Genomic DNA, 72,089 nt, shown 5'->3' on the forward strand with positions numbered 1-72,089 from the left:
TTTCAATGGTTTTGTGTTTTTTTTCCTTATGAAAATTTTTTGAGTGAGATGCAAAGGATTTATGCAAAGGATTTATGGAATGAATTCGGCTTCGGATTACTGAAATTTTTTGAAATGATACATTTTTTCATTCATTTTCAATTTTCAAATTGTATTTTGTTCAAACTAAATTAAGTTGGAAGATAGTAGATGAAGTAGAAATTGAGAAAATGCTAAATTTAGTTAGAAAATCAATTTAGTTCATAATGAGTTTTGGGATAGTTTTACCAAAAATTAGCTTATTCATCATATCTTGAGAAAAAATCCAGCTACAAAAATCTCAAAGATTTATACTTTGATAAATTAGGTATCAATTGATAAACTAGTTGAATTTTTATGAAAATTTAGATGTTTTGAAGATATTTTATGTGAGGTAAGCTAAACGACGACATCTTTTGGACATCTTCAGCTGATACTTGAAGCATAAATCAAAAATTTGCTTTCAAGATCTATATTTCATTATTTTGAATAAAATAAAAACAAGAAGAATTGGTGAAGAAAAATTTTTACAGAAAATAATTTGGAGGTTACTAAAAACTTCTAAACAAACTAATACTTTAGCAGACTCAGATTTAGGATCTCTTGATTGTATGAAATTTAACATGAAAAATTCAATTAGACACACAGTAAAGATTTTGTTCTGGTTAGCTTCAATTTTTTTTGAATCAAAAAGTTAGGAAAATTATAGAGTTTTTTTGCTTTTTAGATTTCGCAAAAATATTGAATTGTTACAGTTTACTTCTTTATTTCCTTTTTCAACCAATTTTCAAAGAACCGTTTTTTATAGAAGTTTGCAGAAGTTAGGAACTAGGTTCAGTGGTGCAGTGGAGCAGTGGTGAAGTGGTTACGTCTCCGCCTCTCAATCGAGAAGTCGGATATTCGAGGCCCACCATGATCCGTGCTCGTTGCTTGAGGGTGAGGCAACATTACCCAGCCCAGAAAAATAACAAAAAAAAATTGCATGTAGCTCTTTAGAAGGGGCACAACAGCGGTTCACCGTGATGAGCTGTACAGCTCGTATCTTAGTCATATCCCTCGTGGATGAATGATCCTAAAGGTTTCCTTGCGTATTTCTACTGCCGAAGGTTTTCAGATTATAATTAATAGAGCTGCTCTAAATTCGTTCTTAAACTCAAAATATATGTTTATATTCCCAATTTTTACATTCGTTTTCGTATGCTATAATTAGAACCAATTGTTTTGCACTTGAATTTTTGAGAAAACTCCGACAAAAATCAAGAATAAAAAGCAATTTACTAATTATTTTGCAAGAAAAGTGATAGTTAAGGATCTCAAAAAAATTATTTTGCTTTAATATTTACTGTAGCAACTGAATAAAGGATCTTAAAGAAAACTTGTAAAAGTTACATAGTAATAATCAGACGTTAGCAGTTTTAATTTTACCTCTGCCAGCAAATTGTTCGTTCAATGGATACTATTTCCTCCTAAATTCCCCAGTTTTGACTCAGTTTTCCTGCAAAGTTAAATCAATAGCGGAAACATGTAATACGGAGAAAGCAAAAAAAAATTTAAAACATAAAACATTTCAACGGAAAAATATTGAAAATTTTGTTGTAGAAGCAATAGAGGGATAATGATCAGCTATGAAGAAGATTTTCTTGAACTTCATCCAATATCTTATATACTCTTCAGAAAAAAGTATCCCACTTATAGTCAATTTTAGCAGTAAAATGTTCATTTTCCCCTTGAAACATATCATTATTAACGTGAAAAGTTGTAATTTTTATACAAATTTAGATTAATCATTGAGTTTAAAAATGGAAAATTTCGGATAGATTTGATTAATTTTTAGTATACTTTCTCGAAAATTCGGATTAGTATCAATATTTTACAGAGAAATTGGAGCTTTCTGTTTTGTTTCAGCTAATATGAGCTTTTTTTTTAGTGTTCAGATTAATATATAACCCGAATTTTAGCTCAATTTAGGGTAAATTTTAATAGTATTTTAGTATTTTGAGAGAAAATTGTGGAAAAATCCATAATTTTAATCAAAATTTTGTATCATTGTCTCAACATGATTCCAATTAAAATACAACTTGGGTTTAATCTTAAACTTTACATGAAATTTAACAATGATATTTTACAGTTAGGTTGAAAGCGACAAAAAAAATTAACAAAAACCTGAGATTTTTGCAATTTTTTCCAAAAAAATGAAAATTTTGCAATTTTTTTCCAAAGAACTTTGACTTTTTTTCGAAATTTCACTAGATTTCAGTATAGCTGTAGATTGTTTTCTCATAGTTTCAAATAGATAAAACAATAATCAAAACATCTAAATTGTAGAAGCGAGAAACGCGAATATCGGCAAAATCGGGCGTCAACAATTTTCTGAAATTTACCATCTTACCATCTCAAACTCTGAAAAATATAGCCAATCTTAAAACAATGGAAATTCTGTTCTCACTTAATTTACCAAGGATATTTACCAGTTAGGTAACGTGCGGCGAAGTTTTGGCGAAAAAACTAGACCTTTCTACCTAAAATCCAAAAAATACCGTTTTCATACCATTCTCTTACCATCAGACTCAAACCTTACCATTTACTATCTTAATACATTGGGAAACCAATTCCCTGTCTTTAGCTCTTAGTTCCCTACAATAAATTTCTAATCCTTATACATAGGGAAATCTATGCGCTATCCTAATACATGGGAAATTCGAGCGCCGAAAAAAAACTTACCATCTGAAACTTACCATCTGAAACCTGGTATCTTAATACTTTGGGAAACCTATTCCCTGTCTTAATACATTGGGAAATCTATTCCCTATGTTAATACATAGGGTGATGACCGAATACTCTATAGCCTGTGTTAATACATGGAGGTCATCACCCCAACCCCTCCCCCCGGCTGAATCTACCCGACATATACTACTCAAATGTATCAGAGTCATGTTGTAACTTAATTGAGTTTCTATGGTTTCGTGTTTATTTTCTATTTAAAAGTTTTTTATGTTAGACCCTCTCTAATTGTGCTGTCTTTTTGATAATTCAGCTGCTTAGAATTGGCTCATTGTACATGCCATTCTAACGTGACGTTTTACTTAGTTTAGACTTATAAAATACCAAAAGCAATGTAAGTTTTTGACGATTTTCAAAGATCACATGTTATTGACGAGGCTTTACAACTTGATTCGCAGTGAATTACTTTAAATTTATCCGAAAAATTAATTTTTATATTTTAACTGTTACGTCAATTTTTTTGTTTTGCAATTTCACATTCTTAAGCACTGACTGCTAAAATTTTCATAATGCAAAAAGCCAAAAAAGTGAACGAGTGAATGAAAATATCAAATAATTTATTCTCAAGACTATCTATATGGTCCTAAAATTAAAGTGTACCGTGCTCTTTTAATTCTGTCGAGAGTCTGAACGTCTGAACCAAGAATATTTACATATTTACCTGAAATCTGCTAACTTATCCAGCTCATCAGCCTAAAGTGTATTTCTTCGGAAATCATGGCTGGACATTTTTCAATGAATCGTTTGGCCTTTTTGTTCCCCTTGTTCCCAATTTACAAACAACTCCCCCAAATTCTCACAATAATTGTTTTTCTTGGAATTGGAACTGCTGTTGCAGAGACGGGGAGTGATGTGTTCTACTTTCTGACTGGTCGCAGTGACAGCCAATCAAATCTCTACACGTGGACATCCACAGACGGATCGTCGTCGGCATCAGCAGATGCATACGTCACACTTGAAGGTCAGTTATGGAATGTAATTTTTAAAAAAGAGCGTCTTGAAATCAGTTAGAAGCCTCGAACGAGTAGTGCCTTTTAAGTTTAAGCCGGGGTCTTTCTTCAAGTTTCTTTCAGTTTTGAAATGGATTGAAAGCTTGAGAGGGTTTTCCTTCAGATTTGCTCTAGAATATGATTTTTCTACGTATTGTTGTTACACCACTGGTAAAACTTGAGCCAAACGACTATAAGTAATTGGTTGAGTGGTGTCCGGCTAACCTAGCGACAGCAGTTAAGACGACAGTCCTTTTTTAGGGGAAGTGTCTCAATGTCGAGAACAACTGGTTTGATTTCGAGTCTGTTTTCAGACCAAAAATTACACGAGTGAATGCATATGAGTCATCTCTCTCATGTAACATTCACCCGGAAAGTACATAACGATCGAAAGTAAGGTTAAAACCTTTAACGATTGGCTAGCGTCAAGATGAAGCCTCACGTGCCTTTAACCGTCTCTAAAAGAGCCAATTCAAAGTGGTCTTTCGTATAATCGGGTCAACGAACGTGTTTTCGCATACCGGCTATCGGCAGAACTATGCAAACTAATTAGTTACATGGAAAATCAGTGTGCTCATCTGGGTCGCAGCATCCACAGAGCACGAGGTCACTCCTAAAAACAAGGCTACTATATGGTTATTATTGACTTACTATTGTTTTCGATCAGGTAGAGAAAAATCAACTCGTAAATTGGAGATAGATTGGTCCTTTCCCCACTCCTAGAGCCCCTCATATCCTGAAAAAGAAATTACTTGTTATTTAAAATAATTTCAGGAAATGACCAGAGAGCTAAAAGATATTGTTTTAAAACAGTTCTGCAGTCCAAGAACAGACCAGTCCGATTTCTTAGTCTTCGTTGAAGAAGCGTCTTCTTTGCCACCAGCAGGGTTACTATGATTGTTCTAAACCTTCCAGATTGGTGAAATAAGCTTAGTAACGATTGTAACAGTACAATCTCTACTATTCGGAAGGCTTCTTTCTCTTCCGCGATCATCAATCGATTGCAAATTGTGATTCGGAAGGCTTCTTTCTCTTCCGCGATCATCAATCGATTGCAAATTCGTGATCATCAATCGATTGCAAATTGTGATTCGGAAGGCTTCTTTCTCTTCCGCGATCATCATTCGATTGCAAATTGTGATTCGGAAGGCTTCTTTCTCTTCCGCGATCATCAATCGATTGCAAATTGTGATTTGTGATTTTTGTCTCCTTATTTCCATCTAAAGTCTGTATTCTGACAACGAAAAAGTGGTCTGGATTTTCGCGGCTTTTCAGTTGTCACAAAAACTCTGATCGTTATGTATCATGCTCGTCAATTCGAAAAGTTAAATTATTTTTGTAACCTACTTTTTATTTTCAGTTTTTGGCTCTTGCAGATAAAGCTCTTTTTGATATTTTTGGTGTCTGGTGCACTCCTTTTTTCCAAAAAAAAACTGCAATGCATTCGGATCGAATGGCATATCAAATGATAAATTTTGAAACCTGCAAAAAACCCAATTACTATAGTTTAATTATGAAAAATTAACCTGCTATCGATAATTTTTCGTAAATTAAGGGTTAAAATTGCCCTATTTCTGATTTAATATAACTTATTTGCACTTTATTTTTGATACTTGCTGCAAAAATTTTGTAAAAAAAATTGCCTTGAGAGGGTTTTTGTACCAATACTGGGTGCCTCAAACAAAAGAGATTGAGTTCAATGTTTGATAATCTATTGAAGCTGTCTTCAGTCTTGATTCTGATGCCAAATAATGTATCTCAAAAATTTCTGTCAGAGTTGACAGAAATCAAAAAAAAAACGATATTCAGTCTTATTACCAACGTACGGCCTAAACAAGGGCAAAGGTGATGTACTACCAAAATGTTTTTACAGTTCTTCTCTATCGTTTTCTTAATTTATTTTGGGTATGGCTTGAAGTTTCAATTTAACCCCCACTCACCATCAAAGAAAGTGGAGGAGAATTATATTAAAGCAGCAGGTGATCATTTTGGTACTACTATGATAGAGTGGCCCATTGAACTTTACCAGGTCTCTTGAGAAACGGATACCTAAAATTGATGACAAATAAGTTAACCCAATTGTGGTTGTGCAATCGTTAAATAAGTTGAAGCGGGCTTAGTTCTTGATGTAAAACATAGAGTAATTACCATTTTTTGGTTATACTCCACTATATGGTGAAAGAGAAAAAGAAAACTTTTATCACAAAATTGGGCAGATTTTCCTAACAAAAGCAGGGCTGATATATTGAACGGTAAATCAAGGTAGGTCAAGACAAAATGTGCGAATTTTTTTAAATTTATCAGTAGAAAACGGTGTAAAATTAGAAAAAAGTCAATTTGAAGTAAATAAGGTGAAAGTGCTCCGGTTTTACTACTCCCATAAAAACATATAGCATTTTTTAGTAATTTTGTCCCAATTTTGATATATCGCGAGATTTTTTGAAATGAATATTTTTTATACGTATTTAAAGCTGGTTTAAATTATCCGGACAAAAAGTACAAAATTTGAATTTTTAAACGCGTTGTTCTCAATTTGGGTTGAGATTAGACAGAACGTGAACAGCCCCAAAGTTGTTTAAAAATTTACCAGACTTATTATGGTGCAATTTTTTGTGAGTTTTGGGACCTTTTTCATCCCAAAAAAGGGTCATCTTTGGCTTCCTTTAGTCAATCATAAATTACTCTATATCTAATGAGTCAATTGATGAGCAAGTTATATCACAGTTAGCCTCATATTTAGCCCAACAAATTTTTTTGAAGGGTATAACTTCCAACTATTTGGAGTTTTTACTAGTAAACATGACATTTTTTGGATATCAAATAAAAATTTCAATTATAAAACTTTTTGGAGGTTATACTCTCCTAAACCTTTGTTGGGCTTTATAATAGGCTCACTTCGATATAAACTTGCATATAAATTGACTCATTAGATTTAGCGTTATTTTAGATTGACTAAAAAAGCCAAAAATGACCCATTTTTGGGATGAAAAAGGTCCCAAAACTCACAAAAAATTGCACCATAATAAGTCTGGTAAATTTTTAAACAACTTTGGGGCTGTTCACGTTTTGTCTAATCTCAACCCAAATTGAGAACAACGCGTTTAAATGTTTTTTTTTTCGGAAAATTTATCAATTTGTTTTACCAACAACACTTCATCGAAAACAACTGAATTGGCTGTCGGATAGGGTTTTTTGGTTTGAAAACATAGACCAGTTTCTTCATAGCCCTTTTTGAATAGTTGTAGCCCTATACCGTCGTCTCCACACTAGCATGTGTCTTTGATTCGCTGAACGGCAATAGCACTAATACAGCCTGTACTGTAACTGAAGTTAGGAGAGTAGTACATAAATCAGCCGAAGTATAAACCAACCGAAAAAACACAATGTATATAAGCGAGCCGAAAAGTTACCTCATCTGAATGAAATTTGCCCTGATACGAGCAGTCTTGTTTCTATATGTAAGAGCTGGCTCTCCGTGATTTTTTAAATGGTTTTTCTGTTGGTGGGATTATGTTAAGCACTTACTTTTAGTTTAAAAAATATTGTTTGGATTGATCAGTTTTACACGCAGACATGAACTCAACATGTTTCCTTTGTAATAAATGATACACCAATATATTTACGCAATATGGAAATTTTTTGATCTGGACGCTTTTGCGATTGATGAAATTGAAAAATAATGAAATTTTTTCTTCAGTTGAGAGAATTGAATAAAATAAAAGTAAACAATTTTTTCCGTTGAAAAAATACTATCGAAAAGCTGAAGCTTTTAAATTAAAGTAAAATCTTTTGAAGCTCTATATAAATCAAGTTGGTGTAAAATTCGCCCAAACATTACATTCGCCCAAATATTCGCCCAAAGAAAATGCTCCTATAGACGACTGGCATGCGTCAGTTACCCTAATTCTACTCGTTTTTAACCGTCTAGACCTAGCCAGTTAGTTTTCTGGTCTGTTTAGGGCTAAATAAAAAGTAACCATTTTTAGGTCATCATTTAAACAAATTTTGATCAGCTTTCGTTACATACGGAAATAACCACATACCTAGGTCTCGGATCGCCAGACTGCGTGATAACTATTGAAAACACGACTCGAAAGCCATTATTCACAATGTTTTTAGTGACAGTTAAATAAAAAGTCCATTGGAAATGGATTGACCCTTTCCTCTCTCTAGCTACCCATGCTCTGAATTACTATGTAAAATCGGAGTTAATTCAACTATTCAGGTCATCACAGCAGCTAATAAAGTTTGTTCAATAGTCCCACAAAGTCTGTATTAGTCCCTGGGCACCGGGCCGCCAGTTACGTTTTCCCTCAGAGATAACGCTGTTATCTCCCCAATCTCGTGGTACGCGAGGGTACGGATCCGCTTCGGCTGTCCCCATTGAAACTTCCTTTCTTCTGATCTTCTTCCGCTAAGCGTCCAATCGTGTCTGGTCGTCACGATAAGAGACTTCGTTTTTTTCTATCTTTTCACGACTGTTCTTCGTCTTGTTAATTTGGCGTGTGTGTTGCAACTGTTCTTTTTGTCCTTTTTTAGTCAAAGTGGCCGTTTTTAAATTTCTGAGAAATATTCCAGTTCCAATCGAAAATTTGAAAATTCAAAATTCTGGATTATTGCTACCCTCATTTTCATAACGAATTCGAAGATTACGTCGCTAATGCCTATTTTCGTTCTCGTCGGAGGGTTCGACTGTGCCAATCCGAGGGAATGGCACTTACACCCGTGGACAGTCCCCTTCAATGTCCCCATTGAACGCATAACTCCGGGTTATCTTCAAGTGGTGATCCAATTTTCTGTAATCAATTTACAAGTCGCCTTAGAAATTGAAATTTATTTACGTCACCTCAACTCACGGCGTGTCATAAATGGCATGATACTACATTTCACTGCCTTCTAACCTTTTCACAAAATTTGCAGAGGAGTGTTCTAGATAAAATTTCTTTTTGGACCACTTTCGTCACTTCACCATAAATTTTCTTCTTGTTCTCGCTGATTTAAAAAAAAATTGAGACGTGGCACGGCCACACATTGTTAAAATAAAGTTAGTGTCACTCATAAAGTATAACCGTTCACTTATCTTGTCGCCGTCATTTTTAAAATTAAGAAGTTATTTATTAAAATTAAGAAAACTTCAGTCAGGTTTAAATAGGTTAATATACTCACATAAGGCCTGTATTAATAAATAACAATCAACCAAAATTTTAATTGCAATTCAACAATTGTAATAATAATTTCTAAAAATTTCAAAGTCTGGTCTGACCAAATATCAACAAAACAAAAAGTTTAAAAGTTTCAATAATCAATCTTTGTTGATTTGTTCCAGTATTCACACACTGCAGCATGTCAACAGAGTTGCGGGCCGTGCCCCAGCTTTCTTGTTCCAGCATCCTCTGCTTGCAACAGGCAGAAGATCCACGTTTATCTTCTGTTCTCGATTCCTACAGAAGCTATTGTACAGGCATAGGCTCACATTTCGCTCCAGGTCAGCTTCTAAGAGCTCCTTCTTCTCGTTTTCCGTGGTACAAGACTTGTATGCGTTCGGATGCCTTAGGATTGCTCTCTTATATGCTCCAGGTCCTATGTCTAGCTGGAGAGACCGATAGGCTTCCGTGTTTAGGGACATATGACGCTTCGCGAGTTCATACACCCATGCCGTCATCACCGCACGGAACCAAGGCATCAATATTTGTCTTGCCCATTTTCTTTCGATCGCTTTGGGTATTCCCAGAACTTTGCAGGTAGTCTTGAACAATTCTAGCTTCTTACTGACACTCACTTTGCTCAATTGCTCTGGAGTTGGAACGGCCAACTCTTGTTCAGTCGTTTCTGCATTGGCTTCCAGCCACCTCACAGCTAGCATGGCGCTGATCACCAATATCGTCACGTTCTGGGCTTGATCAGGCAATCTCATGGAGAATAACTCTCCAGCATCCCAAACCAACACTAGTTTTGCTCTTTTGGGGTACCAAAACGTCTGCACCAGGCAGTGACACGGGTACTCCCCATGAGTCAGCAGGATATTCCTCCAAGTTCGATAACCCGATGCTATCCACAGGGACTCGATTTCCATCATAGCTGATGCGTTTCATCCTTATCATTTATTGTAGGGAAATCGCTCGACATCATCCCTCTCGCCTTCTTTTTTTGGAACTCACTGATGTTTCCTTCGCTTCACTTCACGAAATCTTCTCCCACTGTCTCATCTAATTCATCCCTAGACCTCTCCGGGACTGCCCGAAGGATCTTCATCAGTAGCTCATGAGATTTTTCAGACATCCACGACAGTCTCGCGCACTTAGGCACCGAAAAGAGCTGGTCATTCCAGCTACAGAAACGAAGTACAGAAACTATAGAGTAAATCGTTGACTTGGATGCAATTATCATTTTTTAGGCAATTGAAATCCAACTTTTTACAGGCTGCATATGTTTGTTGTTATTGTTGGAACTTTCGAAGAAAGGGTGGAAAACTTGTGCTCGCTGTAGTTTTTTCTTCAGAAAAATTTCGACTTTTCAATACTCACTTATGAATGGAGTTTCATTTTCATTTTTAAGTTTTTCTATTGACGCCCTTAACTCAAAATCGAAAATCTATTTCACGCGTAATCTTTTTTGTGAAGTCTTAGGGGTTTGAAAATAGCCAATTTGGGACAATTAACGCGCAAAGTTTTTGGTTTTATAACGGCGGCAATTTAGAAAAGTTCCAATCTGATTTGTAGCTACCTATTTGAAACTATTAATAGGTTTCTACGCACAAATTTTGACATAACTTTTCATTACCACCAGAAAAGCTTTGATGCTTGAACTGAAATTTTAGAAAAATATGCATTGCACCTTAAATTTTTTTGTAAGTAATATAGGTTCAAAAATCGCCATATTCATGGATTTATGAAAACATTTAGGTATACTTAATATTTTTGAATGCAACTGAAATTCATCTTGTGAAAAATACGTAAATGGCGCTCTCCAAATGCGAACGCCTACAACTGTGAACAATTTCCAGTTTTGAAAGTGGAATTAATTTTTAAGATTTTCAGCTGTATAAAATTTGGCTATTGATCCACTTTTCTCAAGTTGGGTTAATGTTATCAAAAAAGCGCTAATCATAAATTGTTCTAAAAAATCAAAGAGCTTAAAGAGCATATATTTTCTCTTTGAAATTCGAAAGTTGAGATTTTTTCAACAAAATCAATGTTTTTTTGTTTACTTGCGTTCTTACCTTAGTCTTTTCAAACTGTCAGTTGGCTATGTTTTATGTTTTGAACGAGAAGTTTTTGAGCAGTTTTTTTAACAAGAATGTTTTTATTCAATTTGAGTTAGATAATAATCTAAATGTCACCTTTAATCAATTAAAAAAAAAAACTATTGGGTTTTCAAAAATGTGCGTTCTGATAATTTGATATCAAATTTTTGCGTTTTGGGGATTCTTGCTCTATTCACTTTACATGACATCGTTGACATAATGCAACTGAATGATATGGTTTCGGAAAATGAAAAATAATTATGTTGAGCGAGTTGAATGCTAATTGGCCCAACCTCACTGCACGTCACTAATTTTCAAATGAAGGACAGAAGCTTCTTGCTAGTTCCTTCAAAAGTGATAGTCAGTGTGCTGTCAGCGCTCGAGACTAAAATAAGTTGGGACGAGCTGGTTAAATATGTTTATTTCAAAATATGTGTTGCACCTTATGATTTCTTTAAAGTAATAAAGGCTCGAAAAATACCAATTCAGATAAATTATAGGATGCCGAATTTCCGATTTTCTATCAACGCAAAAATTTGGCGGTGAAATAATCAGGCTCAGAAATTAATCAAGTTTCTACAAAAAAAAGATATTTTTGATTTTTTGATGATTTCATCATTCTATGCGAAAACAAACAACATCAAACACGCTTTAATCTGTTCATAGCAGTCTTGTTGTTTCTATGGTTGAAAAAGATGGAAGACTGTTTGTACTTGATGGCGTTTGTTTTCTTTAGACAAATTTTGTCTTTTCAATTAGCAGTTTGTCTGTTTTGTTTTAATTTAAGCTATATGTTAAATAAAGTGTCATCTGCGATCGTTTAAAAAATTTATTGGGGCTTCAAATATGTACTCTGATAATTTGATATAATTGACGTGTGAGATGTATTGAGTTCTCTGAACCTCAAAGTGGCAATATGCTCCGGCTGAGAAATCATTACAAATTGAATTGAAGGGAATTGTTTGGTCTTTAAAATACGTTACTAGACACAAAATATATTACTCCATATAGCGTGTGGAGAAGAGCTTCAAAAAAACTATACAAGATTTTTTAAGTCTTACAAAAATTGAACATTTTAGGCAAAGCTATAACGACCCTGACATGTTCTTTTTGGGGCTCTGAAGATCAGAAGAAACAGTTTTTCGTGACTAAGAACACAATGTACCTCCATTGGGCCATCATGGCTGCCTCCCCCTCGGACGCAATGGGCAAAGTGCTGACAGACCAGGGCATCGGAATTAACGGAGTCACTCAGATCACATACGACCCTCATCTGGGTGAGTAATCGCCTTTCAAAATTAGGGTTGAATTGACTGAAATTTTTTGAATTTTTTCCCCTTTCGATCTGAACCACAATGTATTCAACGTTTTTTTTCATTGAAAATTTTAGTATTCAAAGAAAAAACTAATGAAAGTCATTATGAATTGCATATAGATAGTTCGAAATTTGTGGTCTAAATGAGAAACAATAACCAAGTTAATTTCCAATAAACTCATAAAACCTAGAATTTATTTTATCAGAAGTAATTTTCACCAAGTTTCAAAAAATTATTTCTAAAATTAATCTGACTTTCAAAAATGTGTGATGACATTAATTTTATCATCGTATCGTGTTCTCCTGGTTATGATCTTTTTTTTAAAAGTTTTTGATACTGATTCTCTTGGCAGTCTGTTTTTAGACTATTTGTACTTCGCAAACCACTACTCCAGCCACTGGACTCTGGAGGCCATGAATGTCTCTTCGCCCCAACAGAGGATTGAACTCATCCAGGGCAGCAATGGAGGCCCAGAAGTAGTCGCTCTGCTCACCCTCAAACAGTAAGAACACTTATGGCGTGTTATATCTATGATTGTATGTATGTATGTATCCCCAAATAGGTACAGGGTCGAGTTGTAGGAAGTATTTCAACTGCTTCCTGGAGTCACTTTACCCTTTGTGGGCCTTTCCATGGTTTGATCGGCTGTTTGAACCCGTGTTGATACATCTCAGACTGAGACGTTTTGGACAAAATTATATTTAGACTTTTCAATCAAAATGCGGCAGATATTTCAGCCGATCTAAAGTTAATACATTTCAGCCAATTTCAGTTTGAGGCAACTGAAAAAAAAACTAGATTAGAAACAAACTCTGATTCTCACGCATTATTCCTCTCGTGCCTGATGTAAGCGCAGCAAAGCAAACGTATACTACTTGCCAATGCCGTTTGTTTTTAACAATTATTTGAATTATTGCTGCAATGGTTAATTGTATTTGTTTTTTTTCGCCGAAATCTCTCAATTTTAAATGATGTAGCGGCACCGATTAAATCGAACCACTCAAATTTTCCTTGAAAAGCCTCAAAAACCGACACAAGAAACGAAAGACTTTTGAGGGGTTTATAAGCAAAACTTGAGCGGGTTTAAAAGTTTTTTTCAGAAAATCTTGAGTTGTTTTACCGCTTATCTCGGCCAGGGTGATAAAAATCTTGATGAATTCTTCCATTATGAAGACTTGGGGAGCATACTTTCTTGAGGACTGAGAGTTATAAGTTAGCGATAGGTTAGAATTTTCAGCCATTAAAATTTACACGCATTAGTAAGGAATCTTCATGCGAAGTACAAGTAACTATTTGGAAAGATCTTGACTACGGTATAATTGATTTATAGGACTTTTCTCTGGCTGCTATCTGACAACACTCTGGGTTATTCCAACTTGGATGCCACTAACAAACAGACAGGAATTTCTCTCACCAGCGGAAAGACTGTGGTAGACCTCACTGGATATAACGAAGACATCTATATCGCATACTCTGACTCAGTCGAGGTAGATAACATTTTTAAATGTTTTAGCCGAAAATAGTCAGGTATTTGCAATTGCAACAATATGTAAGTTTTTTTGTTGATATATATAAGCTTGTTTTGTTTTTTATTGTTCCGACTTTCGATACGAAAGTAACGGAATATTTGTGCTCGGGGGTGGGTTTTTTTTTCTTCAGACAAATTTCGACTTTTTAACTAGCCATTTTTGACGGAATTTTTTAATATCATTCGAAAGTTATTGTTTTCCTGAGCTTGAATTTGAAAAGATATTTTACCTGTGATCATTTTTCATAAAGTTATGGGGGTTTAAAGACTGCCATTTTGGCCAATTTGGAACAATTAACGCGCGATAAATTTCGCGCTATTAACGCGCGAGATTTAATCCGTCTTGGAAATCGTTCCAAATTGGTTCAAGGATGCTTTTATGCAATAATTGATTTGTTAATAGGCGCAAAATCTATCACTTTGTACTTAATATGAGGTGTGGGGGGATGTTTTTACATAAAATCTCAAATTTTTTCAAAATTTTTTATTTTTTCTATCACATTGAAATTTTTCATGTTATTAATGCTCCATAGACCTTAAAAGGCAGTCGGAACATTCAGGGCTTCGCCCTGATACGAGCAGTCTTGTTTTACTGGTTACCAGTTGTTTGTGGTCAAAAAGCTGTTTCCAAAAAAATTATCAGACTTTTGATACTGCTTTTTTCAGAAGCGAAGTCTGCAAAACGACTTATGGACAGCCATGGGGTGGTCTGTTTCTTTTGACGCAGCTACTGTCAAATCAATTGTTGCTACTAGCTCAAGTCTATATGTCGGACTGTCGTCGGGCAAAGTCGAACTAATTGACATGGCCACGTGGACGAAGGCGGACGCCACTTTTGCCGACTTCTCGTCCTGGGGTTTGACTGACTTCTGTGTGACGACTGCGGCTTCAGAGGATCCGACAGGGTTCAAGTCAGCTTGCACCGGAATTAGTGTGTGCTCCGAGTTCTGCTTTGATGTCGAGGGTGCTCCCACGTGTTACTGTGCCCATGAAGCCCTGAAAGTGGAAGTCGACGAAGATTGCCCAGGTTACAACAATTAGAATTTTTGAAAGCCTTTCTAAAACTTCGCTGCATTATTTTGTCATCTTTTTGGCTTGCAAAGTACAGAAAAGTGCAATATAATAAGTTTAATAAATTCAGAAGAAAAATCTTGAAAATGTTTTTAAAGTTTGAGATATACATCAATGAACTAGTAGTTCTGATGAATGTTTAATTTATTGGGATCAATGATGAAGTTCCTAATCTACAATGTAAACCGAATTTTTGAAGTTTTAAAAAGTGATTTTTAAAAAAACTTTTTGGATGTCAAATGTTTATCTACATTATAATGGTTTGTTGTTTCTTTGATTATGTTTTTTTTCCAGAGCCTGAGAGCCATCTAGTTACAAGCAGTGGTCTTGATTTGGTGAAAATTACAAACAAGGGCTCTTCTAAAGAAGCTGTCTCTGAAATGACGCTGGAAGGAAGCGACAGTCAGAGCTTCATCAGTGACCTGTCATATCACAGTCCCCACAAAACCATCTATGTCGCAAGTTAGTCTAGTGCCCGCATCCAGTTTCAAGCGTTAATAATCGATTATATTACGATTTTAGTACCAGTCTCACTATAATTGAGAAACAATCAATTTTAATCAATTAATAATCGATTATAATCTCTCTTTTTAAATTCAAATTATAATTAATTATAATCCATTATAATCGATTATAATCGATTATTTATTCGTCTATTTTTTGACACAATTATAATCGATTATAATTGATTATAATCCATTATTTTTATTCAAATTTCTCTTTTTTTAGTTTTGCACAAAAATCCATTATAATTGATTATAATTGATTATAATCCCTTTTGTTTGTCCAGTTTTGTCTTCGAAATTGCATCTAAATTGCTTATATTTTATGCTTTTTGTGTACGTTGGTTCCTATGAAAAATGAGAAAAATGTTTTTAAAGTTTTCCAATTAATTCAAATTTATAAGTTTTTTTTTTAATTTCTTCCCCATTAGAGTTGTTTTGTGATGCATATTTTAAGCTTTTTTAAACACCAAAACATCAGTAGATTTATATAGTTTTATGATTGATTCGGAAAATTTATTTTTCATCTACCGCGAGAACCTTTCCACTCATATGAAAGGATCTCTATGAAACTTTTGTTTCGTGGTATAACTTTGTGTTCAGATGAACCAAAGTGTTCAAGAGATCTCTCTTTTAGAGATTTTTAGTGACACAAAAAAAACAACCCATAAGATATATTTCGAATAAAAGAAAATTTCGGCAAAATAAGAGATTATAATCGATTATAATCGATTATAATTGATTTTAAGGGTTTTTTGTAAGAACTATAATCAATTATAATCAATTATAATCGATTATAAGAGATAATAATCTCTTGGAAAATATCACGATTATAATCGATTATAAATCCCTTAAGGACCTAATTTTGGCAATTATAATCGATTATAATTGTCAAAAAATCATCATAATAATCCGTTATAATCGATTATTTACGCCTAAACTTGGATGCGGGTGGTAGAAGAAATATAGAAAGAATGAATGAAAAATTAAAAATAATACTTAGAAGGTCTTAATAAAAACCATTAAATAATCTTCATGATCGATTTATATGATATGTCAATTTTCGATCGATAAAACTTGACAGTGAAATGTTTTATTTTGTTGATTTTTTTGTTTTGTTTTGTAAGTTGTTTGAGGTCGGATTTTTACAATCAGTTTAAATTTTATAAGCCTAATTTTTTTTCTGTTCACTTCGTTTAAATGCCGTTGTGAAAAACAAAGCATTTTGTAGTTGATAACCAAATCAGAACGATCTCTTCTGAAAATGGAGACGAAGAGACTAGACTGGAACTGGACTACGAGATCCATCGAGTGCGGGTGGACCATAAAGACAGCCGCGTTTACATTGCGGGCGCAAACGGAGATATAGAGTTCTATGACGGCAAGAGGAGCAATGACAGAATCAAGGAGAGTCGACATCTCGTGATCAGCCGAATCCATGCAAATGACTTCGTCTTAGATTTCTGCTACAAGTAAATAAAAGCAAATTTTTATCTATTTGAAACTCAGGAAAAAAAATCGCTTATTTTTGAGCTCGTATCATACAATTTTTTGATCACAGGTAAAGCAAGGTTAAAAAAGCAAAGGTATGCGACCGGGTACAAGACTTTTGTCCCATAATGAACTTTGTTTGCAGAACTCTCACGTGAAATTGCTACACGTGTTTCATCTTGCACATATTAAATTCAAATTCATGTAAATATTCAGCATACCTGGCATAGAGTAACACCAATGCTCGATTCGGCAAAGGCCTGGAGTCCTTTTTTGCAATCTGGAAATTTTCTGCTTCTCGCAATATCGTATTTTTGTTTTTGTTGGCTTACTTTCCACAGCACTGACCTTCTTTATTACGTTAAGTTTTATTGTAACATTCTGAACGCCGTTTCAAGAAAGGAGATTCAGTTTCAATTTTTTTCAACATTTTTTTGATTTTTATAAGGTTTTGCTACATTGATTCATCTACTTATAATTATTACGCATCAGATCATAAACCTAGCGATTACCAACCGTTACAAAACCGGAGCATAAAATTTTACAGGGAAAAATTTAACTAACATAATCCCTGAATTATTTTTTTTATCAAATCTGTGTTAATTCAATACTTTTTGTATTTTATATTATAAATTATATTGCATCGAAACCTGGCTTTCACGAAAAGTTTTGGATGGTTTTATAGTAGCACCATCTACACATCAATTACTTTGTGGTGACTTTCATATTGATATTTTAAGGAAAAGCAAAAACCTCTCTGAATTGATAAGCATACTGAACGGAAACGATCTATGTCGAAAAAATACCGATTTATGAAATTAAAAAAAAAAATAGAACTAGAAATGGCAGAAGTAAAATTGAAAATTGGCAGAAGAAAATTGGTTCGTAATAGAAAAAAAAGAGCATTTTAACCAAAAAAATTCACGATTGGAACCCAACAAAAACATCAGCCGAGAGGTTTTGAAACTATACAACGATCTAACATGTGCTATCAAAAACAGCGATATGGAAGAAAAGAACATAATTGTTGATGTGTTAAACAACTTTTTTGCAAATGTTGGAGCGAAATTGGCGAGGAAATTTCATACTTTAAAAGAATTGAGTCAGAAAGCAAAATAACTCAATGTTTTTCCAGACAAAACGCAAATATATAAAATACAATCGAATCGCCGAAAACCAATTTCTGTTTAGATACATATGGACTTAATCGCTATTACTTGAAAAAAAAATTGCCGAATTTTGCTCCCAGTTTTGACAAAATTTTTACAAAAATGTTTGGGTTAACATGATTTTTCAGACAGTTTTAACCTTGCTAAAGTTACCACTTTCTTCAAAGAAGGCAATGATCTAAACCCATGAAATTACAGACCAATTTTTCTTACCAGTTGTAGGTAAAATTTTTGAGCAAGTCATTCATAACTAAATGAACCAATATCTGACGAAGTATCAATTATTACAAAAATGCCAGTTTGGTCTTAGATCAAAAAGGAGTACAATTGATGCTTTCATATTCATAAAAGAAAACGTGCGTAAAGATTGGAACTTCAATACCATGAAGACGCTGCGCCCATTCATCAACCTTAAAGTAGCCTTTGATACAGTTGACTACATGATTTTACAAGAGAAATGTGGCGCATATGGTTTTCGGGGACCTGTTTTAGACATTCTGAAGCCCCATTTAAAAAACCGACAACAATACATTGCCATTTAACACAAATAATCTCAAAACAAAAATGTGAATTATGGAGTACAACAGGTATCCATGATAGGCCTGCTTTTTTTAATAATTAATATAAACGACATTGAGCTAGGTAAAAATAGTGAAAGTAATCTGATTTTGTATGCAGACGACTCTGTCCTACAAACAACTGCTAGAAACAGTGAATTAACCGGTAGACACCACGAAGCGTAGGAAAAAGCAGCAAAATCGTTATATAAAAAAACAAGCTGACCTTAAATGAAGATAAAACAATAACAATGATACTATCTCAGAAGATGATACTAAATCAGATCCAAAAATGACTGGAACAACTATTGAAGAGAAACAATTGATCTCTCACTTAGGTGTTCATTCAAATTGACTCTAATTTTTCCTTCAAAGATCATATAACAAAAATTGAAAATAATTTTTGATGTTTTACAGATTGAGAAAAAATTTAGGTAAAGAGCAATTACTGGAAGCATATAATGCTTCTGTGAAACGCATTTTATAGTATCGTGTTGCTTTTGCGTCAACAGACAAAACTAATTTAGAATTGACCTTAAAATCAGACGACTAAATAAATATTCACTTTAAGAGAAAAAATGAGAGCATAGAGGAAAACGGAAAAAAAACGAAAAATATACTTCGTAAAGGAATTATACATCTATGCGTTTTTAAATTTAGTATGTAAGGTTTTGAGAAAAGAATGCGTATTTTTTTTGTGAAGGATAGGTATACTGCTGAGCAAAAGGAGGAACGTTGGGGGGGGGGGTAGCTCAACGGAATCGTTTTGCAATTTGAGTTTAGGTTTTGAAATGGATTAGGCCAGGCCGTACGCTCGCTTTGCAAAGTTTCCGCATCACTCACTTGATAAATGTTGAAATTCTTGCGAAATTTTGCACGACGCGCGAAACAAATATACTGGTATTCGCGATTTAGTTATCTGGAACTTCTTCCAAAGGAGAACAAATGTATTCTATATTATTTTCAAAGTTTTCTAGTGCTGAAACTACAAGCAGTTTGAAACTATACTGGTATTCGCGATTTAGTTATCTGGAACTTCTTCCAAAGGAGAACAAATGTATTCTATATTATTTTCAAAGTTTTCTGGTGCTGAAACTACAATAAGTGTCAATGTTAGTGATGGAATATGATTGGTTAGTTAGTAATATTTTATAGAGATAGTTTTATCAATAAAATATTTGGTTTCTAAATACTAATTTAGAACTGGATCCGTTCAAATAAAAAATTAGCTATATCCGCTTGATTAAAGCGATTTCGCTGGTTTTTGATTTTGTACAGCGTACGTAGCTGCAGTAATCTAGTGTAACGTTTTTGCCTATAAAGGTTGGATGCAAGCAGTTGGTTGAATCCCTGCTGTCTCACGTTCTTTTGAAGTTAGGTTTCGTGTTTTCCGATGTTGTGGAGATTTGACAAGATTCAGTTTGCTGTTTGTTGATATGTTCCAATTATAAATTGGTTGAACAAAATGTCCAAAATAATTTAATTCGTTTGTCAATAATATTGCCCGCTTGCTAGGCACATCTACATTGCATCTCAGAACCCGAACAAAATTGTGCGCGCGAGTGACATGGGCGGAAACTTCGAGACAATTCTCTCGGGAGCGGATGTCGGCATGATTGATTCCCTCGCCATCGACAGAGTCGCCAGGGTGCTCTACTATTCAGACAGCGTTAAGTAAGATAATTTTATCCTTCCTTTACCAGAAAAACCTCAAAACCATCACCAGGTACCGTACTTTTCAACTAATATCTGTCGGCAATATTTAGGTATTATTCGGCTTTTTGTTTGTAAGTTGACCACTTCTTGAAAACTTCTTCAAGAGTTAGCTGGCTACTTCTTGAAAACTATCTAAAATTTCGTCTTCCCTCTTCTGAGGCAATTTCCATGGAAATGGTGGCAGTTGTAGCCTCGATTCTTTCGGTTTCAGGAGAATCATTGGCAAAATCGACCTGACGGACACTGAAGCATCTTTCGACCCTGTGCACGAGCTGAACTCTTCCATGCCTATCAACTCAATGGACATCTACGAGGACTATCTATACTTCTTTAACCCAGAGGTCTATGCCGTGCAGAGAATTGACTTGAGCGTGTCTGGATCCCTGGCCAATGTCATCCAGTACCAGGAGATTCAGAGACACTTCAGACTCACTTCTCTCGCTGATGTTCAATGTTAGTTTCCAATAAAATCCATCTTATCATAGCATTTCTCCTATCTGAAAAAATTTGTGTCCGAATTGACTGCCTTTCACTTCAAGTTTCTGTTTCAGAAATGTGAACTTTTGGCGTTCTGATTGGTTGAAAAAGGAATTGGCAATTTTCAAAGCTGCCGTAAAACTGATACTGATTGTCATGTAGCCTCGATTCTTTTTCATAGAATTTTTTGCTTATGAAAGAAAATTCTAACATTTTTTGTCAAACTATGTCGAAAAATTGGAGTAAATCTGCTGCTGCAATTGTTTTTGTTGATGTGCTCAACACCCGGTTCAAAAATTTTCTCGGCACTCGTTTTTCTGCTCTTCGCTATTTTATCTGAAAAGTATTCCAATTGTTTGAAACTTTTGTCCAGGTCCTGAAACAAGTCCCTGTGACATCAAAAACGGAGGATGCATGGACGAATGTCGCGTACATAATGGAAAAGCGGTATGTCAATGCTCGCACTCGAACCAGTACCTGGTCGGCTCAATTCACGGCTACTGTGATTGGAGCAACAAGACCCAATACTGTGAACAAGGTCAGGGTAGTGGCGAACACACACACCTGTCGTGCGAGTTTGCGCAGAAGTGCATCCTGTTCCGCAGTGTGTGCGATGGAGTGCAAGATTGCGTTGACGGTGCAGATGAAGATGCAAATGTGTGCTCCATGAAAACATGCGAAGACGATGAGTTTAAATGTCATAATGGACGATGCATTCCGTGAGTTTTCGTTTCTTTTTGATTCGGATATGAGGCAATGTCTACTTTTGTTCAAAAATAGAATTTCCAAGCGAATAGTTGTTTCAATAGATTTTTCATATAAATATTTTCAAATTTAAAACTGAGATATATTTTTTGGAAAACTAGAAGAAGGGAGGAAAATAGTAAATTGGCGGGGAGCTGACTAGCTATGGTCATTCAATTACAGAATTTAGCTTGTACTTGATTCCGCTCAATTTTTTTTAATTGTTGTCAGTAATGATTGCAATAGAATTAGCCATGAAACCAATGTAAATAGAGTTAGTAATATCTTACTTCAATGGTATCATATTGTAGAGGGCAAATTAAATATGCTAGTATTAGGCAAAAATGTTAAAATAAGCTTTTAATAACTATCAACCAAATAAATATTAGAGCTTTGCTATGGTAGCTCCAGATTTTTCAATCAATGTTTTCAGAACCGAAAACGTCTGCGATCACGACGACAGCTGCCGAGACAACTCGGACGAACTCTACTGCGAGTACAAAGATATCCCATGTGAAGATAACGAGTTCCGCTGTGCCGGCAACCACAGGTGCATTAGAGAGGAGAAAACGTGCAATGGAGCAGACGACTGCAACGACGGACTAGGTAGTGACGAATTGGTAGGGGAGCCGACTAACTGTGGTCCTGCAGATTGTAGTAATCAAAATGCTATCTATGGATGGTTGGGTCTAGAGTTCGTGGAGTGTACCGATACCCATATATGCATAGTCAAGACGTGGTAAGTTTGAAATGAACCCAATATTTTCTGATAAATTGAAGAGCTGAATTTCTCTGATTGGAGATATTTACATAGAGGTAAAGCTGAGCTTCGCACCACTTGCGATACAAAACAATAAAGCCGCTAAGTAAAAAAATTAAAATCTAAAATGGCGAAAAAACTAGATCAATTAAAAAATGCTAGTTTTCAAATAAAAAAACATTAATTGGAATGTGAAATAAGCATAGGAAGAAAATTTACCAAACAGTAACAAATCCGAACAAGATTGCGCGTATATCAGGGCAAAGCCCTGAATGTTCCGACTATCCCTCAATTCATATCGAATAGTTTTCTGGAAAAGAAAATATTAAGAACCTGTATACTTTGGACAATGTCAAAGTGTAAATTTTTGAAACATTCGAAATTAACACGGCCAATTAGCTAGCCTCAATTCAATTGGTAACAATTTTGTTGTGCGGATAACTAACCTCGCAGAAATAACTCGCGTTACGCTCTCAGCATTATGAATAAACTCTTTAAAGTACTTCTTCAGAACATGGCAAATTTGACAAGTTTTAAACCCCAGAACTTAACAAAAAATTAATCTTAAAAAAATAACTTTATACAATTGAAATCAAGAAATCAATATCTTCAATGCGGTATAAAAAGTTTTGTTGAAAGTTATTATTTCGATCGGTGAAAATTGACTGAATTAAAAACGAGCATAAATATTCCGTTTTCTTCGAAAGCCGGAACAAAAATACCTTGCAGAAACCCTTTAAGCCGAAAAAAAATTAACAAGACTCAAGTTAATAAATCCCCTTTACCCTCGAAACACAGACTAACACATAAACTTTTTTCGCATATCGAAAGACGCAATATGGCCATCATACCGATATAATATAAGCCAAAACCTATCAAGCCGAAAGAAAAGGAAAAGAAAAAATAAATGAAAGCCGAAAACAAATAGTCGTCATGAAAAACTTGACCTAGCAATTCTATTTTCAGCTTTTTGTGTGATCCAGAGGTGAGCTTAAAAACTTTGTTTTCCTTGAAACGAACCGAAACTAGGTCACTAAGCGGATAAAAATTAGGCCAAAATAATTTGGGCAGAATAAACTTTTTAAGCGACAAAAAAAGAAAACATAAACATGTCAAGATTAGTAAAATTACAAACACGAGAGAGAAACCAGAACACTAAATGCAACTATAATGTAAAAAAACCTTAAAAAACATTATTTCTACAATATTGCAACAAAGCCGACAAAACATAAGACGACAAATAATGAGCCGACCCGTTTTTGGGAAACGGAATTTTTCGCGTTCAAAAAAATACAAGTCCTGTCAGATTCGAACCCAGGAACTTTGCCGTCGCAAGCCTATTCGTTACCTCCAGACCACTTTGCCGCATACAGAAAGAAATAATATTATAATTGTTAGAATTTAGTTAACTGAACCTAAATTTACCATTTCCATTTTTTGACCATTCTGTGTCTTTAGTAATTTAAGGGGAAAAAGTCTAGTACCAGATTGCAACACCCTTGCTATCGCAAGAGTAAATATCATTTACCTACGAGGGAAATGGCCAACATAAGAGCTGCTCAGTTTTTCATGCTGCTTGGCAGGAACTACATGTTCAGAGTACAATGACCGTGTGATTTTTCTTTTGAGAAACGTAATGGTTAGGACCGATGTGGTTAACTCATAGAGTAATTTCGGATAGGGTACACCGTCTGCTCGTCACGCTATCTTATTTTCGGCCGGATAGATTCGTGCAACTTCTTAGTCTAATACCGATCCTAATCTTACTCTTATACTATCTAGTCTCAGGTTGTTTAACTAGTCTCTGCTAGGATCAATAGATCTAGGGTATACTGGTTTATTGCGGCTGCTGAAGTTCGCTTGGAGAGGCAACTAATTTCTAAGTTAAATTCAAATCTCTCTGGTGCTGAAATTACAAGTAATTTCAGCACTTACAAATAAGTGGGTTGTTAGTTATATGGATCATGATTGGTTAATATTAAATACTTTACAGTGGTAAAAAATCTAATTTATCCAATCATAAAATATAGTTTAGATCAGGTTCCACCCATCCGGGTTTTACAGAGTTTTTTAGAATTATCTTTCTGCAATTCAAAGGATGGATGATGGAACTTGGTATTTGGCGAACATCGTACTCTTGTCCGGTTTCTCTTGTTAGAGAAGTTCCAGGACGCTGGAGTGAGGGGCATCAATCGGTGGGTCTTCTTATGACAACGATGGTGTTTCCCAATGAAATCAATCTGATTTCAGAATGGTTTGCTATGACGGGTTTTTCTTTTTTAGGTAGAGAACTTCTTTTGTGTTCGACCTCGTCTGGGAATGGCCTGGAGATTGTGCGTGGAGGGAATGCCTTGTAACTCGGATCTGTACGTATACTTGAACATCGAGGTGGTCATTGGTCTAGTTCAATGAAGTCCTTTTCTGCGAAGTCAAGTCGTACTCTAAATCCTTTGAGTTTATGATTGTGGACGGCATATCGGTTTGTGGTTGGCCATTCTTTTTTAAGTGTAGTGGGGTCATTTGTCTTTGGATGTTCGTCTTTGTTGTTGTGTGCTGATCTATATACTGCAAGGTATAGTTTACATTTTATAAAAATTAGTGGATGGATCATGATTGGTTAATATTAAATACTTTACAGTGGTAAAATATCTAATTTATCCAATCATAAAATATAGTTTAGATCAGGTTCCACGTGCCTGATGTTCTGTTTTGTGGTATAGGCGATGCGACAATCACCCTGGCGACTGCGGCACCGACAGCGACGAAGAGGGATGTGATACATACGACTGTGGCGAGGACAACTTCAAGTGCGACAATGGCAATTGCGTCTATGTTGACGGTTGGGTTTGTGACAACTATAATGACTGTGGCGACTACTCGGACGAATCACCCAATTTATGCAACAGTCAGCATTGAGTTCAATCTCATTCACATTTTTTTCTACCTCTCTGCAATTTTCGTTAAATAAAACATATGGGCAATGAAAAAATGCAAATGCTGTTTCCGACAATTTTATTGTACTAGTACTTGAAGGATGTACTAGCAATCATACCTGTATTTTCGTTTGTTACAGTAACTTTAGTACAATGTAACGATGACGAGTTCAAGTGTAACAACGGAAAGTGTATCCCGAAGGCCTACCGGTGCGACTCGGACAACGACTGTGAGGACAATTCGGACGAGGAGGCGCCCCACGTGGACTGCCCTAACTTGGAGTGTGAGCCGAATCAGTTCAAGTGTTCCGAGGTTGGAAACCACAGGAGAAGATGCATACCCTTGGTTAGTGTTCAATTGATTGGTTTCAAATTTCAAAATTAAACTTTTTTCAAGTTGACTTAAACAAATTGAAATTTAATTTAATACAATTTTGTAGATTCTGTTTCATAATACCACGAATAATCATCGGAATGGGTCGAGCAGTATATCATATTAAAGCCATTTCAGTCGGTATTCGAATATTTCACAATTTTTTCAATTTTGTCTCAGTGTTGATAAAATCGGGCATACTTGGCTGCTAATATTTTGTTAATAAATTATTGTGCAAAATAGTAGAAAACATTTTTGAAAGTTTTTTTTAAAACTTTTTTGTTCACCGAAGATATGTTTTCGAAGATATCTGTTACGACTATGCCTAATTGAATAACGTGTTAGTATGTTTGTATAGTTCTCTCATTGTATCAATCGCGCACAACACAAAACATGACACTATCTTGAAGAATAAATGAATTTTTTTGCAGTTTCTTTTGAGTGTGGCCGGGTGGTCGGGACATTCTGTGCTCTTTTCACAGCAACCGACTATAGTTGTTTTTCTGATTTTACTTGTTAAAAGTTTAACAAATGGAAATAGTGAGTGAGCGTTGACTTTTCTGACCAGTTATCAGCATTCAAATTTCTGATGCTTTTGCTCCAGTCTTGGGTGTGTGACCGAGAAGCCGACTGCGGACAGTCGGACGAAGACGAGCGAGATTGCGAATACCCTCATGAACCATGTGCCGCGAATGAGTTCCAGTGCGACAATAAACTCTGCATCCCAAATGAATACAAGTGCGACCATGACAACGACTGCGGTGACAACTCGGATGAACCCTCCTCCGAATGCCAGTACCGCGTTTGCCAAGAAAATGAGTTCACGTGCCGAAATGGAAAATGTATATTGGGAGGATTAAGGTCAGTAAGCGGGTAATGTTGAATCCAACTGCAGTTTCGTATTTTGAGAAAGTCAGATTTACAAAAATTGTTATGGGTGCAAGATAATCTACACTAGGTTGTTGAAAGGCGGCGCCAATCGCCTCTTTAACGCAGCTTCTTAAGCATTTAGAAACCAAAACGTCCCTGTTGTATTATATTCTTTGATCAAAAACAGATCAAATTGATCTTCACCATTAATCTCAATATAATTACATTTGTTTGTTATGTGCGAAATAGTCGATTCTGATTGGTTGAAAGACACATCAGACGCTTGTATTTCATCAGTTTGCATTTGAGCAGGTGTGACTACATGAACGACTGTGGCGATAAGTCGGACGAAGATGAAGATGATTGTGATTATGAGGAGGATGATGCGAGCACACAGTGTGACCTTGAAACTGAGTTCGAGTGTGTGGGGAACCTGAGGAAGAAGTGTATCAGCATTGACGAAGTCTGTGATGGCACCAATGACTGTGATGTAAGTATCACTCGCTTTTTTAGACTACACGAAGAATCATTTCACAAAGAGTTTCCTAAATTCTTGTGCTTAATTATTTTACTACTGAAAGTTTCAATTTTCCCCACTTCAGCACGGAACTGACGAGACTAACTGTGATGTAAATGAGTGTGAAATAGAAGAAGGAAACAGCTGTGAACAAGTTTGCGTGGACCTCAAGTCCGGATACAGGTGTGGGCAGTGTAACGAGGGGTTCCAGTTGGAACCTAATGACGACACTCACAGCAGATGTCTGGACATTGATGAATGCAGCCTACAGCCGAGGTAAGATAGACGGAAATTTACTCCGGATTTGGCTCGATAGGAAGTTTCATTTTGTAATACAAGAAAAGACGCAAGTAAGTTAATCGAATCCTCATTTATTGGAATGTTAGCACATTAGTCATTTCAGCTATTGGCTACTTTAATCCACGCCGAAAGAAAACGGCACCAGTTCAAAAAAAAACTTTTTTGTTGTATTTGTAAAGACTATGTTCGGAACTTTCTAAGCTACTGGCACTGTAGCCGGTTATCTTTGTTTTTTAATTGAAAATACTCTCGCCAACTTGATTAATTCAACTCAAATGACTATGTCTCTCTTACTTAAGGGAAATTTAAAATTTTTTGGAATTTACGGTTGTCAGAAGTTTTAAAACCTAACTTTATAGTTCTTAACTAAACATAAGTTTTACCTATCGATCCAGTTACTTTTCAGATTTAAGTAATTTTATCAGAAATTATTCTACCACTAAAAAGATTTGGGAGTTCAAGGAATTATAATCTAATTCTTCTTTAGACTATGCGAATGTATTATTACGAACCTTCTTTTTTTTTAACCCAAGTTATAAATAAAATTTCGATTGAAAAGTTCAAAGCAATGATAAAAAGCTCAATTTCAGAAACTTTTCCAACGCAATGTATCTCGCAACTTTTTTTCGAAATGCATAATTTATGACATAATTTATCTTTATGCTTTCCAATTTATTACATGCAGAATTGTCTGTTTTTCTTTGTATTTGATGCTACTTTTGCTGCACCGAATTGGCAATTTATTAGCATATGTAGCTGCGTTATTGGTGATTAGTTTTTGGTAATTTAAAGCATCCGTGGCTGAGCACCCGGGTTGACCTCCATTGACCGAAAATGCTAATCATACAATTTCATACATTTAGTCTACGGAAAATTGCTAGTCATACAAATTTCATACATTTTTGCAAAATGAGTTTAATCGAATTTCAAAGGTATTTTATAGTTATTTTGGCATCGAAATTGGTATCTCTTCATAAAAAAAGGGGAAAAAATGGTATGAAAAAAAAAATGCTAACCATACAATTTCCATTTATGGAAATTGTATGATTAGAATTTTCTTAAAAATTTTTTTGTGAAAAAAAAAGCTTTGATCAATCAATTCAACTGCTGGCAAAACATTTAAGCGTTTTTTGGGCTGCTACGACTGAAACGTATGGAATTGTATGGAAAGTGTATGACTAGCATTTTTCCTTATATGGAAATTGTATGACTAGTATTTTTGGTCATCCCGGGTAGATAGTGCGTGAGACTCAAATTTCCTAGATTGCAGCTTCGAATCCTATACGTAGCCGAGTTTTTGCAAATTCGAGGCTTAATTCTATTTTTTTTATTTCACTTGATAGAGCTGCTTTTTAGTATTGTTCTTGCAAATTTTTGCGAAGCGCAGCTTCGCCTCTGTGTAAACAAATGTTCTTGAAGACAACACTTGATAGGCAGATAACTGTGCTGGCTATCATTACATTCTGTGGTACTTGCACAGCACCCTGTTAACTTTGGGATAATCCAGGAACATACAGACACAAAATTGTGCGCCTATTCAGTGCACAGTTTGCCCTCCCAATTTTGTTTAATTCTGGTTTTTTAGATACTGCACGCAGAGGTGTCGCAACTTGGCACCTGGAGTTGTTTGCAGCTGTGTAGACGGATACTCGTTGACCTCAGACACTGTCTGCAAACACGTACAAACTACAACCGGCGAAGACACTTATCTCTTGTTCACGTTAGAACTACTGACCCCTTTTCAGCTCTTAATTCCTTACGTGCTCGTTTCCTCCCCACACTCCAGAAATCACTTCAGTTCAGTGTGAAAATTAGGCAGAAGTATTTTCTTTTTTGACCCTTTTAACCTGTCAACCGTTGAAAAAATATCAAACCCCAATTTTCGTTCAAAAAAATCAAGGAGTAACCGCAATAGTTTGTGATATATCTGGTGATATATCGTGAATTTAGTTCATAAACAGAAATTGTTTTTCTCCAAATATCATTTTGAAAATCAGGAATAGTTTTCATGTATGTTCGTTTCAGCGACGAGGTATCTGTTCGTCGTCTGAACTTAAACACTGGCAGTGTTGAAATCGTGGAAGACGAAGGGGATCTGATCGTGGCAGCCGACTTCAACAGGGAGTTGGAGCGGGTGTTTTTTGTCGACAATACTCAGGGCAAAATCCGAAGGACTCATATCAATGGCCTAGAGCTGCCCGTAGATTTTATAACGAGAGATGTCCAAGGAGCGGAAGGTCTCTCTGTAGACTGGGTCGGAAAGTACGCCTCCTGCTCTTTCCATTTTTTAAATTTCAGTATCCTGTGACACACTTTTAACTCATTTCACAAGGTTGTTCATAGTTAAATTTGATCAATGTAATGACGAGGATTTCTGAATAACAAACTCTGGCTTGTTTGATGTTTTCAATTAAACCTTGTTTGAGTTTGGCCTTATCTCAAATCTGACCTCAATTTATTTTCATTCAGCCAATCAGGACTGATAGACGATATTATGTCTCGAATTTCTGCTTAGGATTTCGAAAAGTTTTAGTTCTTAGCGATAGTTTAAATATTTTGCAACATCGCTGGTCTCCAAATAGCCAAATTGCATCCCAATTGTCAAATTTTTTGGAATAATTGAAACTTTTAATTCTGAGTTTTAGTTATTGTGATAATCTTTCGATTAGTCATTATGATGATCTCCTGATATGTTTCATTTAGAAATGTTTACTGGACCGACAATGAGCGAGCCACTATTGAAGTTGCAACCATTGATGGCAAATATCGGAAGACTCTCGTGAGTGAAGGTATCAAATCGCCCCGCCCTATAGTCGTGTACCCGAGGGGCAAACTCCTGTTCTACGCTGATTGGGGGTACGGTAATAAGCACATTGGCAGGATGTACATGGACGGCACTATGACCACTAGAATTGTAGTCGAACGGATCAGTTGGCCGAATGGACTCACAGTAGACGAGACGACTGAGATGTTGTACTGGGTCGATTCTCACCTACAAACGATTGAGTAATTCGAACACTTTTATTGGTTCTGCCAAACTTTTTTCCTCTTATTTCATTAAATGGTTCCAAGTCTTCAAAACTTACAGCATTTCAGATCAGATTACTTATGCTTTATCTGCGCATCAGAGGTCAATCACAGTTGTTAGTGGTGCTTCATATGAAGCTTGTCTACTCTTTTAATCAAACTTTTGATAAAAACAGTTTTTTGATGTTCAGAACATGTGACTTTGACGGCAACAAGCGCTACCTTGTGATGTCATCAGTCAAGAACCCTGGATTCCTTGCCCATCCGTTTGCCCTCTCAGTGTTTGACCAGTTTGTGTTCTGGACAGACTGGGTCAACGGAACCATTAATCGTGCCGACAAGCGGGACGGAAGTGGCGCCGAGGTCATCTCGGAAACAGCGAAAAGACCCATGGACGTGCGTGTATACCACCGGCTGAAGCAGCTCAATCTAGTCACGAATGCCGAAGGAGGTTTGCCAGCTTAACTCAAATGAATTGTTAACAACTTTGAAATAGTGGATCCGCTGTACAATCTCACCCTCTTCTTGTCGGCGGTGTAGGGGTAGTAAAGTTGAATCAAATCATTAACATTAAGATCATTTATCCACGAGGGATAGGACCAACATACGAGCTGTACAGCTCGTCACGGCGAACCGCTGTTGTCCCCTGCTTAAGAATTACATGCATTTTGTTTTGGTTATTTTTCTGGGCTGGGTAATGTTGCCTCACCCTCAAGCAACGAGCACATACATACAACCATTGGTAACCAAAAAACATTTCATGAAATTGCACTTGATTATAACATAAAAATAAATTCGTTTTCATTTTCGATTATTACTTACATAACTCAAAGCAATATAAAAAATCCCATCTTGGAGGAACAGCAAAAAGGCCAGTTCGCTGCCTATCGAGTGGTGTCTTCATGAGCAAACAACAGAAAATACACATGAATTTCCAATCACTCAAACTCTATGTTTAACCACGAAATGCTAACTATAAAAAAACTATAAAACTATTATCATAGGAAGTTACATTGCTTGCGTTAGTTATATGATGTTTTCGTATCAAATTTATTCGCTGATATATTTTTTACAATTTAAAAGTGTTCTTATTTTGTATATAGATCCAATGGTGAGCTACGAACAATCTGGTTGCGCAATAATGCTGCTGACCGTCAACGGAGGTTCCGACTATATCTGCGCATGCCCTGATGACTTCCGACTAAATCCGGTCAGTGTATCTCTGAAGCTTTGCTGAACCTTAACTCTTTACACATCAATTGGAATGAAATAGCTGAAACTATATCAAATTGGCATAAATAGATAAATATAGGATAACTTCTCTTGATTAATCGTTTGAAGCCTCAATGAATGAAGTGAAGACACTTACGTCTTGAGGCTTTTTTGTTTTGTTTTGGTTTTTAGTTTTAAAATTCCCTTTTATCTTGTTCCTTTCGGTTTCCTGGAGTTGATTGGCACTTCTCAAACTGAATATTAGCTTTGTTTTGTTGTTTTTGTGGTGTTTTTGTTGCGACCACGTCAGAAGTAGGGTGTTTTTTTTTCACCCGCTTTCAGGTAGCTTAAAGAAAGCACATAGGGGATCACATGGGGTATCGTTGTAAGCCCTATTGGATGTGATTAAGATTCTTAAAAAATATAAAAATGTCTTCGTGTTGAGACAATTTACAATTTACTCTGACTTCTTGAGCGTTCAGACTCAAGTTTGCGAAGAGCGGATAATTTAGCGAATATTCTTAATTTTTACGTTGAGTAAGTCGGTTGTCCAAATTACAAACTGAAATAGTAATGATCTATTATGCTTTAAAAGATAACGTTCACTAGTGGGTTTTTGGAGGCAAATTTCATCCCTGTAAAAAATTAAATTGAATTAAGGGTAGCAGGGTTATGTGCGAGTGGCGTAAAAAAAGTTATTGTTTCTTTAAAATTTGTGTAGTTTTTGCGCTTGGTGTGATGAGAGAAGCAATACAAAATCTTAGGTTATTTGTAAATGAGGGATAATCAACTACATTTGTCTTTTGTTACAAAAAAAATAGAACAAAAAATAAGGTTAAATTGCAGACTATTTTTTTGAAGTTTTTGACAAATTTTCTATTGCCACAGACGCGGTAACAAAGCTACGAAAACTAGTTTTCTTGGAAAACAAACCATTTTTTGACGGCCTAAATTAAGTTTATGACAACATCTACTCGATTGCTTTAATTGCTCAAATTCAGAATGAAGAATCTTTTTGATATTTTTCGAATCACGCTTGGAAGAACTTAAATTTTCTGATGGTGTTCGTGGGCCTGATTTTGCATTGAAAAAGAAGAGAGTTACTAAAAAAACTGAAACACGCCCGAAGGCAGTCGTCGGAACAAAAAATGACTTTATCTGATTTTGATCTCATTATTTTGAATGCTAACTGACTGTGGTCGGAACAATCTGGAATACTATCAAATTGATTACCTACGCGCATTTTTTACGAGACCTTGCGGTTTTCTAAGTCAAATATAACATGTAAATAATCATAATCGATTAACGAGCTTATTGTGTATTATTACAAAACCTTTTTACGGCGTACTGATATAACGTTCAAGCAAAATCGAAAAAGTGCAAGTCAGTATTTTAGTACGAGTCACCGTTTTTCTCCAAGCAATGAAGTTTTTAGTTTTTGTCATCATCATTGTTTATCCAGGAATCATAACGAATAATCCAGTTGCTTTCGCTTTAAAACACGATTGACGTAGAAAAAGATCTTCTGGCCCAAAAATTCCTAATTCACGAAGATACGAGCAAATTTTAGGCAGCACTTTCCAAACAGGTGAGAAATTTTCTCAAACTCGCATAAGCACGGAGAGCATAATCGGTCACTTTTCAGCCCCGTTTTCGCAGCCTATCTCTATCTGGCATACCATTGAAGAGTAATTTGTTGTACATATATTTTTTAAATCTGTTAATTTAGTCCGTTTCTACGGCGAACTAGTTTTCCCCTCTTTTATTAGCCTTATGCCAAATTTGAGGCAGCTTTTTTCCATTCTGGAGGCCCAACACTGGTTAACGTGCAAGTTTGAGATAAAGAAACTGTATATATCTTTACTTTTTGTGGGTCTTTTGCTGATTAGAGTCCATGACGACCCGCGTATAACGAATCGCTCTTCCCATACAGTCAATTGTAGCCTCAAAAATTTTTAAACTCTTTTTTCCGAATTTTTTATTGCAGGTATATTTTTTGGATAGCTTTATTGAGACATTCCTTTTCGCTTGTTCGTCTCCAGAAACTCAAGTGCTAATTAAATTTTGAAAGTTTGCCGTCAAAACTTTGCACAAAATGTTGGGCCAGCCAACACCTCCCTTATTAAATGCTCGTTCCAGGAACTGCAGAGCTATCCCAACTGCAGACCTTGCAGTGGCAACGGAGAAAAGGATCTGTCTAGCCTGGAGTGCCGGTGCTTCGATGGATATAAGGGAATCAACTGCGAGCGAAAGGATGGACGAGGAGGCGCAGATGGTTAGTTTCACTTGTTCAATTGTCGATTTTACAGGAGATCTAGCTTAGAATTCAAAAAAGTGAAAAAAAAACAAATTAAATGAAGTTCCGAATTTGATTGAGATTAAACTTGTTAAGAAATGCGAGCTGGTGCATCAATTTAGAAACATCTAACCAATGCATATTTTTATCAGCTTTTTGCTCCGAATTTCGAAGAAAACGGGATATTTATGCTCCTTTTCACCAATCGAAATCATAACAATTTTCAACAAAATTTTTTTATACCCCATGAAGAGTTTATTCATAATGCTGAGAGCGTAACGCGAATTATTTATGCGTGGCGAATTATCCCGCGCAACAAATCGTCCCAAATTTAATTGAGGCTAGCTAATTGGTCGTATTATTTTCGTGAGGTATTAATTGGTGAGATAGAACTTCAAGTCTAAAGTGTTCAAGTCAGTTTATCATGTAAATGGGGAGCTTTTAACTGGCAAAGATTCATTTTTCCCTGGTATTAGAATATTTTATTTTTGCGTGTAAACATAATGGCAATGCAATGTTTATTTCTAGTGATCGGAGTAGTGATGTTGGTGTTGATTCTGGTCGTGATCAGTCTTGTCGTGATCATCGGCATAATCTACAGACATGAAATCAAGTAAGTTGCAGATGAAGAACAATTTATTCAGAAGGAATAGAACAGTAAGAGAGCTGATAATAAGACTGCTCGTATCAAGGCTGAAGGCTGATTTTTCCAGCCACCTTTAATAAGTCTGAAACATTTTCTCTTAGAAAATTTACACGTTTTTAATAAACAAAAGGAAATTTTGAAGTTGCACTCATTTTTTGCTAGAAGCCATCTCATGCGTGGCTGCACTGACACAAATGGTTTCGGATCGATTTAAATTGATTTTAAATCGATTTTAAATTGATCCAAATCGATTAACAATGTACATTTTACGAACTTAAATGTATTTTAAATCGAGTCAAATCGATCTTTTTGAAAATTTTAAATCGGTTCAAATGTCTAACAAATTGAGGATCTACATAACAATCTCCACCCCTTTCAAGAAAGGGGAAGGGGGTGGGAGATTGTTAAGTAGATCAAAGTGTACGATTTTTCGACCAATCAGAATGCAGCAAAATTAGAATTTACAATAGAAAGCTCAGTACTAATTTACTGTATTTATTTATAAGGATGGAGATTCCTAAATAGGTACCATAAGGGGGGATTGTTAATTAGGTCCAAAATCGATTTAAATCGATTTTGGATGGGGCTTCCGACTCACTAAAATCCATCCAAAACTCACTGAAATCCGTTTTAAATCTATTTAAATCGATCTTATTTGAATCGGTTTGAGTGTTTTAAAAATCGATTTAAATCAATTTGGATGGATTTGCAGACTCGTTAAAATCAAGTTTTTTGCTAACACGGCGAGAAAAACATGCCCTCCAAAATAGTGTTGGAATTTTTTATTCTCGATGTTTTAAAAATAAACACTCGTGCCAGATGTTATAGAATTCAATAAAATGATCCGCATTAATCGAACTTTAAACTCGAAAATAGGCAGTTAAATAATAGAAAATTATTGTAAATCAGATTTTGCAAAATGCTTGTTAACAAAAAAGAAAAGGGTCAGAAGAAATTAAAATTTGATCTCATTAATATGCAATTACATCATAGAAAATTATGAAGATAAATCAGATTTTGAGCAAAACTTATGAAACGAATCAAGAAAAAAATCAATATATATCAGTTTTAGTAAACATGCTTTTAGAAAACAATAGATCAGTTTTCAATATAGAAATTATGCAAAAAATCATAGAATTTCATCTATATTTATATTGATTTTTTTTATTTGGTCTTTTTATGCTACAATACGCCATGGATGTAAAACAAAAAATGATAGACATTGAAAAAATGCAATAAAAATTCTATACTAATGAATCTCGAATGAAAAAAAATGGATTTAAACCGATTTAAATCCGTTTTGATCCCCTTAAAACTAAAAACAATTTCAGACTAAAAAAAATGCATTTAAATTGATTTAAAATCGCTTTGGATCAATTTTTTAGATGGGATTTAAAATCAATTTAAATCAATTTTAAATCGATCCAAATAAACCTTCATCTTTTTTATTTAAACTTCGTACTTTTTTCATACTAAAATTGATCGAATTTAACCAACGTACTTTTTTCATACTAAAATTGATCCTAATCCATTTTTGTCAGTGCGGGAGCTTTTCGTGTAGCAACGCGTTATTTGCATCAGATTATTCACATCATACTTTTGTAAGCGATAAAAGCCGATATGGAAAAACTAAGTACAGCGTTTTAATTGTACCAAACTGGCCATTTGTAAACGCTCATAACTCTTCAGAAATCATCAATGTTAAAAAAAATTTCTAATCTTTGTGCTCAAGAAATAATTTTTCTAATGACGTCAAGTTCCTCAAAAACTCATACATTCAATGCATACATTATCATGAGCATAATACATTTTATCCCATATAAATCTCATTATAATCTCATAAAGTTTTCAGATCTATATTTGTTCTGGGTGTTTGAAAATTGCCAATTTTGCCATGTTCTGTTTGAAAATTGCCAATTTTGCCAAAGTTTGTTCACTTCAAATTATGCGCGCTTTGAAGAGTTTATTCATAGAGCGTAACGCAAATTATTCATGCGTGGCGAATTATCTCGCACAACAAAATGGTTTCAAAATAAATTGAGGCTAGGTCCTTAGGTTTTCAGATCTATATTTGTTCTGGGTGTTTGAAAATTGCCAAATTTGCCATGTTCTGGACAAATTATGCGCGCTTTGAAGAGTTTATTCATAGAGCGTAACGCAAATTATTCATGCGTGGCGAATTATCTCGCACAACAAAATGGTTTCAAAATAAATTGAGGGTAGCTAATTGGTGGTATTAATTTCGTACGACTCAAAATTTTACACTTTGATATTGTCCTAAATGTATAGGTTTTCAATATTTTCTTTTTCCAAAATCTATTTGATATGAATTAAGGGACAGTCGGAAGAGTCAGGGCTTTGCCCTGATATTCGAGCAGTCTTGTTTTTGTTAATAACCGCAAGTACGCTTTTGATTGCTTTCTGGGCTAGAAAAAGTGTGAATCAAATAGCTGAAGAATAAATCAGCCGAAAGTTTGTTCACTTGAATGACACTTGCCAGTCTTCCGTAACTGTCTTATAATTGTTCCGTTACGTTCAAGCAACAGATACGTGGCTTTGGCTAGCTGATTTTGTAACTGGTTTATACTGCGGCTGCTTTATATAGCTATTTAGAAAGTACTGTCTTATCTTTAGACATCGAGAAAAAGATAGTGCTTTTTGTCTGCTTTTTTGGTAACCAATCATCGTTAAATTCAATCATTGATAAGTTCAAATCAAATTCGTTTGCCAAAAGAACATGAACTTTGAAATTTGAACTTTGCGCTCTCTTATGACTGAATCGAAAATGGCCCACAAAATTGTAAACGAATTTCAGTTTCGAAATCGGTTTTTGATTTTTATAATTACTTAGCGGAGTTATTAAATGGCGGTCGGAACTTTCAGGGTTTCGCCCTGATACGAGCAGTATTGTTTGAAGTTTCCATTTCCTTGCGTTCCTGGACGCTTCTGCAACAATGGCAATGTTTTAAATTTCGTTTGAGGTGTGAGTCTAAGGCCGAGTTAGTAGCTTTTTTTGTCAAAACTTGAGAAAAAAAAGCTCGAAAATGGTTTTCAGCTAATTCGAAGCTCAAATTAGCTGACGTAAAAACCTAAATTTTTCAAAAAACTGCATCTATCTGCCAAAAATTTCCTATGCATGTCTGTTGGCCAGGCCGGAGTAACTGTTTTTTCTTGCTTCAAAATTTTATATATGTATTTTCAAGTTGTGTTGACATTTAACAAAATGGTGTTTTGGAGGTTTTTTGGGAGCATCCAGGAAAAAACCTTTGTGTAATTTGAAATTTGTTAGAAACGTGGTTTTTATTTTTATGAGAAAACTTATGTTTTAAGGAGAACGGCTGTTTCCTTGATGAATAGGCCACTAAATGAGCCTGTGAGTTTCCACGTGGGCGGCAGAGTCAACCCTGGGTTTAACACCCACGACAACGACCGAGAAACACTCGCAAGTGACTTCGTAAGTGTTCACGCCAATACATCTATCTATCGCTTCTCTCTTAAATCTGTTTTCATGAGAACGTTTTTAAATGGCAACCAACTCGCTCGCAAAAAAATGGGAAATGGCGCAGAAAGCGACGCTCGATTTATAGTTTCAAAAGTGGAAATTTAGATTTGCATTTGGGGTTAGTTATCAAAACCTTGTCAATCATAGAAATTTTTTGCAACTGGGAAGAAAAATTTCTGAAAAGTTTGGACAAATTTAGACGACTGTCTTTGTTCTGTGAGTTTATATCATCAAGTCATTCCACGCTTTTCCAACTGTCTGTTGTATATTCATTTTGAAATGGAATCTTTATTGATCGGAATCGAAATAATTGTTTGAAAATTTAGTCATGCAGTTCATCCTTGAATGGTGTCATTCCTTTTGAAAACATTCTAGGTCTTAATTTTGTTAGAAATCTAAAAGAGAAGTTGAAGTTGTTCTGATTTTAAAATTTTCAGTTGTATCTCTGAATATAAGCAAATTTTCAATTTGTTCTGAATAATGTCTTGTTAAAATGTTCGATTGTATTGCAGGCAGGAGTCGTGGAAGGACCCGAACTCTGCGCCGGAAATGGACTCTCTGCGCCCGCGGATTCGGGCCGATATAACTTCAGCAACCCGGTGTTTGAAATAAACGAGGCCCAGCTAGCCATTCGAGACTTCAAAGCCCCCGGAAAAGAACCAAGTGTCCTTTACGCGCCTTCAACCGAGGAGGAATCGGGTTCCGAACTCGCAAACGTTGAGAATTGAATCAACTTCGAAGGCTGAAACATACGAATAATAAACCCTGTAACTTGTCAGAAAAAACTATCCTCAACTATTAATAGCTTTTCAAGCAGCTCTAACCTGAATCACAAATCAAATAACATATAGCGCTGAGTCATATCCATATCATCAGGGGTGGATTTATGGGAGTGGCAGACGCCCTCCCTCAGGGATTCGACCCCCTCATCAACCAATGGGTCCCCCCTTTGGTATTATTTCATGCCAATCATTTGCGGCCGAAAAACTCTGAAGCTTTTCTAATTTGGCTCCAATATATAATAATTTTGAAGGGGAGCGCGCGGTGAAAAAAACGTGATTTTTGTTAATCAAAATTTTCCAAAAGGTGCCCAAAAACGCATTTTCGACCTGTTTTTCCAAAAACTCGCCTGCTTGCGGCGCAATTTTTTTAAAAATAAAATTAGGGTCCTAATAGTGTTGTGTGAGCGCTTGGAAAATCAATTTGGTCATCCTAAAAAATCCGATAGAATCCCCCTTTCGAGACAATCTAGATCCGCCCCTGCATATCAGGTAAAGCATCCATTTCACAAATTGAAATTTCAAACTGAAAAATTGTCACATTTGTATCTTTTCCCGTCTAAATATTCAACGCCCAATTCAAACATTTTTGCATATACATCAGATACATTTTAAAAAGTCAAAACAAGGGCCAAAACAGTAGTGAACCAAATAAAAAGGGATCAGCTCTCTTGTCAGTACTGTGTCGCTGTGAAGAAGATGAACGGCCTCAACTCTCTATTGTCTGGAAACGTACTATTGTCTGGATTGTGTGAGAGTCGATTCATGTAGTTCAGACTCTTATATAGATCGCGATGATTTTTTGCTTGTTTTTTGTCAGGAAGTCGCTTCTTTGTTAAAGGAGGGCAAACTCCACTATCGAAAGTGGAAAGACTTCTAGTTTCGAAAGGAATTTAATTATCAAATTTCCCAGCCAAATAAGTACTTTAAGTATTGATCCAGTTTTCTCAAGTTGGGATAATTTTATCAAAAAAGTTTCAATCATTAACTTCAAGGAGCTTTAATGCTATCTTTAGTTTTTATGAATTTCAAAAAAAATAACAAAATTTAAGTCCGTATTTTTTTTCGGTTTACTTATTTTCATTGAATCTTTTCTAACTGTCTGTTCGCCCTGTAGTTATTATCTAACTATAAATGTAAATAGCCTATAATTACAAATGTAGTAACTCTGTAATTACAAATGCCAAGATCGATTTGTTGTTTGATTTTAAAATTTTCGGGCCGACCTAAAAATATCCGCAAGATCCAGTTTTCTCTCACTGGGTTAGTTTTAAAAGAAAAAGGATTATCGTAAGTTCGTTAACACTTTTCCAAGCTTTTAATGGCTATTATTTTTATAATTGCAATTTATCCCTTGATTCAGTATACTGTTTCCATATTTTCACATAATTCAATCTACTAACTTGGCAAACAAAATATTTTAGTAAGATAGAGAAAAAAAAACAATAAGAAGGTTTGAAAAAAATTAACTTATTTTTGCGTTACTTTTCGTTTTACTTCTTTTTATTTAGAAAAACTATTTTGATTGGGATTTTTTGGGCCTTGAGTTAATTGGCCGGTTTTTTAATATGAACCCATCAATTGTAATTGCAGATAATCATACTTCCTGTAATGTTCCAAAAACTCACGCTCTATTAACCTGCTGCTTTATGTACTTTTAGCGATTTAGTTGAGTTGTTTGCTTGCCCAATTGAGTAAAGATTTAATACTTTGTTTGCCCGATTGATCAACAAAACCGCTTTTTGGGTCATTGCCCAGAGTTCTTAAAACCGGGTTGAGTTAAAACCCGGGTTAATACCCGGGTTGAGGTCACATTGAAACTTAGCGATAAGAAAGTGCAAAAAAACAGCGGCGCCCATTGATGAATTGCGAATGTTCCTTGCCACAATAGTAAATTTTATCGATAGATTGTCGCTAATTTGGCTAATTTTCAGCAATGAAACAGCGATAAAAAAACTTAAAAAAATGAACAAAAAATTAGGAACTACCGCGGTTTGATCCCGCAACCATCAGATCAGCTTGCTGGAAATATATGCTACTTCTGCGCCACAAATTATTGGATGAGTCTAAATTATATGGTTTGTCAACTCTCACTCTCATTTGAAAGCTACTAGAATGTATTAAAATTCGCAAGTTTTAGCGCTGACTTTCTACAGAATCATTTGTGAAATAGCTCTGAAAAATCGCAGTTTTAGCTATGCGAAAAAGTCTGAGTTATACATGAATCAGCGGAGGAAAATAACGATCACTGGGATACTACAGAAGCAGCGACAATTAACGGTGGGTCTTCGACCCGGGTAGCTCTCTACAATTACATCAATTGAAGTTAGATTACAACGTGATCTGAAATTTTGTCAAAATATTACTCTCTGAAGTAGAATTTTTATATTGATTATGTGAAGTGGGATGATACAACAATCACTTCAACAAAACGCATCTACAACAATCACTTCAGTCTATCGCTAATTTGGCTAACTTTCAGCGGTGAAACAGCAATAAAAAACCCATTAAAATGAGCAAAAATGGCGAACTACTGGCGTAAAAAGACCAGCAGTGAAAATACCGTACTCAAGGTTTCTTGTTAAAGGAAAAAATCAAGTTTTATAGGAAGAATGAAAATCAACCATGATTTTACACCTTTACTAAAGCAACGACCGCCCCTCAATTGAATTCAATGACATATTATTATAGAGAGCATCCATATATATTAAAGAGCACCCATGTATATTACATCAAAAAGCACCCGCGTATTAAAAAAAACAAGTTCCTTTTTTTTTGAAAAAAAAATCTGATCAAACGTAAGCATCGGTCGTAACAAAGTCATGCTGCTCATAAAAAATATTTTACATAACCTTAAATGACAATAAAAACTATTTTTCAACAACTTAACCGAAACAATAAAAAAAAATTAACGAAAATTATAGCTATAACAAAAAAGAGAAGCACGGAATTGTTTGACGTATCTTCAATCAAATTTTATATTCTTTTATTCGAGCACTGACATCACTGAAATTGATACATTCCAAAGACTAGCCATTAAGAAGAATCGTAAAGTTTTTTTTTACTACAGTAAAAAATATTGGTAGGTGCAAACAAGTTTTGGTATTCAACGATGTTTCAGAAAGAAACAGATTTTATACTATACCTGAACGGATATGAGGTACGTGGGTACTTAGGTATGAAGGCAACGACCAGTAGCCATTTCCATTTTAAATATATATTTTTTTGTTTTATCCTGGAGAACATATCGTTGCAAATAATAGCTGGCCTTTATCACATGTTCAAAAAAATTTCCTGTTTCACATGCTATTTTTACCTGTTTTGGGATTCTTAAAAATCGTTAATACATAGGCCAGGTCCAAGTTGCAAAACAAGCTAGCCTAGCCAGAACTTTTTTCATAGGTTTCTTTGAGGTTTTTCAACATTAATTACAGTATTACTCAATGCACAAATAAATAAATAAAATAATTATTTATAACTCAAATGAAATTTTGATGAACCAAATAGAACAACCAGAATAAAAATAAACAAGGAAATGCAGCTGATCATAAAAATTTACATTAGACTAAACTACCACGATTATCTCGCGGAAGACAAGATACGATAGAATTTCCAACAAGGAAAGTACCGACTTTCCGGAAAAAAAACAAATATCTTTATGTACACCAGCTACTCTTTTCATTTGAAATTATTTTTTTTAGATTCACAAATTTAACAGAATCTTAGATCAACACATGAGATCGTGTACAGACTATCGTGTTGAGGAGAGGGGGGGTGGGTGTGACTGCTTTTTTCTATTCTGGTAGCCAAACTTTTCCAACGGGTCCCCTGTGGTATAATTTTACATCCGATTTTAGAACATCCATATAACTAATTTTGAGAGGAGAACGCAACTCAAGAAAATGTTATTTTGATCTCCTTTTTGTTAAGCCACTTGAATTACCATCTCATTATATTCGTAGAATCAACTCACGTTACATGTCACAATTTTTCAGGAATCTCTCGTATAATCTCGCCCAAAACTCAAAAGGACGATCAAAAATTTTAATACAACTCAATACAAGTCATCATCTTTGGTCAATTCGAATTATCCGAAGTATGTCAAGCAATTTCAAGTAAAGTATTTCAACATTTATTAATGCTACTATTAGGAAGACGTTACATTGCACCTCATAGCCAATTGCATCATAACAAGGTCAAAAAATTCATCAGTCACCGATAAATTCATCATTCTAATAAAAAGCACAAACTGTATACACGTTGAGCTCGTCTAATCAAAATTAAATTGGCTAGGTTGGCCTCTTGCTACCCGGGTCGAGTCGCTCACTTTGTGTTTTGACGTTTAAAGTTAAGCACATGTCAGTGCTCGACCGAAAACGAATAGTCTGGGGCTTGGGTCGAGACATACATCGAGCACGGTCGAAACCCTCTTCGAGTACGGTCGAAACATACTTTGAGAGCACGGTCGAAACAAACTTCGAGAATGGCCAAAACATACCTTGAGCACGGTCGAAAAAAATCGAGTGCCCTGCGGTCATTCGGAGTCAGAAAGAAAAGTTTCTTTCCCATTATCAACATACTTTGTTAAATTGTTTTCGACTCAAATTGCTAACCAGTATATCAAGAGATGGAAAAACTTGGCTCAAAAAAAGTTCTTCTCTCAAACGCATTCACTTTGCAAACAACTAACCATTTCATTCTGATAAAAAAGCATCATAAGAATTTACCGGAAAAGCATAAATTATAACGTTTAATTTTGGATAACGCATGTTGATTGAAAGTCGAAACATACCCCATTTCGATTGAGTGCAGTCGAAACACATCTTGCTTGGGTAGAGGACGGTCGATCACACTTTTGCGGCCGAGGACGGTCGAAGAATAGCGAGATTTGGTCGAGCACGGTTGAAACATACCGAATTTTGTTCCAGATGGTCAAAACATCCAGATTTTTGTTCAAGATGGTCGAAACATAAAGTGAGCTCCTCGATCCTGGTACAGGAATTACAAGGACTAACCAATTTGTTCCAATAAAAAAAGCTGTTACCGAAAAACATCAAAAAAAATTCTAGCCTTCAAAAATTGAGAGTTTTTCTTGAATTTTTTTTTTGGATAAATTTCAGATCGTGTATTAATAAAGCAACAAATTTTTGTCATCAAACAAAACTTTTCTTACATTTTAGAAAACAACTTTCTTTGGTACATTTTACCTAAAAGTTATACTCTTGGTATCACAACACTTTTCAAATGAAATCTACAGATATTCGCCTAAATAAAAAAAACCCAAAACTACCTATTTTACACTTTTGAGTTGAGAAAAGACTAACAAAAATCTACTCTTTGATCAGTAATAGAGGTACCTAGTATTAGGGCTCGACATAAATCACCTAGTAAATGCAGTTTGTTTTTAGAAGTGACGAACGAAATGAACCAATAAAAAAGCTGCTCCAGCAATTATTTTGGAAAAGTGACTGCTTCAATATATGTACAGGATCCTCATAAGAACTTATATTGTCTATAAAATTTTACAAGTTTTCATGGATCAGAGCCCATGTCTAAGCCGTCAAATCAATTACGATCAGATTTTGACGCCGGACCAATTCACTCTTTCAGATATAATGTCTGAGGTTTCTCCGCAGATTTCTTACATTGTTTGCGAGAATGTTTCAACATCAACATCAACGTCACATACTTAGGTTATACTGGCTATTTTAAGCCTTCAAACCAAGATTTCCCAAATTTTGAACTACCTAATTTCTTTGAAATAGGTTCATCTAGCATGTGTTAAAGTTTCAACCCTATATTCTAAATAGTCGGAGAGAAAACGACGAAAGTATGAAGAAAAAAGTTCGCTGATTTGCTCGTTGAAATCAGGTGTCTACTTATTTATTGTAACCCAGTGTACTTAATAAGATTACAATTCTCGTCATAAATAACTAAATAAAGTTTTGAAAAGTTTTAAATCAATATACAGTTGAGTCGACCAGGCACAAGACAAATCAGAGAGCAAAATGCGCAGAATGAAGATGGCGCAGTAAAAAGAGTGCGATCAACTGAGACAAGACAGACTGCGCTCATTATTCAAATACAGAAAAAAATTCACAGGGCATAAATTTATTTGAATTTAAAATAAATTCAGTCAGATACTTGAATTGGTATGAAAAACAGCCAACTTGTTTTGATGATTATTTAATAGATTATACAATGAAAGCGCCGTTTTTAATTACCAATTGCTTCATTCAATTTTTAAAAACATCACGTACTATCAGGTGCAGGCTTAGCGTTGTGAAATTTTTTTTTCATAAATTTCAGAATTCCACATCCTCACCCGGTTTTAGTATTAGTCCCCGATTCACAGAAATTTATAGTCATAACTTTTTTTCGGGAAAAAGGTTCACCATACAACTACACATCGTTCCACTTCAGACAAAAATTGTATGCAAATAGAATTACCAGGATTTTTCCCTTAATGCAATCTTATAACTAATATTTTTTCCATGGATGGAATTGTATCAGTGGCGTATTTTCCATAGAAAAAAAATACAACTATTTTCAATAGACTCCGTGAACGGAATCGTATGACTAGCAACTTTTCAAAACTTTTTTTGTGTTTCAATTTATAAGCTCAGAAAAAATGTCTCTAATTGATTGATTTTTTTCACGTTTTCGGTCCTTCGCGCATGAGATTTTTCATTTTTCCCCATACGAGACCACTAATAGACATCGATAAGATCATAGGTTAAATTATTGAAGATCACACAAAAATATAACAAAATAATATGCCTCGAATGAAGTATTCTAATGGTAACTCTGAATATGTACAATAACTAGGATTTTAAAAGAATAAGAAATATAATGTGTCAATTAAAATGTCTGTTCCAAGAAAGTATCAAACGTAAAATCGATGGTCGATTCGTAACATAGTTGGTAGCTATCTAATCAATACCAAAGGTCAAAAGATCAAACAAAATGAACAACTCGCAACATTCTCCAACGGGAAAAAAATAAAATTTTACAGTTAGCTAAGACTAAACTCTGTATACACTCATTTTCCCGTTCAAAGTAGAGTGAACAAACATTATAAAGTGCAGAAAGCAAAATGGTATGATAAGAACGAAATTAAGTGTAACTACAATTGGGGTTGTTTTGTACACACTTGTACAAAGGGGTGAATTTATGAGAATTTGCTTAATCTAAACTAATGACACAAAGAAATTAAAACAATCTACACTACAAAATGTGCACATAGATAAAATTATAGGGCAACTCAAATACAAAAAAATCTTAAAATGTTTCTAATGATATTAAAATTGGAGTTCAATTAAGTTCTTGGAGATTCAATTGAGTGTCGCGTCGAATTCGTCTAAAAAGTGTATCACGTCCTGGTCTATAGTCGAGGAGATTTCGCTCATGGAGTCCTGGTTTCTGTCGATACTGGATCGAGTCGTGGATTTCACATTGGAAGACTTCAACGAAGTTGACGTGATGGAAACAGAATTATTGGGGTTGAATTATTGGAGGACCAAGTAAGTGTTGTTTCGGCGACCATCGTCTATCTCCGAGGAGAATTAGTGAGCGGAGCGAGGAAGTCCGAAGGTGACCAACAAGAAAAGGCTGGGGGTGTCAATAAGGCAGTCTCGAGTCTGGGTAACGTTTCAGTTTCCCCTACCTTATCCAAGTATCTGCGCTCCCCGTAAAACTGTGTTGATCCTACATTTCGTGTAGGTCTGTCAGATGGTCTCGTCTGAGTGACCATGGGGTCGTCTCCTCTGGTGTGCTAAACTACAAGATTACTTCAGCTGCCGAGCCAGATTAGGATGGTCTCGGTAGTCTACTTGAATGGGCAGCGACCATTGGTTCAATAAGCTCTTAAGATTCTGTGATCAGGATCTAAGGTTCTCCCACAACACTCAAATCAACGTTATGGTCTGTGGCTATTTCTTGCATCAATCAAGCCGTCCGAAGAATATAATTTAAACGATGAAAACGAAGAAGATGAACTTGATGATTTCTGAGGTGATTCCTAAATGATTATAACTTCCGACGGCGCCTGCGTGGTTCCAGGCGTCGGCGTCCTGTTGGCAAAGGCCATCCTCTTCTGAGAGTTTGCCCGGGTTGTCTTCTTGGGTGGCGGTATTTTCCTTTTTCCAGGTAAACTTGTATTTGTTACGCTATAAGTACCCCTGGGTGGTGGATTGACAAGGATTTTAGGAGGGCCCGGAAATAATTTTACTTTGATCGCTAGATGCGATGTTCTTAAACTGTGTCCATTTTCCAAAGTAACTGTGTGATCCGATGAATCAACGATTGGCTCATTGACGGGATTAAAATACGGGTCTCCATATTTCCGATTTTTAAATTTTCTAAAGAGAATACCTCGGGTGGTCAGTTTCATTTGTGAAGATTGTCTGCGTTGGGCGGTAGGAATCGGGATTTTCCGGTTTTCTGAGGAGATCCTGGCCAGGGGAATGTTCGCTTCAGAGTCTGATGAAAGATCCATGTCCGCGTCTTCATATACATCCTCTGCCCCGTCATGAAGCTCCCAGTTCATCGCTCGACGGTCCGACAAGATCGATTTTCCTTGACCTAAATGATTATCAACAGAAATCATAGTTTTCAACCTAGTGTTATCAGTGCAGTTGAAATGATTTTCGAACGAATTGTACATCCGATGGACAGTTGTTGGGTAATTTGTCTGTTCCAAATATTTTTTTTTTCGATTGAAAAGTTTAAAGTCAACTTGGCTAATTCGTACGATATAGCGAGAAGTTTAGATGTTACAGTATATACAAGTCTCTCAACGAGTCCATCTAATCTATGATCTCCTACTGTACAATAAACAATTTCTAAATCAAAGTTTTTGCAAAAGGATTTAAAATCACGTGATGAAAAGCATGACCCATAGTCGGCTCTGATTTTTCATGGAAAGCCGTGAAGATGGCATTGATTATTCAAGAAAGAGAAGACTGAATTTGACAAGGTCTTGGCAAAGACTTTTGCAGAGGCAAATTTGGTAAATAGTCATCGCAAAGAAGAATATATCCCCAAAAAGCGGGTAAAGGATCGGCGAAATCTAACTTTATCTCTTCACTGGCAAATGATAAGTCCGGAATTTTGCTAAAGTGTTCTGATTCCAACAAAACGTCAAGATTCTTACCGGCTTTCAAGCACTGCCTTCAAGACTTGCCATGGTAGTAAATTTTTCTGTAAATATGCGGCCATCAAGCATACTCAGGCAGGAATTTCATGCCGAACTGGCCTGGGTGGATTCGTGCAACATTGGCCTGGCCTGGGTGGATTCGTGCAACATTGGCCTGGCCTGGGTGGATTCGTGAATTCCTGGAATCGCTGCTGGCCCCACAATTTTGATGTCCAGAATAAGCAGCTCGTCCCTAGTATCCAGGTCCTTCTCATAGTTTTTCCTATAGAATCCATGAATTCCCAGTGGGCATCGGTTCTTCAGTGTCGTGGTTAGGTCCCATAAAATTTTATCGTCCTTGGTCATAATTTAAAGAAGCCTTTTAGAACAAGGATTTTCTGTTATTAGCGGTGATGATGGTAAAGATAAGTTCGCTTTATATCGTTTCAATAAGGCTGCATGATCATTGTTGAGTGACTCGTCTTCAAATTTTAGGGCAATTTTTTGTTCCTCCGGAACAATTACTATGGATTCAGAGAATTTGGTGATTGACGTAATCAACGTCCTTAGTTTTTTTGGAATGAATTTTTCAATGAGCATATTAGAGGCTTTACCCATGTCTTTACACGGGAGATGTGAATTTTAAAATAAATGATAAAACTCTTTTCACTTTTCGGGTTAATCTGCTGTGCATTCTTTTGTTGCTTTGGTTCGTCGAAAGCGCGGAAAAAAGCGCCATGTATTTTATAAAAATTTCAAAATCTGAACCATGAAAATTTTTCTCAAATGTTCTCATGCCCAGATTACACCTAACAATTCTAGTTGGTTGGTGGAGTATTTCATTTTGTGGTTTTTCAAAATCTCGAGGCGAACGCAATAGTTTTCCAATTTTCCCTTAAAATTGTTCAAGTGTGGCTCCTAGGCCGTTATTAGAGACATCTGTTTTTTAATCTTTTTTTCTTTGACTGTTAACCCATTGGTACACTGACACTTTGTTCAGGAAAGCTCGTAATGGGGAACTTAAGAGAGAAAGGTTCGGAACGAATTTAATGAACTAAATGATCGAACCGAAGAATGAACGAAATTCGGAGATGTGCTTCGGAAATGGGAAGTTTTTATTGCATCAGCTTTTTTGATTCAAGGTGTTACTCCCGTTTTTAACTGCTGTGTTTTTTGTCTAAATTTCTAGCTTTCTTTGAACAATAGCTTTTTGTTCTCCTACTGTTCCCTTAGTAGCCACTAGTATGTCATCTAGGTAACAATTTGTGAATGGGATTCCATTTAAAAGTGATCCATGACTCTTTGAAATTCGTTGGGCATATCGCCAAGTCCGCAAAATCCTGTTAAGAGTCTATATGTCTCAGTAGAATCTCCTCTTACTATACTAAAATTGCACTGTTTACTTTTCCTTTCACATAACTTGAGTTGACTATAAAAGTTCTTTAGATCGAGGTTACTGAACCAGACCTGCCAATTGGTCTTTTCTGACATTTGCAAAGCAATATTTTTGATCAATTCGTGGATGTTGGGCATCTGGTATTTATTTAAAAAAAACTGATCGTTCAAAAATCTGGTCGTTCAAAATTAATTGAAACTTCTTTTTTCTAATTCTCGCAATTGCGTTTATGAAGCATTCTACGTCGCATTTCTCAAGTTTTTCAATATGGCCTTCTATTTCAATCCTTTTTAACTCCTCATTTACTCCCGATAACAAATGTAGAGGCATTCTACTGCCATTTGCTTGGTCCGGTTTTAAAGAGAAAAAGAACTGTGTAATTTTACGGTCGTTTGGTCTCTTGCCAATTTTATCAAACAGATCCTCAAAACTCACAAAAAATTCCAATGTCATTGTTCTAAAATATTTGACTTATTCTTCCCCGGTGGGTCGCTGATTGTACAGATCGGCGCTAGAAGCTACTTCTGTTTTAGTTCTAATCCCATTTTGGGGAAGGTTGTCAATGCCCAGGATATTTTTTTCGTGTCTTCCCGTCTAAAAAGGGGTCTGTTCACATGTCCACCCGTTGGATTGAGTTCGGACTACTATTCTTCCAAAGATATTAATTGTATTGTCGGTAAAACCGCAGCACAACTTTTTAGTTGGTTTATCTACACGCTCAACCTCCAAGTTAGTGTATCGCAGTTTCAACTCATGTAACACATTCTGTTTTAAAAAGCTCACTTGGCTAGCCGAATGTACAGGTATAATCAAATTTATACTCATTTCCCAACCGAGTCCTGTATTTAATAATTTCTTCGTTTCCAATCCATTTGATCGTAAATTGTCTTCACACTCAAACTGAATAGTCCTCGTCACTTTGACAGTTTTTGTTCCAGGCGTTAAATACTCCACATGTTTCTTGGTTTTTGCTTCAAAAATGTTCTCACGGGACGTATTTACATTTTTCAGTATTGACAGAATTATTTAGAGTATTTACACTTTATCTTTCGCTCTTCAATTTACATAATTTTGCGAAAAGTTCTATATAATTTTAGTTGTTTACTAATGATATCTCTATCTGGACAGACGTTTAGGTTTCCCTTTCTGAAACGGTTTCCACATCTCATACAAGTGTTGATGTTGAGACTTTGCTCCATCTTTGCTTGGTTATTCACATCAAATGATTTGAAGCTCGGCCCGATGGTCGTGTTTGCCATATTCGTTAGCTTCTGATGGTTGAAGTATCCTTTTTTGTCCATTAGAGCATGACTTAAGGCTTCCGAGTGACTGATGGTTGCAGATAGTAATTCCCGTTGGGTCTCAATATTTCTCATATTACAGATACATACATCTCTTATCCACTCTGCTTCGTCTGACTCTCTAATGTTACACGTGCTAGCTAGGTCCTTCAATGCTCCTCAAAACTGTTTAAAGGATTCTCCATCTCTTTGTTTCTGAGTTAAAAGTTTGTACCTCTCAACTGTAACATTTGGAGGTTTATTGAAAGCTGGGACCAAGAAGTCTCAAAGTTCTTAAAAAGAAATGGATGAATTTTCATCACCAGGTTTTTCTGAGAGAATACCCTTTTCCCTTCATTTCCGAGGAGTAGAAATAGGATGTACCTCAACTTCTTATCGGCTTAGGCTCTTCTCAACCCTCCGAAAAAATCTCTTTTGTCGTTTATTTTCTTCTCTTCGGCGGCTTCGTAGGATTTCATCGTTGTCCTTATTCATGCCTTCGGACTGGTTTGTTCCATTTTCGACTCACTTCCGACGCGGACTGTTCGAGGATTGGAATCTGGTTTTCTGGTACCTCTGGTCCACTCATATTGTCGATGTCCAGATTCTCCTTGCCTATGATTGCCAATTGAAATTGGTCGCTCCAGTTGGTCCAGGAATGTGGTGGCTCCTTGGTGTGGTTCAACCAAAATGCAGGAATTGCCATCAGGTTCAATTCGTTTGACTGCGCCATAATAAACTATTCTAATGTTAACCCCGAATAGTTACAATCTATGTACACTAGCTACGAACTAATAAGAATAAGAAAGATAATGTGTCAATTAAAATGTCTGTTCTAAACAGTATCGAACAGTGGAATGATCGAACGATGGTCGATTCTTAACATAGCTGGGACGTATCTAATCAGTACCACAGGTCAATAGATCAAATAAAATAAACAACTCACAACAGTATTAGTGGAATATTTTCCATCGAAAAAAAACAATAGACTCCATTAAAAAGAAGAAATTTAAATAAGAATATCATTAGGACACATTTTTGGCTCGCTTAAAATTTTGTGGGCCTCTTCTTAGACGACGATTACAATGCCAAGATCAATTCAATTGGTAGTGATCTGAAAATTGTCGCGGTTTTCTCAAAACACGAATGATTTGTTGTAAAATCGAGTGCCAAACAAATAAATATTAGGCAAGAAAGTTGGCTCCTTGCTCATCGTCTATTTTTTTATTCTTCAAAGAAAAAGATGATGTGTAATGAGATACTCTTTTGTGTAATCATCATTTGTTATTGGATTACAGCAACAAGTGCCTCTGAAGTCTGCTAGTGCGTTTATGGCATGCATACCAAATTCAGATGCGTGAAAAGAAGTTTTGTGTGTTTCGGGGGCCGATATTAGGGGCCGAAGAGAGGGGAGGCACCCCACCTCTCAGTAACACAAACCTATCACCACCCAATGTGTTTTGATTTATCTTGTTTAAGGCAACAATTTTAGTCTCAAGGACGCGAATATATTTGAACACGCGACTTAGACGCGAGAGACACGTCAAAAGAAGCAATTTTTGTTCAAAATGTTAAAAATAAAACAAAAAAATTACCTTTTGGGCAATAAAAATAAACTAAGCTAAAAACTTCTGCTAAATTTGGGTCAGATTAAACTTTTTGAGGAGCTCAAAAACAAAGTCTGCACAAAAAAAAGTTCTTCTCCGAAAACTCTTGATCGGTCTTTGTACAACTCATCTTGAAAACAGATGATTCACCTTTGATGTACGGGAAAATTGAGAAGCAGACCCATATTTGTTAGAGTATATTGCTTTGATTGAGAGATTGTATGCTTGATATCGAGCATAGTGTTTGCACCAGATTTTTGCTTTGAAAAAATTCTTAATCAAGAGAACAAAGCGTAAAATGCTGATGTTTCTCCGCTTAATTAAAGTTAGAATAAAGTAGTCAAGGCAAGACTGCTCGTATCAGAGCGAAACTCTGAAATATCCGACTGCCCTCTGATGTCTATGGAGTAGTGTTTGCTTCAAATAAAAGACGAGTATTTAAAAAAAAAGATATTTTGCTTAATCCCCCCCACATTTTGATATATTTTGCATATAGCAAGGTGTTGAATACACCAAATATCATGCCGCAATTCAATTTGAAACAATTTCTCAGAGAGGCTTTATCTCCGTTTACGCGTTATTGCGCGAATTATAGCGAGCGTTAATTCTCTTAATTGGCCTAAGTGACTGTCATACCTCTAAGTATGGACGTGAGTATATCGTTTGCAATCGGATGGATAAATGTAATCTTGATGCGATTCACATAAAACAGCTGTCTTTAAGAATAATAAATTATCGTCTGAGCTCTTGCTCATGATCTTAAGTCTGCATGCAGCCGTATCATGGTCAACTGGCCAAACAATATATGAATATGTTAATCAAATAAATAGATAGCAATGATGATGAGTTTATCGATCCGTACCGGATCACACTCCCCCTTTTCAGGAAATTTTAGGAGTTTTCAATTTTGGTGTTTTATAGTCCCTTGAGGACTGTCTATGCAGTTTCTCTCGCCGATTATTCTCTATTTTTTTTGTCTCTCCTGTTTCCTCGTTATTGTTGTCGTCCTCCAGCTTTTCGTGTTGTTCTTGTGTGGCTTCATTGGTTGTGATGTTGTCCACTTCTTTCCTGCTTTGCTTGCCTTCGATAAAAAAAACTCCATTTTGTCTGAGCTGTCGTCTGACAAAATAAAATCGATGATTTCTTCCGTTGGTTTCACTTTGTTTTTCGAGCTGATCGCTTCTAGGAAATTCATACTACCCTGATACTCGGGTGTTTTATCCGTGAAGCCCATTTCCTGTATTAACGTTTTTAGACTTGGCTTAGTTGGCGAGTTTATTTGATCTGGTGGTGATTCGATGTTAAATTTCACAGGCTTTTTGTGTGCGGCTGGTTCTTCGATGGTATTGCCCAGAGTTGAGTGACGTTGGCGAATGGAACGTCTTGTTGGTGCCTTGCACGCTGAGGTTGAGGTCTTTGTTGGAGGCGTTATCTTCTGATTTACCTTTTTGGGCGATGGCTCGCCCGCCTCTAAGGTTGGAGACTTATTGCTCTCCGAGTCGCTGTAAATGGTTGTTTCCTTGTTTGTTGTTTGAGTTCTCGTGTTTTTCTCCAATGATGATAACCTCATTCCTCGAGGTTTGTCGCAAGGTCGTCCGCCTGTTCTTTTCCCCATTGGCTTACCACGCCGTTTGGTTTGACTATTTTGTTTGCTGATGTTAAATTTTTCACCACACCGGTTTCTTGATCCTCCCAGAATATTTTGTGTTGAGGCTCCTCCGGGTCTTCGATGTCTAAAAAACGAAGACAAGATCCTGATCTCCTTGCGGATTTGTATGCTACGTAGTCACTTAACCGTTATGGTCGACAAGGTCCGTAGGTTAAAGGATTAGGGACAAAAGCAACCCCACTATTCCTTAACAGTCTAGGTTGTTTTCCGAATGCCTGTACCCATGCTGTATGTGGTGTGTGAGTCAAAATTTTTCTGTCGATTGTTTTAAATTTTTGTTCGAAAGTTTCAGGATCTTTTTTTTAGTAGCCACTCGCATTGTTTTTCTTGCCACTTGTTCTAGTCGTTTGCTAATGTTTTTGTCAGTTGGTGTCTGTTTTTTTATGCCTAGTGTTTAGTTTATCTATATTTGTTTCTACATTTCGTTTAAGTTTTGCACCTGTTGTTAGTGTTGCTGTCTTGTCTGCTCCAGTGGTTTTCCTTTGCAGCTGTTGTCGTTGATTGACAGATACTTTATTCTCGGACCATTGTTGCAAATCGTGCATGATTTCAGCCGGCATGAGTGGCTTTGTGAGGTTTTTTCGTTCTAAACATGCGTGTTTTGCATTTTCCCACTAAAGGTTGTTAGGTCAGCTACTTGTTGCTACGTTGGACAAAGAGGTATTTGGTTTTTTGCCCATGTGTGCTTCGAAAGGTGAAATGTTTGTTTCACCATGTGGTGTTGTGCGCAAAATTTTTATTATCTCTCGGCAACTTCCGATGCTAAATTGTATGGTGTGTTTGCCGGATTCATTCTCATAACCCCTAGTCTACGTTTTAATGTTTTAATGTTCATTCTTTCGACAATCTCTATGGCTCTATGATCGTCTAACGGTGCGAAGAGTAACTTAATATAATTTGTGTTGCAAAAAGCTGGAATTTTTTTGCTCTAAGCGTTTGTGCTTGATCACATCTTGAACGACCGGGTGCTCCGTTATTTGAAATATTCCGTTGCATGAATTTTATGGCGACATCCGCGGTAGTATTTGAAACAACCTTTGCTATTTGAAATTTCGACCACTTGTCTATTGCAACTAGTATGTAAGCGCCCTTATTTGATTCATCGGGGAGGGATCCGGCAAAATCTAATTGTACTTCTTCATTTGGTTCTACAACCGAATTCATATAGAATGAATGTTTTTCCCTAGTATTGGCTTAAGGTTTTTACCTTGATCTGCACAGTGTTTAAAACTTTGCGCCATCTGGATGATTTATCGATGTATGTGTGGGAACCACATGTTTTGACATAAGTCCAGTATGGCGGCCGACCCTGGGTGTGTCAGATGTAAGCTTTCCAGTATTGTCTGACGCAGTTGTGTTGGGATGACGATACGTTCGTCGACAAGCAAACAGTCCTCCCGCACATGCAATCTGTTGCGGACGTTGAACCAATACTGTCCGTATGAGGATTTGATTGCGCCCCAGTCCCACTTTTTCACGAAATTGATGAGTGGTCTGAGACTTCTATCCTTTTTCGTAGCTGCGGCGATGAACTTGATCGCCAGAACCTTCTGTAATCTTCTTCGGAAAAGCGGTGTGTCCTCTTCTGTCTCTGTCATTGTCGTCTGGTTTATTGTGGCCACTATCTCCTTGGTTGTTTCATGGTGGCTAGCTTCGAGTTGTGTCTTTGTCATTGTGGCCGGTTCCTCATTTGGGGCACGTTCCTCCTGGCTTGCCATGTTGTAGTTTATTCTACTCACGAACTGCTCTTGCATTTCTGTCCGGTCCTCCCTATTGTCTGTTTGCGTCCCCAATCAGATTTTGAAGTGTTAATTGTTGTCCTTTTGTTTTCTGCGCGCTTTTTGATCACCTGACACGGTGCCATAATCTGATTGGCTAACTTATTAAGAATGACGTTGTCAATCACCTCCAAGTTATTTATGAATGCATTAATTGATGCCACAACAAATTCCTCATCGTACTCGTTTGGGGCTATTGCCAATCCAACTGTACTTCGTGACATATAGTTTATAAGCCCATTTTGTTACCCGCCAAATGTTTGATATCAAAATGAAATGGGATTAGACGTTCAATCCATATGGTTAATCTGCTTTGACTGGATTTAATCTGCTTTGACTGGCTTGCGTTTAAAGCGCTGATTAAAGTGTGATGGTCTGTGATGACGGTGAAATGTTTTCCGTACAGATAATATTTCTAGTGTTCAATGGCCAACACTACTCCGAGTAATTCGAGTTCGTTGACTGAATTTTTTTCCTCAAGTGAATTTAAATATCGTGATGCCTAGGCTGTTGCCACCCATCCTTCCGGTAAATGTTGTTCAAGTGACGCCCCTAAACATGATGTAGAAGCATCAGTTGCTAGACGTGTTTCTAGATTTTGGTCAGAATGTTTGTTTTGTGTTTTTTCAGGGACTAACTTTTTAATGTTTTCAAATGAGGTATTGTGTTCCGGTTTCCAATTAATTGGTTTAATTTTCAGAGTATTTTTTAACAGTGGCCGTAATGCTGCTGCTGTTTGTGCTAAGTTTGGAATATGCCTGGTGAGATGGTGTATAGAACCCATAAAACTTTTTAGCTGTTAAAATGTTTTGGAGGAGAAAGTTTTGCGATTGCTTCTGTTTTTCGCGCCCTCATTGTTTATAGTGTACCCTAACCATTCAACTTGTCTACAAGCAAACTTACGTATGCCCAATGATATGGCAAGATGTTCTCCATCTAATGTTTCCAGAATCGTTTGCAGTTTTTGTTTGTGTATATCAATCGACCCCTTTGTCACAATCAATATGTCGTCTAGATATGCATAGGTGTTTGAACAGTTTTTAAGAGCTAGATCGATGGTCTTTTGAAATTCAGCTGGCATATCCGTGAGGCGTTAAAACCTTGTTTGAAATTGGTAAGTTGCGGTGGCATTATCACCAATAAAACTTAACTTGCATTGTTCCCGAAATGGTTTGTCTAACGGGATTTGTGAGTACGCGTATCGCAAATCTAATGTTGAGAATAGGGTTTGCTGTTTGTTGTTTGATTTCACCCTTTGTGCTATGTTGTCCAACAGTAGGTCGATGTTAGGCATCTGGTATTTATTCTTGTGAATAATTTTTTAAATCTATTTCGAGTCTAACGCCAACTTTACCGTCTAGTCTTTTTTTACTGTAATTGCAATTGGACTAATGAATTTTCGATCTGAGCATTTATCCAGTTTTATTATGTGTTTTTGATCCAGAAGTTTTTGAATTCTTTTTTTACTCGATCTTGCAGATGAACCGGGACTCGGCGTCCCTTCTGCTGTACCGGGATAAATTCTTTACTGAATTGTGTTTGAGTTTCCAACACGAATGCATAATTGTGGATAGCTATTATTTACCCATTGTTTGATTTAAGGATTTGATTCTTCTTAATCGCGTGTATCAGTACGTCCCCTTATTTTTGTTTTTCTTGTACTAGTTTTACTCCAAATTGTGGTAGAATGTTTCTGCCTATGATTTTTGCTTTCTGATTATTGACACTGATGCATGAAGCAGCTTTTTTTTCAAGCCTTCTGATTCAATTGTCACAATTAGTCTTCTTTTCAGAATAAATATTTCACCACTGTAACATGCTAAATTCCGAGCTGTATCTTTCGGTGGAATTTGTTTAAATACTGCGGCTTTGTCATTATCTTATAATGGCCGAGGTGTTTTTTCGTTTATGAACGAAATTGGGCTCCCGGAATCTGCAATTGCAAATAAAACTTGATTTGTCTTCAATTTAATTATGTGCCCATTTAAACCATCAACGGACAGGCTCGTTGTGTTTTGTATTTCAAATGCTTCCGATATTGCCATGACTGAAAAATTATCGACGTGATATTCCTCCCAACCATCGTTAGATGTAAAATCGGCAAACGCGACTGGATCGAGTTCTTTTCCCTGACTCTCGGATTCAGTTTCTTCTTGCTCCTCTTCTTTGTTGCGGTCTCCCATATAATTAACATTTCCAGAGCGACACACTTCGGCAAAATGGCCCCGTTTGCGCATTTAGAGTAGATTTTATCCTTTGCGGAACATGATTGTAAGTGGTTTTTTTTTTCGAAATTGGTTACCACATTTATAGCAATGCTTTTGAGTGTTGGGATATGGGTTTCTTTGCTGTTGTGACTGACCTCTTGTAATTTGTTGTCCTCGAGGATATACTCGACCTCGGAAGTTTCCACGGCCTCTTTGAGGTACCTGATTATTTGCAAAATTACTTCGTCCCCGTGTATTAATATAATATACCGGTTCCTGTTTTGTTGTTGTTACTTGATTTCCGAACTGATTTGTTTTCATTGTGCGACTATGTTCAATTCCCTTTTCCCTGCATATCGGATACTCATACGCATCTTGTGGGCTTCTCGTTTGCGCGAGTAATTCTTTGGCTATCTTTTCGTTTTGCATGTGTGCAGTGAACATGTCTCGCACCCACTCGTCCTCTCGGTCCCCACAATCAGCTCTTGAGGCCAACTCAACCAGATCAGCGTGAAATTGTTCTGGACGTTCCGTTTTCTTTTGTTTTCTGCAGATGAAGTTGTATCTTTCTTTCGCGACAATTCTGGTTGTCCCGAAGATGTCTTCGAGAGTCCTAATTAGCTCTCTTGTTGTTACAGTGTGTAGAACTAGTCCTGTGCGCTTTTGCTGAACTTAACACTGGCCCTCGGCCCCCAGGAAAAGAAAGAGGCAACTTCTCACTTTAGCGTCGGCTTCGTCCCATCGGAAAGAGTTGCATAACACTCCTTTTTCTCGAGCTTTTACCACATGGTTTTCACAAGCGACTCTTTTTTCCTGGTTGCGAACCTCCCGTTTTTTCTTTTTAGCTTCTGTTTCTCCAGTTATCTCGACCTCGTATACAGGTTCTGTGGGCTCGACGAGCGGTGGCTTGTTTCTTTGCAGATTTCTTATTTCGATCCCGTCTTTGGCAAATACTGCCATTTCAAATATCGCTGCCCACTTCGACCATTCCAGTGGTGGCTCGGCTGAGGCTTTCTTCCAAAATGGGTTATTATTTAGCGGGTTTTTTGAAAATCCTGCTGGCTATGCCATGTCATACCTCTAAGTATGGACGTGAGTATATCGATTCCGATCGGATGGATAAGCGTAATCTTGATGCGAGTCAGATAAAACAGCTGTCTTTAAGAAACATAAATTATCGTCTGAGCTCTTGCTCATGATCTTAAGTCGGCATGCAGCCGTATCAAGGTCCTCTGACCAAACAATATATAAATATGTTAATCAAATCAATAGATAGCTATGATGATGAGTTTATCGATCCGTACCGGATCACAGTGACAACACCACCATGAACTTGCGTTTTAAAAGTTTGAGTTCAGGTCAACATTTTTTTTCGAATTACTTTTCAAAAACCCGTCAAAAATTGATAGTTAAAAAGTCGTCACTTCTCGTCTGGATAAAAACACCGCGATAAAAATATCCCGTCAACTTAACACCGATAGTTGAAAAAAGTCCAAAAAAATTGTTCTAGCGGACTTCTGAAATTTTGGGAGACAAATTTTGCTTAAGATAAACAGAGGCAATTTATTTGCTGCATGTGAAATTCAGTGACAAATGATTAGAAATTGACTAAGTTTTTCTATTACTCCTTAAGCATTTGTCGTTCAGTTTTATTTCACTGCTGTTTCATAGAAACTTTTTCAATTTTAACGAACTCCAGCGGCAATGTACATGGAATCTCAATTAGAACCAATGTACCCGAGTTTAGCGTACTAGTTTAGCGTCCTCAGAGTTAAAACGATGACACTCTGAGACCGCCGCGTAATTTTTTTTCCATTAAAATGCTTAAGTAAAATGTTAAAAGCTTAAGTAAAAGTAAGTGTGACAGGATTGAATATCTGCATTGACAATTTGGGGTTTGAAATTTGTCTTATAAATACACGTCAAATCAAATTTCTGCTTCATGACGTTGGAAAAAGATATTTCGCAATAATACCCAGTTTGAAAAACTTGTTTATCAGTCGGGTGGTGACTAGCACTAACTTTTTAGCGTCGTATTCGTACGGCTCTGTCGCGTTTGTTTACTTTTTTCGGTAATTTACAACATGCCAGTCACCAAAATAGTTTATTGCGCGTATAAATTTTTTACATGTATGCCCCGGTTACCCAACATAACAGATAATGCGCAACCATGCAAATGCCTGCATGGCTGGTATGGAAACTGGCCAATCATGCATCTCACATATGATTTTTTCAGAAAATCTCAAAGCAGTTGTTTCACTGAGTAAATCAGTATAACACAGTTTCTTCCAATTCTGGAAGCTGTTGGTAACATTTATCACAATCCAAAACCATAGGTCGCAACAAATATGGCGGTGTCTATAGAAGCGACTTTTCTATACAACTGTTTTTACATTGAAAAACAGTGAGAATAGAAGTTAATAGACAAAGAGGATGTAGAAAAAGTTTACCCTCAGAACAAAATACGCATTAAGTAGTTTTTGATTTTTTTTTTCATTATATAAATCATACGTCGCACCATATATGGTACTATTTATGGAACCGATGTTTCGATACAAAAACAACTGTAGTAGTGCATACGAAACCACGATCATCATCGAAAAATTTGGGGTTTTTTATTGCTTTTTTAACACATTGACAAGTACGCTGAGTACATGCTTTTGACCAAAAAGTTTTTCAGCTGCGACAGTGGACAGAACTAAACGCAAATTCGGGAAAATGCATGTTTTCAAGTTTGTTTTCGAAACCCTTGTACTAGACCCAGAGCAAATAATTTGATCTGTGCGAAATCATGCATCAATTCAAATTTGATGCTCTTGATCCTTGGCAGAGCAGAGTACAATTCTAAGTTAATGCACTAGTAAGTATTGAGCAGCTGCCTCGATTTACAGCTGATTTCATGTTCTTACAAATATTTTCTGTTTCCGAATTTGCTCACGCTTGATCTAATAATCATATATGGTGTTCAATCACGCAAAAGCTGAACAAAATTAAATTTCAGCATTAGAAAAAACTGTTCAGACTATTGTCTTCTGAAAACTTTTGCATTTTTTGAACGCCAGTAATTTAAGCAAGGACATTCTTGACTTTTTGAATGGCGAAGGAACAAGTGAGAAAACGGAGAAATTCTGGAGTGCGAAACCGGAAACCTTCTCCTCCGAAACCGGTTGAACCTACACAGGAGAAAATAGCACTACTGGACGAAAAGGACTCAGATGATGGAAAAAACAAGGAAACTCTTCTGCAGTTTGCTTCTAAACACTTGGAATCGGGCGAAACTGAGAAGACACGTCACTCGAGGGATCATTTCTGAAAAAAACCGCCGGACGATTTTTTATCTTTTGTTTTTAATATTACTGTTTTCGAAATGCAAGTCAGAAATATTCCTAAGCCAGTTTAACCAAAGGTCAAATTTTTGCTGCTGAAATAGCGGTCATTGGCAATTTTTCGTTTAAACTTGGAAATATTTGTCTTTTGTGTAATGAAAACATGCCCAAGAGGTATATTTTGGGCGTTGTCAGTTATTTGATTACAGAGAAATGCAGTGTTTAAACAGCCACTCAAATTTATTCAGTGATAATAACGCATAATGAATTTTTAATTTTGATGCTTTTTTTGTGACGACCTTATCTACTTTTTGAATTTTTTACTGCTGAAATGATCATTCTCACTACTTTGCAGGTATAACTTCCATTCGGTGGCTTACCTAGTTAAAGGTAGTCCTGTGGTATGTGAGGTGGAAACTATTCCAACTGGAGCCAGACATTCCTTCCATCGCACTTACCAAGCTGTGTTGATAATGCTCACGTTCTCTATGTCGCTCGACAGATATTTCTTTAGGCAAATTTAGCGTTTCTTCCAAGTATTTTCTTTGTTTAAAACTCAGTTATTTCACACAGCGAATTGCTCTTTTGGACAAAACTAAACCCAAAACAAGTTTTTCAATCTGTGGGATGCCTATTTTTATGTAACAACGGAAATTCAACAATCACTCGAAAAAGTTCGGGTAAAGTTATTTTAAGCTTAACTATGTAGATGAATCTACGGTCAAAGCTAAATTTCAGGGTAATTTTTAAGTACTCTATACTAGTGAACAAAACTGAACGCAAGTTTATGTTTTCAAACTTTAAAATGCCCAAGTTTAGGCACCACTTTGGACAACATTTACTTTGATTTTTAACAGAATATTCACGTCGAATGATATCAAATGATCTAAACTAACCTCTTTGAATTTCTCAATTTGTAAATTGAAGCACTTGGTCTGAAAATGCCAGTTTACACTATTTGTATTTAAAGGTAGCCCTGTGGTATGTGAGGTGGAAACTATTCCAACTGGGGCATGACTAGTATTTTTAGACCTGGAATGATCCAGTCAAGGTAAAGGCTTCAAAATAAAAAATAATAGTTTCAGAGAGTGTGGTTCAGATAGATCATTTGCAGGCAGTCAATCTAAAATTTTGTTAAAATTCCATGTAAAACGAGTCCGAAATTGTCATTAAAATTAGGCATTTTAAAGAGTAAAACAGAAATTTGCGTTTAGTTTTGTCCATTAGTGGAATTTTAAAATTCAAGTAATTCCCCAAAAACTATCAAGTAAAGCGGAGCTTAATTAAGGTAATGGTTGAGGTGGCTTAAAATACCAGGTTTGGCTAAGAAGGTACTTCAAGAAATTTTGAAGGTAATTTTATTAGTGGACAAAATTAAGAGCAAACTCAGGATTTTACTCAGTAAAATGCCTGTTTTCAATGTACATTTTGAACAACATTTCTTTCGAAATTCAATAAGTTTTTTACATAGAGCAGGAGCAAATGATCAAATGAGTTACCAATGTAATCCGGGTCTAAAAAAAATTCACGCGAAATAAGAAAAATTTAATGCAGATGAGAAAAACTAGCATTTTCAGACCCGGATTACATTGGCGAGCCATTGAAACCAAGTATTGTTACTCTTGCAGATCGTAGCTCTGATCATTTGCTCTCGGTCAATGTAGAATTTTTATTGAATTTTGAAGAAAATGCTGTCCAAAATGTACATTGAAAACAGGCATTTACAGAATAAAATCCTGAATTCGCGATTATTTTTTTCCACTAGTATAAAACTAGTAGTTCAATTGTGATCAAATTTCCTTCAAAAGCATTAAAATGTAAGATTTCACGATTTCTTCAATAGTTTTTAATTGATGATGAGTTTCCAATGTCGCCCTGTATAGTTTTGATAAAAGTAGGAAAACTATCAAAAAAATTTTCAAAACGATTATTTTAAAGTGTAACAATCTGAGTTTTTTTTGATGATTACGACATAAAATTTATTCAAGCTCAAATTTAATTTTTTGTGTTTTTTTTTGTTTTTGTTCAAGTCAAAGTTCAAATTGAATTCTTTTCATAAAACGAAAGAATTAAGCTCTTGACTAACAAAAAGCATATGGAGCAAAAACATGAATGATTTTCTAAACTTTCAATTCCAAAATTAGTTTTGTTTCAGAGCTTGCAGCGGAAAAAGACATAAATATTAAATCAATTTGCTTAAAAAGGGTTAGTTTCATCTAAAAAATGACAATCATAGAAGATCCGCAAAAATCAAAGAAAAAGAATATCAAGACTTTAAAACTAATATTATCAACTCGGTTTTTTTTTTCAAAAAAACTCAATCTTATTTTGGTCTCCTTTAGTACTTTGACACTTTTTCAACTGTATGTTGGCTATGCTTCCTATCTGTTGGCTGCGTAAATCATCATGTCGAACCTCTACGGAACTAGCAAGTTTCTATTTCAGTTTCAAAAAGCTAGGTGTTTTCTTAATCGTTTTTCCATAAATACGAACTTTTGAAACCTCCGAAACTAGGAAAACAGTAAATACTTATGTAAATCTTTTTTTTTATTTTTTCATTTTGTCAATATTAATTTGAACTCTTCTCCCCCGGACAATCATGTTGAAAGTATAAATTAATAGAATTTTGATACTTTTGTAGATGTATGTTGAGTAGGTTTAATAAGAGTAGGTTTAAGTTAATCACAGTAGGCTTACAACTTTCGCTGCAATCATACGTAAATTTTGTCCAATTTTTTCGCAAACTAGAATGTACTGCAGAACGAATGCAGTTTAATTTGAGTCTGTTTAGTTTTTGCAGAGAAAATCTTTGACCTTGAAAACTTTTTTTGCTAAATGATGTCCAACATCATCCGTGAAAAAATTAAAACTTCAGAAATATGAAATTGCGGTTATTTTTACTTCTTATCTAGGTTTCACACAGTTTTTTGCCGTAATTGTGAGCAACTAATCAAAATTATCGATCTTGCCGTATATCCAAGGATGGAAGCTCTGACTACTTACACAACTCAAGTCTAAATGAAGCTTACCAAGAAAGGTCTTTGAAAAAAATTTTCATAGGATGAACATTTGAAACTGCCAATGATTATGTTCACTTATCTGAAATTCTCTGACAGTTTCTGACAATTTAACACCTTAGAATAATTTAATTGCAGATCCAAAAAAAAACTGAAACTTTCAGACACGAAACAAACGTCTCGTTATTTGAAATCAAATGTTGGTACTTTTATAGACTCTTCACTCTTTGCCAAGCTCCGAGAATTTTCTATCCAGCGTTGTATAAGATGGTGAATACTCGCCATTCGAACATTACCAAAACAAGCTATGCAAACTAGACCATTTTGAGAACATGAGCAAAAATTTGAGGTTAAATATGTTCAATATGTGAGAATGAAAATAAAGAGAGTGAGCATAAAAAATCAATTAACTCAGGTTTTTCATTTGGAGCTTGCGAGCGTGAATTCAATTCGAAAAAAGGTGAATATTTAGATTTAAAGAAACAATTTTGATTAGTTTCTCGTCGCAGCCTAAAAGTTTTCAATAGCTGACCAACTCAGCTTGGCTTAGCTGAGATTTTGCTTTCAGTGTGATTCAACAGCTTATGTGACTTTATATCAGAGGGAGGGGAACTATTTTACCTGCTTAAACAATTTTATCTTTTATTTAAGAGATAAAAATCATGCAAACGTCAATATTATTTCAAAGTGTTTTGGCTTGGCCCGCTGCGAGTATTCAATGCTAATATTACGATACGAGAGCTCTAAAACGATGTATCGGAATAATCGCAATCGCAAGTTTTTTATACTCATTGAATTTGTGCAATGAGCCTCGACCTCGATCCGGTCTCAATATCTATAAGCCAGAGTCACAAGGCTCATCCAACTACCGCGTCTTAATGAGGATTTGTTTTGAATGCTCTTAAGAAAAATGCGACAATTCTATACAAAACTAACTTGCAAATAAAAGGGATAAATCCCGTCTAGAAAAAATCAACCGTTGGAAGAACTTTTTGTTGGCTTAAATAAAATGCTTGGCTGTTAATATTTTCCAGTTCTGAACTCATTTCGTTATTTTGCCTTTGGCGAGCTTCTTTAGTTTGATGCAAGGTCGAATGTAGCAGTACCTTGCGGTTTTAATTTTCGCCGATCGACACTGGTTGACTCTGCTAAGGTAGACTTCCACAACCCGAGCTAGTGGCCATTGTAAGGGGATAAGTTTGCTTCGAACATGAGCGCAATTCAAAACTTCATTTCTTTGAGGTCCGCCTATTCCGAGTCTCTGCAAGCATGCCCATCATTTGGCTGGATGTGGTTCAAACGGCTGAATGGTACTTCTTGTCAGTGGGGGCACTGTAATTGGCAGACACTGCATCTCTTTTCCTATCACTATCATAGCAGGTATTAAGGTCCGCTGGTCGGAAACACCGTTGGATATCGGAGACAGTGGTAATGAGTTCAGGAAGAATTCAAGGTCCACAGTAGGGTAGAAACTTCTTCATACGTAAAAACAGTGTTCCTCGCGATTCTTATCGAAAATGGTTTTGCAAAGGTCACTCGTGATTCTCAAAGTTTGCCAAAGTGAGCAATTCCTGGCCGAAATGTTGTCCATGTAATTCCAATCTCATCTACAGCATTTATCAATGATTCTTTTCCGAACTTCCTAATTTCGAAAATTTACGTTCCTTTCTAGATTCAACAAAGTTCAGTCCATTGTCTGAGTATATCTTAGCTGGAGCACCAAGTCTAGTACAAAATCGTCTCAAAGCAGCAGTACAAGAAAGCGCTGACAAGTTTGACGTGTGCTCTAAACGTATGGTCTTTGTTGTGAAACAAACAAACAAAGCCATTCATGATTTCTATAGCTGTTTGCCATTCTGTGTTACGAGAGGACCAAAAAACCCACGTCAGTGTGACTGAAGGGAGGAAAAGGTTTTGTTTTTGTACAACCGAGGGTGGGTTGACTCTGCCTTTGAATTGTTGGCAGTTTGTTGGCGGTCGGATTTCAGCTAGCATTGTGTTTAGCGGAGCCTGCAAATAGTTTAGATAAAAGTCTTGTATTATGAAGTTTGCCATCGAACTTTCTGGTGTATCACGACTATATTTTTATTGCGCTGATCTTCGGCTAGATTATTGTTCTGTGTCAGTTTACCGCCTACCTTGATGACTCCGTCATCAACAAAAAGTTAGAATGCAGTAGAGTGCTCTCCTTCACAATTGACTCGCCAGCGTTCAATGTCCTAATTTCGCCACGAAAAAAAACACATTTTTCATTTCAAAAAAGCATCATTATGGCATTTTATCTTTCGTCAAGCAAAAACGAATGCACATCTAGAGACTGCTGAACCTTTCGAGATCATTTAGCGCGTCCAAATTAGGTTCGACTAGGTGAGAGCTGTTGACAACTGCAATTTTCCCTCTTTCAGCACCAACTTTTGTTAGCTTTGGTTGATCTGGAATCCAAAGTATAGAGAGTGAGCTCGGTCCAAGCCACCAGAGTGATAATTTTTTTGGCGTCATCGCATCAAGTCCCCAAATTGCAGCATCCGCACGGTTTTCCTCACTTCTGACATGGCAAGTTGACTGGTATCGAAGTCTCCACTGTTTCATGCTCTTGGTTGCGAACAAAAATTTTACAGAAATCTCGTGTTTCGTTGAACCAGCAAAAAACATTAGTGGCACCTGTCAATCCGAAAACTAACTTCGGACTCTATTTTTCATCCTGGCACAGCTGCACGAAAGCCCATTTGGGAATTTTTCCAAGGTTTAAAAAATGAGACTGTTGATTTAGCCTCAAGAAGATTGGTTGATTTCGTCTGAGTGTTCCTGATGCAGATGCAACAAGCTTATGCAGTTTCTGACGCGTCACAAATCAAATGAAGCTTAAAAACGTTCCCCATATTATGTTTTGGTAAGACAAACATCTCAAAAATTTGAACTTAAATCCTCCACCTCAGAAACATCTAAATCATATCATCGGGCCGTTTGTTGACCGAATTAACTACTGGCGATTCTGAGTATTGCACAATGATTTTCAAAGAAAGCGTCAACGAAGTCATTCAGCCCAGGGGATTGAAGATCTTAGAGATATCTGAGGGTAGAGATAGTTTTGTCTAGTTCTTTTTTTAGATCTTGGGCTATTTTTTCATAATGCTTTCACACAAAACTCTTTTGCTCAGAACTGATGTTCAATTTGGAGCAGTTCTCTAGATGATGTCTCTTTGCACTCTGCTGAGCTGCTTACAAATTTTTGCAGAGGAAATTGTCCTGTGTTTAGTTGAGAAATTACATCATTGATCAGTTTTTAGCAGAGTGTTTGTCATCTGCGCCGTAGACGTTGGAATCTTTTTTGATCCTTCCTTCGACACAAGTATAATTTTCTGCTTCTATGGGTGATCGCACAGAATGATAGCAAGTGCTAGTAACCCCTCATGAGATTCGTGTCATCCTGTAGGTTCCTTTCGGTTTGTTGCGCACAATTCTGCTTAAATTTCGGCGGTAGTCCTTATCCGCGGGGTAGATAGTAGCTTCTTTTCTCTGACGTTGCGGGCTGATCTACGGGTTACAACTGCAAGGTGACCCATGTCTCAGAACTCTTTGATGAAATCTCGGTACGAAGGAATGCTCTGCTTAAGTTTGCTTTTCAGACAGAAGAATCGTTTAAGTAACTTGGCTTCACATTCTTCTTAACAGGCAACTTAATAGAGTAGCGAACATCTGGCTGAGTTGAGGTTGTTTGATCGAAGTGGTTCTCAACAATTTCTTCTTTCTCGATCAAGGGCTCCGTTTCTAAGGAAAGTCCTCAAGTGTCCAAAAGCGACTAGCGCCCAGATTAGACTCCTGTCTCAGAAATATTGCTTACTAAAATATATGACCGTTCCGTTTGCTAAGTAACTGAGCTGATCCACTCTCAAGTCAGCCAAAAGTTCACTTATACAGTGTGAGAGATCCTTCCCTTATCCGTTTACCAGTGGTCAGCTCGTTTGCCAGCCCAACTTTACACAAAAGAAAAATACTATCTTTTCTGTCGAAAGCTGGATCCGCCATAGCATTTCGAAACGGAAGGTTATTTTCGCGTACATCCACATCATTGTCTGGTAGATCACATGTGATATGGGGAATGATGAAGAAATCTGCTCGCAGTGTGTCTTCTCAAGTTAATGACGTAGTTGTGGGCGGAAAACCTCTCGTCTCCAATGGAGAGTGGGGCAGTCCAGCTGGTTCAACTAATTAGCTGACTGATTAATGAGACAACCAATGTCGTCTTACGACGGTGTCACAGACGAAGTTCTACTGCGATCCATTGTCTATCAAGGCACTGTAAATGATTTTCCGTCTGTGATTATTGAACAACGGTATCCTACATGTTCCAAGTAGAGCCGCTTTGTCAGGTTCCTTGTCAGCACCATTGCAGTACACTGGTTGTTTTCACTCGTCGGAAAGTCGTTTATACTCTCGCTCAAAGACAAACTTCTCCACAACTTGAACCTAAATCCTCCATCTCAAAAACAACTCCAACATATTATCGGGCCGTTTGTCGTCCGAGTTAACTACTCGCGGTTCTGAGGATTGCATAATGAGTTTCAAAGTAAGCGTCATCGAAATCAGTCAGCCCAAAGGATTGAATTTCTTAGAGATATCTGAGAGTAGAGATAGTTTTGTCTAGTTATTTTTTAGATCTTGTGTTACTATTTCCTAATGCTTTCACGCAATACTCTTTCGCTGAGAACTGACGTTCAATTTTAAGCAGTGCACTGGACAAGGTCTTCTTGCACTCAGCTGAGCAGCTAACATTTTTTTACAGTGGAAATTGTCTTGTTGTTAGTTGAGACATAACATCATTGATCAGTTTTTAGCAAAGTGTTTGTCATCTGCGCCAGTCAACCAACCGTAGGCGTTGGAATCTTTATTGGTCCTTCCTTCGACACAAGGTTATGTTCGCGTACATCCACATCCTTTTCTGGTAGTTCACATGTGATATTCTGCCACATGCTCACAGTGTGTCTTCTCCAGTTAATGATACAGTGGTTGGCGGAAAACCTCTCGTCTCCAATGGAGAGGGGGGCAGTCCAACTGGTTTTACTAATTAGCTGACAGATTAATGAGACAACCATTGTCGTCTTAGGAAGGTGTCACTGACGAAGTTCTAATGCGATCCATTATCTATCAAGCCACTGCAAATGATTTTCTGTCTCTGATGGTTGAACAATCGTATCCTACAGGTTCCAAGTAGAGCCGCTTTGTCAGATTCCTTAACCATTGCAGTACACAGGTTGTTTCCACTCGTCGGAGTTTCGTTTATACTCTCTGCTCAAATGCGTTGATTTTCCTCATGAAAAAGGGAACGGTGCCGTGTTCAACACTGCTAACAGTTTTTTTATGCTCGGGCAATTTGTTAGCATATGCCCCTGCCGCAAACAATTGAAAAACAATTTTTTGAGAGACACTTCGTCTTTTGGTGCATGTAACGAAATCAAGTAGTTTGAAACTTACACACGATTATTGCAAACAATTTTTATATAAGTATACATAACTATATGAATGCATAATTACATATATCAATGCGCTGGTTGCGTTTTTCCAATGGTAAAATGACGTTGTTTCTGTTTCCCCAGCAATTGTTTTTTAGCTCTCGCGTTTCTTCATTGACCATAAACTCATCATTTATTCAAGAGAAGAATCATAAATCATTCAAATCATAATAATCTGAAACTTTCTCTGAAAAGGAGTGAAATACTTGGGAAAAGTAGTGACTGAGTATAAAATGCCTTAAATTGATCGTTTTTCGCAGTAATTTATACAGGTGAAAACAAAAAATAAGCTGGAAGCTATAAAAAACACTAAAATACAATAAGAAATGTGACTTTTTAGTCTATTTGAGTTTCCTACAGTTTTTTGTCGTTCCTTTTATCAGGTAATCTGAAATAATCAAAAATTTGTTATGCCATAAAATGTTTTTCAAACGTTATTCAAGTTTTTGGGTTAAATTTTTCTTTAGAAATTTTGGAATCATCGAAACTAATTAGCATATTCCGGTTAAAAATCAGAATTGTTTTGAGGAGATTATTCGATATCTTTAAGACCTGTAGATAAGTTCTGGCTCCACTGATTTTCTGATGGTTTGCCTAACTACCACAAATTGCGACTCTTTAGTTTCAAAAACATCTCATGAAACCTAAGTGTTGATTTGAGTTACACCGACTTATTTGAACTTTCTTTTAATCGTTTTGTAGTCAGTACATCTATTGTAAAAATGTTTACCGCTAGATTAATGCTTTGAATTAGCCGGATAACACGAGCATTATTGAAATTTTTATACGCATGTGTTTATCAATAAAGCTAAGATTAGACAAAAAGTGAAGAGAACAAAATGAAGAGTTTGCAAAAATCGGAGCCAAACTTGTACCCCGAAAACGGCTCAGTTTGGTTTTTGTAGTTAAATAAAAATAACGTTAGAACTACCGAGTCAATTGATAAGAGAATGAGAGTCTGCGAAACGGTCGCATTGAGTTCCAACTAACTCTTGTTTTTTTTTCAGTCTGCGTTTTGGCATTGTCCTTTTAAAATGCGTTTTGAATGAGAACTGATCTAATTTTTTAGCAGAATTTGAGAAAATGATTTCGGTTTTTTTAGAGATTATTATCTTTGATTACCCAATTTATTTGATTATTAATGGATGCTGCGAGGAACTGTAGTGTAGCACGGGACCAGATGGTAGTTCTAGACGAAGAGTTGAAGCAGTTGCTACTGAGACTGAGTAATGCCACACAAGAAAAATTTTGCTACAATGGTAAACAAAAATCACTTGGACAACACAGACCAGTTTGATAAACAAAAAGTGCAATGTGAGGGCCTCAAGGAACGAATTACGGAACAGGAAAATTATTCGAGAAAGCGTTCTGTGTTTATAATAAACACCCTATGAGATGCAAAAGACGAAAAGAAAATTGGCGAAAACTGTTCATTGGTTTTTAAAAAGTACTTGAATCTTGATATTATTGATAGTGATACGAAGGCTAATTGCGTGTTGCCTATTCGCAGGTAGTTGCCTTATGGCTTGATGCCAATTGGATAGTAAAGTATAGTAAATTGAAGGTTAAAGATGATGTGTACCGCTATCAAAAATAGTTTTAAAATGAGAATTAAAAAATGAGATAAATTTCAGAAACATCTACACTACATAAATGAGTGCTTACCACCTGTAAAAGCTACTCTTAAAAACTTTTCTGACTCACTAAATCATGTGACTTCTAGAAAAAACTGCAGTATATCTGTTCTTTGCTCCGACAAAAACATGCAAGCAAGAAAATATGGACTCAGGTGAAATCACCAAAAGGTAAACTCGCTCTTGAGAAAACCGTTCTTAAAACCAGAATCGGTACTCAAATAGGAGAATTTCATCTAGGGCTAACACTTTCAAGCAAGACATTGCTATCGTGATGAGAGATGAAAAACCGGCTATGTTGTTTGCCAATATGTCTCCCGGGCAGAAAAAAAAAACAAATAACAGAGTACCTCTATCAAATTATTAGTTCCTGTTGATTTTTAAGTGACGCTGTCGTGTTGCTGGTACTACGTTGTTCGTATCGACTATTTCCAAAAATTATTTATATTTAAACTACATTAATCAATGTTTTCGTGTAATCAGTGTAATAAAATTATATTACAGATAAAATTTTTGTTATTTAAGCTTTCAGCAGGCTCAGCAATTTTTTTTGGCTAGGTTTGTTTCGTTATACCGAATGACTAAAACATTTCATTTATTAATACTTGTACTCTTTAGTGATGTATGTTTGTTACGATAACATGTTATGTTGAATTACACTGATATGTTAAAGAAGTAACATTAAATTTGAATAAAATCTAACATTAGTTC

At 36.2% G+C, this 72,089-nt stretch overlaps 1 protein-coding gene across 3 annotated transcripts; it reads left to right on the top strand.

Moving 5' to 3' along the window:
* Window positions 1-3,055: 3,055 nt before the first annotated feature.
* Window positions 3,056-39,028, top strand: LOC134853106 (low-density lipoprotein receptor-related protein 2-like). 3 transcript variants are annotated; one of them, XM_063869049.1, is made up of 26 exons: window positions 3,056-3,133; window positions 3,638-3,760; window positions 12,111-12,308; window positions 12,711-12,849; window positions 13,678-13,834; window positions 14,542-14,902; window positions 15,241-15,408; window positions 16,681-16,921; window positions 20,182-20,340; window positions 20,594-20,835; window positions 21,233-21,578; window positions 22,037-22,342; window positions 25,084-25,268; window positions 25,437-25,642; window positions 26,274-26,530; window positions 26,852-27,029; window positions 27,142-27,332; window positions 28,942-29,076; window positions 29,382-29,618; window positions 30,060-30,362; window positions 30,575-30,834; window positions 31,487-31,593; window positions 33,735-33,870; window positions 34,420-34,504; window positions 37,868-37,991; window positions 38,552-39,028. In XM_063869049.1, the coding sequence occupies exons 3-26, from the start codon at window positions 12,191-12,193 to the stop codon at window positions 38,765-38,767; spliced, it is 4,857 nt and encodes a 1,618-aa protein (XP_063725119.1). In that variant the 5' UTR covers window positions 3,056-3,133; window positions 3,638-3,760; window positions 12,111-12,190; the 3' UTR covers window positions 38,768-39,028. The 3 variants fall into 3 exon arrangements, with proteins under 3 accessions (XP_063725119.1, XP_063725116.1, XP_063725118.1); XM_063869046.1 differs by having other exon boundaries at window positions 3,107-3,760; XM_063869048.1 differs by having other exon boundaries at window positions 3,107-3,760; window positions 33,744-33,870.
* Window positions 39,029-72,089: the final 33,061 nt, after the last annotated feature.

This window comes from Symsagittifera roscoffensis, chromosome 8, assembly GCF_963678635.1.
Source record: "Symsagittifera roscoffensis chromosome 8, txSymRosc1.1, whole genome shotgun sequence".
Classification (NCBI taxonomy): domain Eukaryota; kingdom Metazoa; phylum Xenacoelomorpha; order Acoela; family Convolutidae; genus Symsagittifera; species Symsagittifera roscoffensis.

Coding starts and splice junctions, on each gene's coding strand:
- LOC134853106 (XM_063869046.1), top strand. CDS start 3,517: ATGGCTGGACATTTTTCAATGAATCGTTTGGCCTTTTTGTTCCCCTTG. Junction 13,835..14,541: donor CATACTCTGACTCAGTCGAG/GTAGATAACATT, acceptor TGCTTTTTTCAG/AAGCGAAGTCTGCAAAACGA. Junction 30,835..31,486: donor AGTCACGAATGCCGAAGGAG/GTTTGCCAGCTT, acceptor TTTTGTATATAG/ATCCAATGGTGAGCTACGAA.